The sequence below is a fragment of the Stegostoma tigrinum genome, chromosome 11 (genome assembly GCF_030684315.1).
Source record: "Stegostoma tigrinum isolate sSteTig4 chromosome 11, sSteTig4.hap1, whole genome shotgun sequence".
Classification (NCBI taxonomy): Eukaryota; Metazoa; Chordata; class Chondrichthyes; order Orectolobiformes; family Stegostomatidae; genus Stegostoma; species Stegostoma tigrinum.
The window spans coordinates 77,132,629-77,204,717 of NC_081364.1; the positions used below are offsets into that span (position 1 = coordinate 77,132,629).

Sequence of the window (72,089 nt, forward strand, 5' to 3'; positions counted from 1 at the left end):
ATTGCCTTTGCTGGTGCTCAACTCGTGTATCACATTTTCACCTTGGTCCCTGTAAACATCTCAACTCAACAAGAAGCCAGGTGCCCACTGTGGGCCAGTGGCGTAATGGATAACGCATCTGACTTCGGATCAGGTTGTAGGTTTGACTCCTGCCTGGCTCGAGCACAGTTGGTCTATTTTCAATACGAGTAAGGTGACACCTTCACCTGAATTTGGAACGTACAGCAGGTGGTTTTGCAGTCAGATTCCCAGAAGCTAAAGTATGAAATTGGAAGTTGCGCATGAGCAGTGTTGGCAACCTTTTTCAGCTCTCTATTAGTTTCAATTCCGAGCTCACAACAACAGGTTTCATTGCCTGTAGAACTTGCTTGTGTTCCATGTAAATCTGCCTGTTGTCGGCGAAACATGTGTGGGGACAGAGAGTGAACGTGAAGCACCTGGAGTCAGTGTCATCCTGAGGGGTGTGTCTGTGTATCTCCCTCTGTGTCTAAACACGAGGATGAGTTCCATAAGTCAGCTGTAACACAGTTTTACTGTCACAAAGCCTCAGTCCCGTTTGTAGATCACAGCATTAATCTCATTGATATTTGTCCCTGATACGTCAGAGGTACATGGGCCAAGTGCTGGAAACTGAGATTACAATAGATAGATGCCTGATGACACGCACCGATACAATGGCCAGATAATCTCTTTCCACGTGATAAAAACTCGAAGACAGGGAGAAACTGACCTGTCACCAAAAGGATCAAAAATGGAAAGGGGAAAACTGTCGTTGAGAAATGATGCAAGCACCTTCAATGTATTCTCTGGTTGTCTAGTGGTTCGGATTTGGTGCTTTTGGAACCACAGCCCTGGTTTGAAATGTTGAGTAGAAGATCCTCCCTCCTAGCTTTTATTGATGACAGCTTTGCTGATTAATTGTACATTTATTCATTAACTGACACCACTGCCTCGGCAGCATTAATTCAATCAACCACATTGCTGTGGGCCTGGAGTCACATGTAAGCCAGGCCAGGTAAGGGTGGCAGTTTCCTTCCCAAAAGGACATTAGTGAACCAGATGAGTTCTTCCGACAATTGATTTTATGGATTGTATCGCCTCCCCAGTGAGGAGAAGGAAAGGGGCTGTGAGGTAACTAACTGTGTCCCAAACGATATTCAAGCTAACATGAAACAAAGATCTGCAGATGCTGGGAATTGACAGAAACAGGAATTGACAGAGAAACCCAGCAGGCCTGGCAGCATCTGTGGAGAGACACAGGGTTAACGTTTCAGATCCATTGAATGTACGTCAGAACCAAGTCAGTTATGCCCTTCTATATTATAATGCAGGGAAGTTACCACTTTTATTTGTCGAATCAGTATATTTATCAGAATATCGCATTAGTTTCCCGTCGTCAACTTTACAACTTTAACCGGTTGTAATGCTGCTTCCTTCACCCTCAGGTGGTAAAAGGCTTTGCTTAAATGGTTCTTTTTGCCTCTTCCTTTCAGTTAGTTAGCAGCGGTGTCGAATGGAGAATTGGCCCTTTCAGGCTCTACCTCAATATGTGTCTCTATTTGTCTCTCTGTGTTTCTGGGTATTCACCTCACCCCCTTTTATTTTCTCCTACTCTCTGTCCGTCCGTATCCCTCATTTCCCATTGCTGCTCTTTGAAAAGTCTGAAAATCGGGGAGTGTTTGAGAGTGGAGCTGCTGAGAGGCTTCCTCACCACAAGCACCACTCCCACCCTGAGTATAAAGCCTGGAACTGGGCTCACATTCTCCAAATCGTGTTTCTGTCACTTAGGGACTGAGGCAAGGAGACATTTATTCCCTCAAAACATGATGAGTGTTTCGACTTTGAAATAGAATTCCTAATCCACCATAAAGAAACAAAATGCCACAATTATACAATGACAGTGATGTTTTTACTGTTGGTGTAAAATGAATGAATGGTGACAGCAGAGAATGAGGGTAATCATTTCGTGGTGTCCGTCTCACTACCACAATATTCCGCAGTAAGTCTGTAGATTATTCTGCCTTACCTTGTTATTCCTACCAAACCTCAGGATGAATTATTTGTTAGCAGGAAACCATTCCCTGGTGGGGAGAAAATAGGCGACAGGAATATCAGCACCGAATGTCAACTGTCTGCATTCAAGCAGAGGAACCATGCTCAGTTCTCTCCACCAACATGGGAACTAACGGCCCAGTGGTATTATCGCTGGACTGTTTATTCAGAAAGCCAGGTAGTGTCTGGAGACCTAGGTACAAATATCACCCTCAGAAGAGGATGGCATTTGAATTCAACAAATGTCTGGAATTAAGAATGTAATGATGACCATAAATCTATCATCAGGGGAACCAAAACCCATTTGGTTCCCTTATGTCCTTGTCGCATCTTTTAACCTTCCCTGATCGTGCCTACATCTGACTCCAGACCCACAGAAGTCATGGTGGGTAATTAGCAATGGCTGATTGGCTAATTGCCTGAGCCAGTGCCACCCTTATTCCATGAACGAATAAAGGGGCAAAAATAACTTTACGGTTTAGATGAACAGTATGGCATTTCAGAGAAGTTGAAATGAGGAATCTTCAGTGTAAAGCTCAGGCACCGCTGGGATTTTAACTCAAGTTCGCCTGTTTACTACACACTGTTTTTTACCCATCCATTCAGGCATTTCCTTAACCACGCAATCACAGTAACTTGGGGAACTTTCCTGTATCAGTGTTACTCAGTGAGAATTTCAATCTAGCTCACTTTTCAAACATGGAACATTCACAGCTGAATATTCTCCTGTGCAAATACATGGAAAGAGGCAATCTCCTCCTGCTTTGGTTTAAAACTGACATTTTCACCTGTTTAAGCTGACTGGATAAAGAGCATGGGCTCATCCTCCCGGTGCCCATTAACAACGGTAACACATGCTGAGGGAACCTAACAAGAGGAATAAGTTCATTTTGGTTAATTGACCAGTTGGCAAGCCTGACCCATTGGAAGCAACATTGAGCCTTGCACCAATAGCTCCACACTCACTTCCTGCCTCATGCCCCCGCACCCCCAGCCATCACTGCCTTTCACTTTTGCTTTACTCCCACACTTTGCTTCTGAACGTGTTCCTGACTGAATACAGGTGCTCAGTTAGAAGCTGCAATTGGAACACGGGTGCCTGGGATAGGACTTCATTCAATGGGATTGGATTTATTGCCCATCCCTAATTACCCCACAGATGGAGGTGACGAGTTACTTTCTTGAACACTCAAACTCCTTGGCATGTAGGTATAGCTTTGATTCCATGAGGAAGGGAGTTCCAGGGTTTAGAAGCAGCGACAGTAAGGGAACAGCGGCATATTTCAAACTCAGGACGGTGCGAAACTTGGAGGGGAGTTTGTGGTGGCCGTATTCCCGTGCATCTGCTGCCATTATCCTTCAACGTGAGGGCAAACTCTCATTGGACTGACTCTGGTAGATTCAGGGTGTGTGTTCTCTGCATAGCCAGGAATTCATTTTTATTCCTAGAGTTAACAGGAAGAGATATAAATCTTCATTTCCTGACTGGGAATTGCACCCACGCCTGAGTGATGCAAACCCTGAAAGCCAACCAGTTTACTGACACTAATCCGTGCGACCTGACTTGTACACACTCCGGCGCCTGTTCTTACACCAGTAGCACCTTCACCAGCGAAGAGTCTGTCTCCAAGTATCGAAATGATTCATATTATCGCCCTGGGTTTCAAAGTGGAGAACGCAGGGCTATGATAATCTGATGTTGTTCAGGAGATGTATTGCAGAAAAGTTGCTGTTGACAGGAGATAGCATGAACTGCAGATCCTTTATTCGTACACAGGATGAGGGCAATGTTTGGCGAGACCAGCAATTTTCACCCATTGCAAATTGCCAGAGAGGGCAGTAAAGAGTCAACCACATTGCTGTGGGTCCGGAGTCACATATAAGCCATGGATGGCTGTTTCCTTCTCTCAAAAATATTAGTGAACCAGGTAGGTTTTTCCCCACAGTCGACTTGAATCCTGAAATGACTAATGGCCTGTCTGTCTCAGCCTTGAATATACCTGGCATTGACAGCCTCTGTTTTCATGAAATCCACAGATTTGCTTCTCCCTGAACATGAGAACATCCACTTTATCTCTGATTTAAATGGGCAACTCGTTTCCCTGAGATAACACACCCGGTATAAATCAGAGCACAACAAGCCTCCAAAGTTTGGTGCGAGCTCACCGACGTCTCCAGTGTCAGCTGTAAGTGCTGAAAACATTTTGTTTTGAGGCCTCTAGTTAAACCAACTGTCCTGATTTGCACGTTAGATTTGCCAAAGAGGAATCTTATCCAAATATAGGGCATTGGCTATGATTTAGGTGGTGAAAGGCGCGAGAAAAATTCAAGGACATAATTCTTTCTCGACCCGCTGCTCTGATAATTAAACTTTCTGCTCATGGAAGTTAATCATTTCCATCCACACTATCTTACAATGTGTTTAGTTTAATTCAATCCCCCAACAGCCCGTTCTGTTCTGATCAAGTGCAGGGTGATGTTAAATATTCGGGTAGTAGCACAGACATCTCAAATCGAGTACTCGCCTTTCCCGTCAGAACATTCCATAAGGCATGTTAAAGGTTGCAGTGTTGCCTGCAGTTGTGGTTGATTTGTAAAAGCAATAGATTTGAAATTCACTGGGGTTTCCCCATGTAGTTTTGAATCCTGCCAAGTGCATTTCTGCAACTCATTTTAAATGACTTCTTGATGCCAACAATCTCACGTTTTCTCAGATCTGCCAGTGTGTTGACATTCAGGAAAGACGTATTCTGAACAAGAATCTAACTGTACTCAAAACCTTAGCTCTGTTTCTCTTCCCACCGATACAGCTGGGCTTGTTGAGTTTCTGCAGTATTCTGTGCGATTATTCTGAATAACTGCTATTTTCATGAAATATCTTCAATCCCAGTCATCTGGCAACTAAATCTTGTCATTGACACAGTTTCTCCCGATGATCAACCGGCCCATCCCCACACCCACCCAAACACCTCATTACATACAGCCCCAGGAAATCTCCTGTTTTGCTCCAAAGGGAACATTCTCGGTCTTGGGATTCTGTCCCCCAAACAGGACTTCCTCATCTCTGAACATGCTGCAAGAGATTTTGGGAAAATATTGTCAGCTGGCGGGGATAAGCTATTCAGGAAGCAAAACTTGGTTTCAGCGGCAGCAACGTGAGCCAGAGCACCGACGGGAAGGTAAGGCCATTTTTTTGGTGGCCGTGCTATAAAAACGCACCTCATGCAGCAGCCACCCTCTTGTTTTCAGCAGCAGCAGCACGAACCAGAGCGCCAACAGGAAGGTAAGTGAGATAATATATTTGGGTGGTTGCTTTACCCAAAACACTTCTTCAGTAGTGTCTCCCACCCATCCTCCGCCTCACATCAAAAAAAGGACCTGAGCACTGATTTGGTAGGATTGCTTCTTTTTTTAACTTTTTCAATCATCTGTGTGTGAATTTGGAACCGAGGAACGGGTGCCAGGGCAGTTGCATGCTCCTCCAGTAAGATGGGAGAGGTAAGAGTCACAACTAGTGACCCCACTGACTTCATCTGCAGGCAGTGCATCCAACTCCCGTCCTCAGGAACTGCATTAGGGAACTGGAGCTGGAGCTGGATGAACTTCGAAGCGTTTGGGAGGGTGAAGGGGTAATTGAGAGTTACAGGGAGGTAGTTACACCGCAGGTACAGGACAAAGGTAGATGGGTTACAGTCAGGGGACAGAAAGGGAACAGGCAGACAGTGCAGGGATCCCCCGTGGCCATCCCCCTCAATAACAAGTATACTGTTTTGGATACTGTTGGGGGGGATGACTGACCAGGAGTAAGCCATAGGGTACAGGTCTCTGGTGCAGAGTCTGCCCCTGGTGCTCAGAATGGAAGAAGGGAGAAGAGGAGAGCAATAGTCATTGGGGACTCCGTAGTTAGGGGAGAAGACAGGAGATGCTGTGGGGACGAGAGGGACTCGCGTTTGGTGTGTTCCCTCCCAGGTGCCAGGGTCCATGATGACTCAGATTCTATTTTCGGGATCCTTAAGGGGTGGTGGGGGGGAGAATCCCCAAGTCGTGGTCCACAGAGGTACCTATGTCATGGGTTGGAAAGGGGATGGGGATGTGAGGCAGAAATTCAGCGAATTAGAGTGGAAACTTAGAGCTAAAACAAACAGAGCACTTATCTCTGATTTGATATCCATGCCACGTGGTAGCGAGGTGAGGAATAGGGAGCAAGAGCAGTTGAACCCGTGGCTGCAGGAATGGTGCAGGAGGGAGGGATTAAGATGCCTGGATAATTGGGGCTCATTCTGGAGTAGGCAGGACCGCTACAAACAGGATGGTCTACACCTGAACCAGAGGGGTACCAATGCCCTGGGGAGGAACTTTACTATTGCTCTTCGGGAGGGTTTAAACTAATCCAACAGCGGGGTGGGAACCTGAATTTTAGACCCAGTGTACAGGAGGTTGGGAGCAGCGAAGTCATAAATAAGGTTTCAAGGTCACTGGAGTGTGCTGGCAGGCAGGAAGCTGGCTTGAAGTGTGTCTACTTCGACGCCAGGAGCACCCGGAATAAGGTGGGTGAATTTGCAACATGGGTTGGTACCTGGGACTTTGATATTGTGGCCAATTCAGAGACTTGGATCGAGCAAGGACGGGAATGGTTGTTGCAAGTCTGTGGTTTAGATGTTTCAGTAAGATCAGGGAAGGTGGGAAATGAGGGGGAGGTGTGGCATAGTTAGTCAAGGGCAGTATTACGGTGGCAGGAAGGATGTTTGGTGAGGACTCATCTACTGAGGTAGTATGGGCTGAGGTTTGAAACAGGGAAGGAGCAGTCACCCTGTTGGGAGTTTTCTATAGGCTTCAGAAGTTGCAGAGGTGTAGAGGAAAGGATTGCCAAGGTAATTCTGGACAGGAGCAATGGTAACGGGTTAGTTGATAGGGGGAATTTAACTTTCCAAATATTTACTGGAAACACAACAGGTAAAATACTTTAGATGGGTCAGTTTTTGTCCAACCTGTGCAGGATGGATACACCAACAAGAGGTGAGGCCACTTCGGATTTGGTTCTGGTTAATGATCCAGGCCAGGTGGTAGATTTGGAGGTAGATGAGCACTTTGGTGATAGTGACCAGTTTGGTCACGTTTATTTCAGCAATGGAAAGGAATAGGTATATACCGCAGGGCAAGAGTTATCGCTGGGGAAAGGGAATTATGAGGTGATGGGGCAAGATTTCGGATGCATAGGATGGAGAAGGCAACTGAAGAGCTTGGGCACAATTGAAATGTGGAGCTTTTTCAAAGAACAGCTACTGCGTGTCTTTGATCAACATGTACCTTTCAGGCAGAGAAGTTGAATCTCTTGTCAAGTGGAAGAGGGAGGTTTACGTAAAGGTGAGGCATGAAGGCTCAGTTAGGGCACTTGAGAATTACAAGTTAGCCAGGAAGGGCCTGAAGAGAGAGCTAAGAAGAGCCAGGAGGGGACATGTGAAGTCTTTGGCAGGTAGGATCAAGGAAAACCCTAAAGCTTTCTATAGGTGTTTCAGGAATAAAAGAATGACTGGAGTAAGATTAGGGCCAGTCAAGGACAGCAGTGGGATGTTGTGCGTGGAGTGCGAAGAGAAAGGAGAGGGGCTAAGTAAATATTTTTCATCAGTATTCACACAGGAAAAGGACAATGTTGTCGGGAGAATACTGAGATACAGGCTAATAGACGAGACAGCATTGAGGTTCACAAGGAGATGTTAGCAACCCTGGAAGGTGTGAAAATAGATAAGTCCCCTGGGACAGATGGGATGTATCCTAGGATTCTCTGGGAAGCTAGGGAGGAGATTGCAGAACCTTTGGCTTTGATTTTCATGTCGTAATTATCTTCAGAAATAGTGCCAGAAGACTGGAGGATAGCAAATGTTGTTCAAGAAGGGAAGTAGAGACAACCCTGGTAATTATAGACCAGTGAGCCTTACTTTGGTTGTGGGTAAAGTGTTGGAAAGGATTGTCAGAGATAGGGTTTATAATCATCCAGAAAGGAATAATTTGATTAGGGGTAGTCAAAATCATTGTGTGAAGGGTAGGTCGTGCCTCAAAACCTTATTGAGTTCCTTGAGAAGGTGACCAAACAGGTGGATGAGGATAAAGCAGTTGATACGGCGTATATGGGTTTCAGTGAAGCGTTTGATCAGGTTACCCATGGTAGGCTGTTGCAGAAAATACTGAGGCACGGGATTGAGGGCGATTTATTGGTTTAGATCAGAAATTGGATAGCTTTAAGAAGACAGAGGGTGGTGGTTGATGGGAAATGTACATCCTGGAGCTCAGCTACTAGTGGAGTGCTGCGAGCATCTGTTTTAGGGCCAATGTTGTTTGTCATTTTTATAAATGAGCTGGATGAGGGCATAGACAGATGGGGTAAATTTGCGGTTAACACTAAAGTCAGTGGAGTTGTGGATAGTGCAGAAGGATGTTGCAGGTTACAGAGGGACGTAGACAAGCTGCAAAGATGGGCTAAGAGGTGGCAAATCTAGTTTAATGCAGAGAAGTGTGACATGATTCACTTTGGAAGGAGTAACAGGAATACAGAGTACTGGCTAATGGTAAGATTCTTGGTAGTGTGAATGAGCAGAGAGATCTCGGTGTCCATGTACATAGATCGCAGGAAGTTGCCACCCAGCTTGATAGGGTTGTGAAGTACTGGGTGTTAGGTTTTATTGGTAGTAGTTTGAGTTTTGGAGCCATGAGGTCATGCTGCAGCTGTACAAAACTCTGGTGTGGCCGCTCTTGGAGTATTGCACACAATTCTGGTTGCCACATTATAGGAAGGATGTGGAAGCATTGGAAAGTGTGCAGAGGAGATTTACCGGGGTGTTGACTGGTATGGAGGGAAGGCCTTATGACAAAAGGCTGAGGGACTTGAGGCTGTTTGCATGAGAGAAAAGAAGGTTAAGAGGTGACCTAATAGAGACATACAAGATAATCAGGGGATTAGATAGGGTGGACAGTGAGAGCCTTTTTCCTCGCATGCTGATGGTTAGCATGAGGGGGCATAGTTTTAAACTGAGGGGTGATAGATATACGACAGATGTCAGAGGTAGGTTCTTTACTCAGAGAGTAATAAGGGTGTGGAATGTCCGGCCTGCAACAGCAGTAGAGTCGCCAAGTTTAAGGACATTTAAATGGTAATTGGATAAACATATGGATGATAATGCAATAGTACAGGTTAGATGGGCTTCAGTTTGGTTTTACAGGTCGGCACAACATCGAGGGCCAAAGGACCTGTGCTGCACTATAGTGTTGTATGATCTATGTTCTAGAGCACCAGGATAAATGGGATCTTCTCTGCATGGTGCTCTGAAGCGAGCAAGATGCTGCAATTTTCAGTTCTTGGGAACCAGAAACAGAATGTAATATTGCAAAATTCCCAAATGACATTTAAACAGTTGGTAATGCAGGCTGTGATGGGGAGCTACAGAGTGTCCAGATGAATATTAAGTAAAAAGAAGCAAAAGAACTGTGGATGCTGTAAATCAGGAGACAAAACAAAGTTGCTGGAAAATCTCAGCGGTCCTGGCAGCACCGATGGAGGAGAAAACAGAGTTAACGTTTCGGTTCCGGTGATTCTTCCTCAGAATGGTTCCGAGGAAGGGTCAGCAGACACAAAATGTTAACTGCGTTTTCCCCTCCATTGATGCTGCCAGACCTGCTGAGCTTTTCCAGCAGCTTTGTTTTTGTTACAGATGGATATTGAGAGTTTAGGACAATGGGCCAAAATTTGGCAGATGGAGTTTAATGTGGATAAGTGCAAGGAGTTCTATTTTGGACAGAAAATTAAAGGATAAATTCCTCTTTATTTGGAAGCAGATTCAAAGTGTGTGAATGATGAAGAATTTAGGTGTCTCTGTGTATGAAAGTCAAAGGAGGTGTGCAGGTGCAGGATACAGTAAGAAAGGCAAATGAATCCCTTGCATTTATTGCAAAAGAACTGCATTATAAAACAAAAAAAAAGGTTGTTACAATCAGGCTTTGTCGAGGCCACGCCTGGAGTATTGTGTCCTGTTTTGGTCTCCTTACTTATGAAGGATGTGGTTGGCACTGGGGTCTGTTCAGAAGAGGTTTAGCACTTTGATTCCAGGGATGAAAGGATTGTCATATGATGAGAGGTTGAATAGCTTGGGCTTCTACATCGCTGGAGTACAAAAGAATAAGGGAGGATCTGATTAAGGTGTATGAAATGCTGAAGGATGTTGATAATGTGGAGATTGGCAACATGTCCTCTTATGGGACCAACTCGCCTTGAACAATTTGTCAGAGATACAGAATGAGAAGAGGCAGGTTCAAAATTGACATAAGATGAAACTACTTCTCTCAGAGTGTTGTGAATGTGGAACTTACTGCCCCAGAGTGTAGTGGAGGCAAAGTCAATCAACAGTTTCAACAAATAAAGAAATGGGTTTCTAATGAAAAGTGGGACAAAGGGCTGTGGGGAACAGGCAGGAAAGTTAAATTGAGGCAGGATAAGATTAGCTATGATCATATTAAGAATCACAGTGGATTCCAAGGGTTGAATTGCTACTTCTGCTCTTAACTCCTGTGTTCCAATGTTGTTCCATCTGAAGTTCTTTGGCATTCAGATTTCAGTGAAGGTTGGGGTGGCGGGAGTCGAGGGGTTCAGTTAATGCAGGCTTGTTGGTGTGTGTGGAGCAAGACAGTAATGTGAATACAAAAACGGAATCAGGTCTTGCTGATTGCCAGAGCAGGTCTGTGAACCAGGCGGCCTATTCTCGTTCCTAATTCCTGATGTCTAATTGCCTTGAGTAAACAAAATCGAAATGTCACAGTGAGACAGAAAAGTCCTTAATTAATATGCCAATTTCATAATAAAAAGGCAAATAACCATTTACATCAGAAGTAAAGAGAGGGGACCATTGTTTTGAGTTTTAAAAATTATTTTCTGCACTGTAGAGGGGGAATTGGGTGATGGGACTGCACAACACGTCAACATTGTCACAAATTGGCAGTGTGGATATGGAGTAATAGTATTATTATATTGTCAATTCCAAAGGAGCTTTGTTTTATTTTTGTTCATTCAAAGGATGACAGTGTTACTTGTTAGGCCGTGATTTATTGCACATTCCTAATTGCCCAGAGGGCAGTTGAGAGTTGGTCTGGAGTCACACATAGGCAGAACAAGTAAGAATGGCAGTTTCTTACCCAAAAGGGGGTTAGTAAAAAAAAAGGGCTTTCCCAGCAATCGGTAATGGGTTTGTGGTCATCATTAGACTCTTAATTCCAGATATTTGTTGTATTCAAATTCAACTACCTGCCATAGTGGGATACTTACACAGGTCTCTAGAACATTACCTGGATCCCTGCACTAACAATCCAGTGATAATACCAAGAGGCCATTGTCACCCCCGAAAGCAGGCAATTTATATATTCTGATTGTATTATGGAAGAAGGTAAACATTGAAAATCTTAGAAGGGGGAAATACGAAGAACACATGAGTTGAGAAAGAGATGTTGCTGTGTCAAGTGAACATTAAAAAATTGGTGTATGAAGCACAGTAGGAAAAATGTGTCTGTGTTCGAACATGTTGAAGGTTTGAATGGAAAATCTGTCTATTATTTCAAATGAGAGATTGCAAACATGGGGTAGAGAGGAACCAGAAACCTGTGTGAGAAAATAAAACTTTGCATGTACATCGGGTTTTTAGGGAGGCAATGCAAATGCTGAAACATTCCAAAACAGAATGCTTTCAGAAAGAGGGCAGTTTTTGGACAGTTTTCCGGAGTAATGGTGAAACTGCATTGAAAGAGCTGTGGGTATGATGAAATCGGAAGCCACGTAGAGATGATTGATTGAATTGATTCCTGTGAGAAGTATTTGTCTTCGGAGGAAATCATGACCAGACTGGCTCTGGATTTATTGGACTTTCGACAAATGACACAAGGTCTTGTTTAATCCCAAAATATTCCGAGCAGTCTTTTCAAGTTGAATGCTGAAACAATATTTCAATTTGTGCAAGACATTACTACCAGTGGATGGACTGTAAAACTGGAGAATATCTCAGACATTGGTGATTTATTTTCTTGACTGTTTCAAAGGATTGTGTGTTTACAGAAGTCTTTCCAGAGGGAGATGGAAAACTTTGAATATTCTTAAGGGAGAGGCAGACAGATTCTTGACTAAGAATGGCACACTAATGTTATAAGGGGTGGAGAGGAACATTTATTTGAGGCCATAACCAGATCATTCAAGAGCACATCACACGGAGGATTTGGTTTGACTTTTTTAATCACTTACTCCTGTTCGAAGTTTCTACATTTCTCTTGTCTTTAGATACCGGAAAATAGTGAGAAAATTCACATGGCCAAGAAGGCTCTCTCTTTCAGAATGATGGGTACAACTTCCAAATACAATTTTTAAATGGCACTATGAAAATACTCAGGAAAGTTTCATGGTTTTGCAGAAAGGTCAAAGATATAGAACAAAGTTAAAATCTCATTAAAACTACTTTATTAATCAGATTGGGCTGAATATATGTCTTTAATAGTACACATTACTTTTATTTCTTCTGGTGAGATGAGTTTCATTGGCAAAACCAGCATTTATTGCTTCTGTCTAATTTCCATTCAGAATATGATGATGAAACCCAGGGACACTAACAGATACGTTTTGTGGAGTGGTTCAGGATTTTGAGCAAGTGATAGCGAAAGGAAAATGATATATATCCAAGTCAGGATGCTGTGTGGTCTTGGAGATTGTAATGCTCAACACTTGATGCTCACATTCTGTGAAAATTGTGCGACTGCATTTTCTGTTTTCAAAAATTAAGGTCAGAGAGTCATTCAGCATGAAAACGGGACCTTCAGCTCAACATGTGTATTCCAGTCAAAAAACAAAACTACATTAATCACACTTACCTTGAAGTCCACAGCCACTAGGCCCTGGCATTTTGAGTGCTCTTCCAGTTGCTTCTTAAATGCTGCGTTATCTTTATTATCTGTGACCTGTGCTGTGATTTGGCTTTTTCTTTCAATTTATGCATGAACAGGTTCGCAAATATATCCCATAATATCAAAGACAGTGATTAGTTTAATAGATCAATAGAAAATCAGACGTACATTTTAATTCATATGGGATTTTAACGTTGCTAGACCGGCATTAATTGACCTTGAAAACTTCCAGCTAGAAGTTCACCAAATTGGAAATGTAGGGGAAACTACTTCAGAGTACAATGGGATCTTGATCAGATGGGCCAATGGGCCAAGGAGTGGCAGACAGAGTTTAATTTGAATAAATGTGGGGTGCTGCATTTTGGAAATCAAATTAGGGCAGGGATTATACTCTAAATGTTAAGGCCCTGGGGATTATTGCTGAACAATTGGTCCTAGCATGAAGTTGCATCGTTCCTTGAAAGTGGAGTCAGAGATAGACAGGACAGTAAAGAAAGCATTTGGTAAACTTGTTTTTATTGGTCAGTGCATTGTATGTAGTAGTTGGGAGGTCATGTTGCGGCTGTACACTGGTTAAGCCACTTTAGGAATATTGTAGGCAATTCTCATCTCCCTGCTATTGAGAGGGTTCAGTAAAGATTTATAAGAATGCTGCCAGGGTTGGAAGGTTTGAGCTTTAGGGAGAAACTGATTAGGCTTTTGCCTGGAGATTTGAAGGCTGAGGGATGACCTTACTGAGGTTTATAAAGCCAGGAGGGAAATAGATGGGGTAACTAGAAAAGGTGTTTTCATCAGTGTGGGGGAGCCCAAAATTAGATGGTGTGGGTTTAAGGTGAGCTAGAAAAGATTTAGAAGGGATGTCAGGGGTAACCTTTTCACCCAGATGGTGGTGTGTGTGTGTGGAATGAGCTGCATGGGTAAGTGATAGAGTTTGGTACAATTACAATATATGAAAGGATGGGTCTGTGATTAGGAAGAGTTTAGAGGGATATGGGTCAGATACTGGCAAATGGTGCTAGATTTATTTGAGATATGTAGTTGGCATGGACGAGGTGAACTGAAGGGTCTGTTTCCATTCTTCACAACTTTATGACTCAATGATTTGGTGAATTTCTGATGAATAGTTACATACAGGATATTTGTCACTGGAAGTTGATTATCCCATTGAATATCAAGGTGGGCCTTTTGGATTGCCTCCTGTTGGAGATAATTCCTGCCCCCGCAATATTGAAGGACTGTTATTGTTTGCCATTCATCAGTTAAACCTGAGTGGTGCCCACATATTTTGAAATAAAAACATAGATGACTGCAGTAACTGAGGACTGTGAAACTCTGCTGAGGAATCAGTTTCAGTACAGTTGGGTCACTGATGTTTTAATTCCCTGTCAATATGGCCTGTTTTTGAGCATTGCAATCTTGGGTCAAACAGAAACATTCTTTTCGGAAATGCACATTCAAGTGGCACGAACATGGAACCAGATCATGGAAACAGCAGTGGAGGGGAGTGGGGATAAAGAACTGGCAGGAAACAAATGCATTCTCAAAATGTCTACATGGGAAGGAGTTGATTCTTCTTTTGAGGAATGACACCGTAACAGCGAAAATACTTTATTCTAATGAAGGAAAAACTGTATCCAGGTTATTGGTTTCATTAAAATAATGGCGACAAACTGCTGGAATAATCTGGCACTGACCATTGAAAAATCCTGGATGTTTTCAGAGATAGCTGGACTTTCCTCGGCTGAGAAAGTGCTGATACTTTGAGAGACGTGGTTTTGAAAAAGAACTTTCTGAGCACAGTTGATCAAACAGATAAACAAGAGCCATTGGCTACTACTTCGGAATATATCAGACCTTTCATGGTTGCTACCACATGGAATCATACAACTGAGAAATGGCCCATTGAGGCTGCACCACCAGGTGCTGATCCAAGTGCTTTCTAAAGTTTGGGATGTTGCCTGCCTCAGCCACCCTCCTAAGCAGTGCATTCCAGACACCAAATAGTCTCATCATAAATAGGACAAACGTCTCCTGACAGAATCCGAAGCCCATACCGAAAATTTCTTTGGGATATTATGTGTTCTGTACTTTCACTCTTTATTGTTTCAGCCAATGTTCCAACATCATTTGAAGTGAGATCAGAGTAATTTCCCATGCCACCCGTGTTACTTCTGTCATTGCGGCATCAAGGACTCTGAACAAAAATGTGCCCGATGCGAATTGGGGAGAATCCTGCACGAGTAATGTCCTCGATTGAACAAAGGGAAAATCAATCTCTGAAAGTTGTCATTCAAGACACTTGTCATCCTGGATAGGCATTAAATTGCTGCTCCTTGACTATGAGGTATTGAAAAAAAAGATCACTGAACCCCTTATAAACAACTTTGTGTCTACTTCTGCAGCACTTGGATTAGAAGTGTTTCACGAAGGCAGCTCTATGTTACTTTCTCCAGAGATATTGGTGATGTCAAACAAACTTAGCCTTTGCTCGTGCCCGATAAAACCCGTGGAGAAGTGTGTCCTATTAGAAAGATCAAGATATTTTATATTTTCACAGTTTAGTCTAAAGTCTCAGAAAGGTAACACTTTGCAAGATGAGTGTAACCCCAACAACATCATCAGTGCATCATGACATTGAGGTAAGGGTCTCCATCGTTTTCAATGAGAGGACTGGTCGTGCAATATCAGGTGCCACTGAGTTCAAACTTTTCATGGCTATTTATCTCAATGCAACACGCCATCGATTTTACGGGTGTTTATGAAAAAAATGCCTCAATTAATGGCCATTCACAAATACTTGAGGGTCAACTCAAACGGCAGTTTCACTGTTCTGGTTCAGATCAGACAGTCCAATTGTGGCAGTGCAAAAGAAAGAAAAGAAATGCTGGAATAAAAAAAAAATCAAGTCTAGCAGCATCTGCAATGTGATTTTTTCAGAACAGGTTCATAACAGACTAGAAATGTTAACTCAAAACCTGTCTCCAGATGTTGCCTCATCTATTGCGTTTCTCCACCAATTTCTGTTCCCATTTCAGATTTCCAGAATCTCCAGTATTTTGCATTTCTTGATGCGCCCAGATGCTTGACATGGTTATATTTGGACATATCATCCATTCCTGTTTCCGTTAGAGCTATTGTGCTGATTACACTTGTATTACATAAGGGTCTGTCTCTTATTTAAGTTCCAAAACAAAATTGCGAATACCCTCCTAAATGCATGAATTTCAGGAAATCGATTTTGATTAAAAATAAATTTTAGAGGCAGCTGCACTCCATGAGACAACAGAAATGGGTTACTCATGGTGGCACAACTTGTGCCTTTCCTGAAAGTGTTTCCCCTCAGGCTCTGAAAACTTTTCATACATATCTCAGAATAATTACAGCAATAATTACAGTGGTCACTCAGCCCATCATCTCTGCACCAGCTGGGGGTGAATGATATCCCGACTATTATGATCCTGTAATCTCCCGATACACCTCACATTTTGAAATCTTTGTCTGCTTCTAATTCTGAATATACTGTGCATATATGAACAATTGTATCATTCTGCACACCGCACGATTAAACAGTGTTTACCTGATATTTCATCTCCTGCATCACATTTAAAATTATCATGGTGTGTTCACATCATTCATTGGCATTCCATCTCCCAAATATAACCTGTTTTCTTACTCTGCATGACATTTCATTCTGTCTGTTAGCATAAGTGTGAGTCATATACTGGCGACATTGGGATCTCACTGTCCTCTTCAGTCTCTACAGCCACTGCCCCCATTCCTCTCTGTCTCCGAACCAATGTCACATTCATTCTGTCCCTGGCTGTCAGTTTAGATTGTGCTCTGAGCTGCTGCCCTCCCACTCTCCCTCACAGACTGAAAGAATCCCTTTTCACCTTCAGTTGCCCTTGGCGCATTTTGGTGTAGAGGCCAGCATAGGGAAACATTGCGTCACATTGCACACCGCAGAGTCTGCCAGCCCCACCGCCCCCACAGACACACTCACTCACAAACACACACACACATGGAAATACACGCACAGCCAAAAACACACAGGCACTAAAAGAGAAACACAGATATACAAACTAATGCACTGACATTTATACGGATAAGGGGTGTCTGCTACCATTTATTTTGTTCTGTGATGATTTTCTCAATATTTCACTCAATCTGTCCGGTGTGTGTCAATATGTCTGTTGCTCTGAAGGGACTGTGTTACAAATTCAATGCCTGAAGACACCAAACCTAGAAGGATTGTAAAGTGTGTGAAGGACAGTGCGGAAAACCAACAGGACAGAGACAAGTTGCTATCGTGTTCAAGTGTGTGGCAGATGAGGACCAATATAGAACAGAGTGATGTGATGCAGTTGGTGGAAAGACAATATAAAATAGGCTGTACTGTTACAAAGTGGGTTCAGGAGCAGAGGGTCCTCGATGTATATGAGCGCAGGTTATTGAAAAGTTGAAAACAAGTCACCTTGAAGAGGGCAGCAGAGTGATGACGCTGATTGGCCGATGTGGGAAGATCTGCATCAGCGCATTCACTTCCTCCAGAAGATGGTTTGTGGAGGGGCTGTCGTAAAGTGATAGCAAAGGCAAAGAGGGGGATGGGGTTTGCAGCCTGGGAAGGTGAGTGAGGGAAGACCTACCTTGGATGTTTGCAGCAATGAGTAAGGTTAAGTGTTAAATAAACTTTCTGGTTTGGGAATAGAAGTATCATTCAGTGGGGTTAAGTACTGCACTTTTGAGATGTGGGAGATTGGTGATGCTTACATCTGCAGGAAGTGCACCCAATTGCAGCTCCACGCGGACTGTATTGAAAAGTTGGAGCATTAATTGGATGCACTTCGGAGCACAAGGATGGCAGAAAGTGCCATAGACCATAGTTTGAGAGATGTGTTGACCCAAGGTGCAGGCAGAGAGATGGGTGTCTGCCAGAAGGAGGTGGCAGCCAGTACAGGAATCCCTTTTGTAACAAGCACACTGTTTTGGATACTGTTGGGGGGAATGACCTATCAGAGGGTAACAGCAGCAGCAGGCACACATGGCTGGCTCTGTTCTCAAGAAGGGAAGGACAAAAAGCACGAGAGCAGTAGTTATAGGGGAATTTATACTAAGGGGTACAGATAGGCGCTTCTGTGGATGTAAAAGAGACTCCAGGATGGTATGTTGCCCACCTGGTGCCAGGGTCCAGGATGTCTTTGAAAGGTCAGAAAGTATTCTGAAGGGAGAGGGTGATCAGGCAGAGAGTGTGGTACATATTGGTACTAACAGCACAGGTAGGCTGAGTGACGAGGTCCTGCAGCAGCAGTTCAGGGAGTGAGGTAGAAAGTTTAAAAAGCAGGACCTCCAAGGTTGTAATCTCGGGAATACTCCCTGTGCCACGTGCCAGTGAGGCTGGAAATAGGAAGATAGTACAGCTCAACATGTGGCTAATCAGACGGTGTGGGAGGGAGTGTTTCAGATATCTGGACCATTCGCATCTCTTCCAGGGCAGCTGGACCTGTACATGAAGGACGGGTTACATCTAAACTGGAAGGGCACACATATTCTGGCTGGGAGGTTTGCTGGTGTCACTCGGGAGGATTTAAATTAGCTTAGCAGGGGTGTGGGAATCAATGCAAAGTGAATGGACTGAAAGGGAACTGGAGAATAGGGCCAGTAAGGCTCAGAGAAAGAACAGACTGGGTGTAGTTGCTGTTCCAAGCAGATCTAGTAGACTTAAGTTCACCCATTTCAATGCAAGAAGTGTAACAGGTAGGGCAAAAAAACTTGGAGCTTGGATTAGTACATAGAACTATGATGTTGTTGCTATTACAGAGATGTGGTTAATGGAGGGACAGGATTGATAGCTTAACGTTCCAGGAAACAAATGTTTCAGGCAGGATTGCGGGAGTAGAGAAGGTGTGGGGACGTCGAACTAATTGCAAAAGGGAATATCACAGCTGTACTGCGGGAGAGCACCTCAGATGGCTCATAGTGTGATGGAATATGGGTAAAGCTCAGGAACAGGAAGGGTGCAATCACAATGTTTGGGGTTTACTATCACCCTCCCAACAGCCAGCAGGAGATAGAAGAACAGACATGTAGCCAGAATTTGGCAAGCTCTGAAAGTAACAGGGTTGTTGTTGTGGATGACTTTAACTTCCCGTATATTGACTGGGATTCACTTAGGGCTTGGGGCTCAGATGGGGTGGAGTTTGTAAGGAGCATCCAGGATGGCTTCTTCAAAAACAATGTAGATAGTCCAACTAGGAAAGGGGCCGTACTGGACCTAGTATTGGGGAATGAACTTGGCCAAGTGGTCGATGTCTCGCGAGGGGAATAGCTCAGAAACAGAAATAAAAATTCAGTCAGCTAAAGGGTACTGATGGATACTGATAGTTGTATTTATCAAGTGAAAGTGTTAAATTGGGGAAAGGCTAATTATAACAATATTACGCAGGAACTGAAGAATGTAGATTGGGACAGATGTTTGAGGGAAAATTAACATTTGGTATTGAGCGGCTTTCAATTGTAAGCTGCTGGGAATTCCAGGCAAGCACATTACTGAAAGGATGAAGGAAAAGTACGGCAAGTTTAGGGAACCTTGGATAACGAGAGATATTGTCAGCCTAATCAAAAAGAAAAAGGAAGCATTTATTAATGCCAGGAGGTTGGAAAGTTATGAAGCGAGTGTGGAATACAAGGAAAGATTAATGAAATTTAAGCGATGAGTCAGGAAGGCTAAAAAGGGATCATGAAAAGTCATTGACCAACAAGATTAAGGAAAATCCCATATATGCATATAAAGAGCAAGAGGGTAGCAAGGGAGGGGGTTGGCCCAAACAAGGACAGGGAAGGGAGTTTATGTGTGGAGCCAGAGGAATATGGCGAGGTATTAACTGAGTACTTTGCATCAGTATGCTCCAAAGAGAAGGACTTGGCAGATGATGAGTCTGGGGAAGGGTGTACAGATCGTTTGGCTCATTTTGAGATCAAAAAGGAGGAGGGATTGGGGACCTTGAGAAACATTAATGTAGACAAGTCCCCAAGGCCTGATGGGATAGACCCCAGAATACTGAGAGAGGCAAGGGAGGAAATTTCTCTGGCCTTGAGACAAATCTTCATATCCTCCCTGGCTACAGGGGAGGTCCCAGAGGAATGGACAATAGCCAATGTTGCTCCTTTGTCTAAGCAGGGTGGCAAGGATAATCCAGCTATTTACAGGCTGATGAACCTTATGTCAGTGGGAGCGAAATTCTTGGAGAGGATTCTTTGAGACAGGATTTACTTCCACCTGGAAATCAATGGGTGTATTTGCGAGAGGCAACATGGTTTTGTGAAGGGGAGGTTGTGTCTCACTAACTTCGTTGAGTTTTTTGAGGAAGCGACTAAGATAATCGATGAGAGTAGAGCAGTGGATGTTGTTTACATGGACTTCAGTAAAGCCATTAACACGGTCCCTGATGGCAGACTGATAGAGATGGTAAAGTTGCACCGGGTTAGATGTGAGCTTGAAAAATGGATAGAAAAAGAAAACAAACTGGATCAGTCATAGAAGACAGAGGGTAGCAGTGGAAGGCTGTGTTTCTGAGTGGAGGGCAGTGACTCGTGGTGTTTCTCAAGAATTAGTGTTGGGACCATTGCTATTTGTAATGTATGTAAATGATTTGGAGGAGAATATGACTGGTCTGATTAGTAAGTTTGCCGATGACACAAGGGTTGGTGGAATTGCGGACAGCGATGAGGGCCGTCAAAGGATACAGCTGAATATAGATTAGATGGTGACTTGGACAGAGAGATGGCAGATGGAGTTCATTCCAGAAACATGTGAGGTAATGCATTTTGGAAGTTCTAATCCGGATGGAAAATACACAGTAAATGGCAGAACCCTAAAGATTTCTGATAGGCAGTGGGATCTGTGTGTCCAGGTACACAGGTCACTGCAAGTGGCTACACAGATGGAAAAGGTCGTCAGCAAGGTAGATGGCATGCTTGCCTATCTCAGCCTAGGCATTGAGGGTAAAAATTGGCAGGGAATGTCGCAGCTTCATAGAACCTTAGTTAGGCCGCATTTGGAATATTGTGTTCAGTTCTGGTTGCCACACTACCAGAAGGGTGTGGTGGCTTTGGAAAGAGTAGAGAAAAAGATTTACCAGGATGCTCCCTGGTATACAGGGCATTATCTACGAGGAGAGGTTGGAGAAACTTGGGTTTATCTCACAGGCAGATCACAGAAAGCAAAGGATGGACAGATCAAATAGACTTAGACAGAGGCAGACAGGTTGCAATGCACCGGTGTGTATTTGGCAAGACCAACATTTGCAAGAACAGCATCATTTGAGATGAAAAAATACATTCATCAGTCCAACGATGGTCAGGATAAAGCTGCTCCTGAGCCTACACGTGCGTGCGTGTGTTCAGGCTTCATTAACTACTGCCTGATGGAAGAGGTTGTTGAAGATCATCACCGGAGTGCGATTGGTCTTTGATGATATTGGCAGCCTTTCCACGGCAGCGAGCTTTCCATTGCATTTTTTTTCCATTGCCCCTGCCCAGCCAGGCTGCAGCAAACTGAGTACGGCAGCACTGAAATGTGAAAGCTCAACCATGTACCCATTGGCATTTTAAAGATGGCACCTGTGCCAGGGATAATTGAATATCCAGCAGCACCCGGCAATAGGAAGTAGTTTCAGCCATGGTGGGTGGGAGAATCGGGCTGGCATTGACTGAAATGGATGTCATGGTGTGAGGTAGGTATATCATGAAGGGAGGTCAATAAGATAGCACGTGAAAACCCGCCTGGCCTCGCAGAGAGACACCCTCCGTCAAACACAATGAAAATGACACCACCATATTAATGTAAGATTTAGCCAAAAGGAGTCAAATGCTCTGATTCCACTCCCAGTTACAATGCTACAGAAGAAAACCTCATTCAATAATTTCTATCATCCGAACACACACTAACTCTTAGATAACACGGTGTGAGGCGAGATGAACACAGCAGGCTCCTCTGATGCTGCTTGGCCTGCTGCGTTCATCCGGCTCGACACCTTATCTCAGATCTCCACCATCGGCAGCTCCTGCTATCTCTGTAACACATTAAATCTTGTTCATCAATCATCCTTGGATTCGAGAGGCTGAATGGCCACCTCAGGTTCACCTGTAAAAGGCTCAAGATGCTCAATGGCCTATTACACTGTGGCAGGTTTGGGAGGTCTAACGAACTCTTCCTGTTCATGTGTAACAGGCTCAAGAGGCTGAGTGGCTTCTTGTTGCTCTGTAAGAGTCTCGAAAGGCTGAATGGCCTCCTCTTATTTCTGTGTCACATGTCAATTTTGTTTTCAGACACCCTCACAGACTTGCTGCAATAACAAGACAGTGACCTGTTTAGAAAAAAACACAAATCCCTTTGTTACCAAGCAAGTACAAGCTGTGGAGAATCACTGTAGTTACCCAGCACAGAGTGCAGAGTCTCGCAAGCAATTCTCCCCAAGCAGCGGACAGTCCCCACTTTTTATACTTTACAAAAGACATGATACAGAAAACGATTTCACAATTTACAATGACACGATACATAAAACAATTACTACAAACAGACAAAAACAGGATACCAAGCAATTATTACATCAACAACATAAAAGACCAGGATACAGTAGCGATTGCTAGTGAAGTAGCTGCTAATGGCAGGAGGCGATTTCGAGTTGCTGTCCGGGACAGATTCTGATTTCAAGTTGCCAGTGTGTCTGGCTAGAACCAAATCAGTGCCCTGGCCCCTTTGCCAGCGACAGGAGTTACATGCTTCAGAGGTTTCATACCTTTACAAATTTTCCCCACCTAACCCTATTTGAAACAGTTTGGTTCTAATTTTAATTCAGTCAGGAAGCTTAAGACAGTGTCTGCATACCGATGTGTGAGAAGAAAAGGAGTTACAAAAGCTTTACACTGAACTCCTAGCTGGGCAGGAAGCTTCGGGGCAGTGCATGCATACCTATGTGTCGGTAGATAAGAGTTTACTTCTATATAGATTAAAGTCTCTTATCTGCATTTGATTCCTATACAAAGACATTAATTTATAGAAGTATAGAAATCAATGAGATGTTATCACATTAACAGCTCATTCCCTCCTTTTATCATTTCATGATAACTTATAACAGGGCCGAGAGGAGAGCTGCTAACCTGTCAAACACAAATCTGCAGCAAGGGCTCAGGCATGCCATAAATGTACAGCAGGCAGCTATGTCAACCACTAGAACAACTGACCCATGCAGCAAATATGAACCCCAAGAACCACGCATAAGCCATCCCAACAAACCCTGTCCAGGCCGGGGTCCCTCACTGTACTGTTCCAACTGCCCCTGTATGGCTTGGATAGCCTGGGTAATGTTATAGGACTCGTTGGTGACGTGGGTAATGCACTTGTCCCCAATAATAGTGCATACACCTCCTTGCTGAGCCAGCTGATAGTCCACTGCATATTGGGTTTGCTGATCATAGAGCCGAAGTTCGGCTAATTCTTGGTTAACTGCCTCCAATGCCGTCATTGTGCTGTTTCCCAGGGCGGTGAGTCAACATACAAGGTAATTTCGAATTTTCCTTTGTGGCCACCACCCCAGGAGAGCATCCCAAGCCGACAGTTCCCAGGAAACCATATCCTAAGGAAGAGCCCAACACAACTGGATTCTGCCATGCAGCGCAAAACTCCCAGCTCAGGAATCGTGTGACAATTCACCATTGAATTTGTACTTGTTGGGGACAAGGGACAGTGAGGGGCTCAATGGTCCCAACAGCAAACAGCACTGGCAGAGTTGGAGTGGTAGCAGTGAAGGTCTCGTTAAGGCGGCAAACAGACTCACGTATTTCTTGATAGCTATGCCAGGAGGACTGATCCTTACGTGGATGGAAATTTGCAGAGTTAAATGGAAATGACCCATAGTCTGTTTCTACATGAGTGCCATTGCAATCCCCACAACTCTACTGTATGCCCGGGGTCACAGATATGGGCTTAGATTCTAAGCAGGGGCAATTCAACAATTCTCCTATAGTGGTGCAATTTCTCTTTATGCACCGATGGGGCCAGGAAGTATTTTGGGGGTGATTAGTAACGAGAGCAGGCACGCAACAAGTTCCAGTTCCATGAAAGCAAAACAGATAGCTGTTGGGATTTGTACAGCTTGCCCCTTCCTTCCCATGCCCAGGTCAAGTGTCCACACAACCAGAGAGACCACTAACTAGCAGTTTCACACATGTACCCTGCACACCTGTGTCCAAGATCCCCTCTCCCTTCAGCAAGGCTGACCGGAATACTCGATTTCATAAAGCTGACGAGGGTTCCAGGCAGATGTTGCCACAAATAATGCTTCTACAGATCGTGCCAACGGGTAACATGCTGTCCGATTCCCGTGCAGCCGTATGTCTGTTTTATAAAACAAAATTGTCCTGCTGGCCATGCATGGTCAGACTAATACTCAGTCCAATGGTTAACTGCACGCCGATGAGGAAATCCATCGTTTAGAGTCACTTAAGTGGATCCAGCGATTCTGTCCTTTAACTTTAAGAGCTGTCGGAGTCTGAAGAAACACTTGGTACGGTCCTTTCCACCTTGGGGCGACCCCAGTCCCAGACAAGTACAAAATCTCCAATCTGCGGCCATGATGATCGATCCTGAATCTCGAGGTCTTGTTCCGGTGTCTGCGGAGGTGGTCCGAAGGCGCACTTCACCGGCAAATGGAGAAACTTTCAAGATGATGTTAGTTGTCAGAAGTGTCTTCGCATTTCTTCTCCCATCACATTTAGGTCTGTTTTGCTGGGTGGGCTGGTATTGGCATCCCATGTTGTTCTGCCGGGTCAGTCATGGACTATTTCCGCTGCTGAGAGCCCAGTAGTAGAGTGGGGTGTTATTCGCATGTGATACAAGGCTCGTGGCAAAACCTTTAACCAATTAAGGCCGGTTTCTGATGTCAACTTGGTTAGTTTGGTTTTAAGTGTTGCATTAGCTCTCTCTACTATCCCTGCTGCCCGAGGGTGGTAGGCACAGTGGAATCGTTGTTGGATGTGTAATGTACCACACAGTTCCTTATTAATTTTCCCCACAATGTGAGAGCCGTCGTCCGAACTAATTTGTCGCGGTACTCTAAACCTTGGTACTATTTCAGTTAATAACAGTTTTACTAGTGTTGAGGCTTTGTTGTTTGTCTTTGGGAAAGCCTCTATCCACCTACTGAATACATCTACGATGACAAGACCATATTCGTAACAGTTTACGCGTGGCAGTTCAATAAAATCTAGCTGAATGCATTCAAACGGCCCACCTGGCAAGGGTGCTTTTCCTGGTGAGCGTCTCACCCCCTGACCCACATTGTTTTGCTGGCATGTGGGACAAGATGCTATACGAGGCTGGGCTGCCTCAGTCATTCAGGGTTGCCACCAGGTACGTAGCATAATACCACTCATTCCCTCCTTGTCAATGTGGGTGTCAGAAGCACACAGTCAACAAGTATAGGTAATAAAGTATCAGGTACGCACACTTGGCCGATTGGTGTAACCCAAAGGCCTGAGGACGCAGAATGAAAACATCCATGCGTCTTCCAAATATTCTTTTCAGAAGCAGGGGCGTCCCCCTGTAAGTGCCGAACAGTGATCATATCTGGCATGCCCGTCTTGTCTGAAGGCGTGCGATTTACCGCCTGCTTGTTCATAGAGGGTATAATAAAAGTTTGGTCTGCAGCAGCCTGTTTAGCAGCCAGAGCAGCCCAAGCGCTGCCCTGAGTAACTATTGAATCAACAGAGACATGGGCAGCGCATTTGAGAATAGCCAATTGTTTAGATTTAAGTGTGAAATTGTTTAGGGAGGAGGAATGCCTGGAGGTTTTCAACAGACAGGGAATCCTGGGTGGGTGTACCTGAGGACGTTAAAAATCCACACCGGATGCGGAGAAGGGAGTGGGGCATCAGTAAGGGCCGGGCAGGGAGAGGTTAGAAATTGGTTCCTCAGCAGGCAGTCATGTGGGGGTTCGCTCAGAAATGTGGCTCGGTTAATACTGGAGCAGGAAGAGATAAGGAACAAATCGCAGGGAGAACCTGGGAACAAGGGGGTAATTCCTGAGATACAGTGTCCAGATGAGTGGAGTAGGAGGCAACTGGTCGTTATAATTCAAGTTTAAAGGGCCTATTGTAAACCTGTCAGTTTCGGTATGATGTCTGTGCGTGTGTAAGTGATGTAGTACCACACGGGGTAGGGCAGTTTCAATACCCACTCCGCATGACGATTGCTATCAGTCAGGAGGAAGGGCAACAGGGTGGGCACGTAGGAGGAATCTCTGCCCCGTGTCATGTCTCATTTGCACAGTGTCACCATATCCCATTTACCAAACTGAACCAGGGAGGCAGTATGGGCACTAACATTGCAATGGTGTCCTGAACTTAGAGAGTGGCAGGAGGGGAAGGAAACTAAAGTTCGTTCAAAAATTTTCAAGCTAGAGTTGGATTTATACCTGCTAAAAAAACCCCAAAAATTTACCATACACAAAAATCAGAAATTCTTGGGAAAAAAAAATTAATGTTGCAGGTGGGCCCCAGGACCCAGCGGAGCCACAGCTGTGGGAGAAACTGCAAGTTTCAAGAGGTATCCATTACCTGGAGAAGTGGGCGTGAATTTCAAAACAGTGGCATGTGCCATTGATGGAAAGGCACTCTCCCGCCTTAAAGCTGGGGAATGGGGTGGAATTTCACAGTGCTGGATATCTCGAATGGTTTCTGGTCTATCCCGGTTCGGCAGGACCAGTGCAAATTTGCATTTACTTTTACAGGACAACAGTACATGTGGAGCTGTCTGCCACAGGGTTTCCATTATAGCCCCAGCATTCTCCACCAGTGTATGGCAGACTGTTTAAAAGATTTCAGTGAGCCACACAGGCTTGTACAGTTTGTGGATGACATCCTGTTGTTCACAGACAATAGGGAGGAACATGGCCCCCTACTGAGGGAGTTGCTACATTTCCTGCGCAACAGCGAGTTGAAGGTAAACCCTAAGGCGGCACAGATAGGGTTGAGGGAGGTCAAGTTCCTGGGACTGACCCCTCGGGCTGGAGAGCGCAGCATAGATGCAGCACAGGCTCGATCAGGGGCCCTTGACATAATTAAACATCTTTTGTGGCTTCCAAGGGGCATCGATTTGCATTGCATTTTGACCCCCTTGTTCTGGGCTCGGGTGAGAGACTGAGATTAGGGAATTGCCGGTTTTTTTTTCCTGACAGGGGTCCTTCTTTAGGGGATGGCTATTCGAGGATCTCTTCCAAACTCTGTCCTCACATTCACTATCCTCTGCATGTGAGTTGGGACACTCATATTCTTCGCTACTTGTGGAGTCACCAGGAAACAGTAAACAGTAGTTAGAGGGTCAAGTAGGCTGCACCCAGGACTTATGTCTTCCTGGGCTTCTCATGGGTTTTTAAAGGATCCTGTCGTCCCTCCTTTTGTTCACTGACCGTCTGGCCTGCGCCCTGTTTCCTGTTTCCCTGTTTTGTTTTAGATCTGGTATGACAGGAGGTAGGGTCTGTACAAGCCGTGGGCTTGCCAGGGGATTCATGTGGGCTGCCTGCTGAAGCGCTTGGAGATTCTATGGGAGGTTTAGTTTGGGCAGCGTACGGTGGCGGTTGCTGGGACTGATGGCAGTGTTGGGCTGCCTGCAGATGTAGACTGGCCAAGGACGGGTAGGGTTCTGGAGGGGGAAGCAGTCCCGCTGAGGCACAGGGATGCCTTCCCCAGTCCTCCTCGGTCTTGCTCATCCATGTCATTAATTTGGAACATCGGCACGCCAGATATGTCAGGAGGTACCTCCGATTTTTTTTGTTTTCTGTCAATGCGGCCTGCCGCTCTAGCCCCCATTCCTTGTCTCGTTGTTCTCTCTCCTGTCTTTCTTGGTTAACTCTTTCCCTTTCATCGTCTCATGATCCTCACACTGCAGTTTTAAAACTTCCCAAGTTTTTGGTTTCCCCTCGTTATCACAGGCACTGATCCCTCTCCTACGTGCATTATCCACCCAACTGGCCAGTTTTGATTTTTCAGTCAGCTCCTCAGCTCTCTTTCTCCAGGAAGACATTAACCCTTTCCAGTGCCTCTTCTGCTTTAGTGCATAGATCTATATCCCGCGTTCTCCCCAGTGGCCAATTCTCATTTCCCAATCTTTTGTTTAAGCATGCTGACAGGCGTCTGTACTGTACTTCATTTTAGGGATTATCCCAGCATAATCGATGTAAAGGAGTGCCAACACCTCATTTATCCAGGGTTTGTCCCATTTTTTCCTTTGCTTTTTTTTTATTAGCGCTTTCACTTTTTACTATCCCTGTATACTACCGCAGTGCAGTTAGTCTCAACACCCACTTCAGGGTCCTGACCTTCGCGTGGGGGATTTCCCCTCTTAACAACCGGTCGAACACAGGGTGGTGGAAACAGACAGACACTGTAACTACACTGTACCTAGGTCTTACAAGAAACGCCCTACCTTTTCCCTATTGCCCGACACAGGATTTCACCCCTCGGTCACCGGGTGAAATCTATCCTCCTGGATTTATAAAATTACCAGTTATCTGACCTGGGGACTCCAACCCCAGCCACCAGGGGACTCGAACCTCCAGGCATTAGGATTTAGCAGTGTTCAAGGCCGTGAGTTGTCTCGGGTTCCGTCAGTACAGAGACACGCAGGGGCGAGGGGTCACACGGATGGCAGGTTAGTGAGAGAGACCAAGGTGAATCGTACCTTGCGGGCCCGTCTGTCTCACTCCACTGACACTCGAACGATCACTTATTCAGCCCTCCAGGTGAGACTGCTGTACATGTTGGAACCCTGCTCTTGCGCCAAATGTCAAGTTCGTTTTTGGAGACCCTCACGGACTTGCTGCAATAACAACAAGACACTGACCTGTTTAAAAAACACAAATCCCTTTATTACCAAGCAAGCACAAGCTGTGGAGAATCACTGTACTCAGAGTGCGGAGTCTCGCAAGTAATTTTCCCCGACCAGCGGACAGTCCCCGCTTTTTATACTTACAAAAGACATGATACATAAAACGATTTCACAACTTACAATGACATGATACAGAAAACGATTACGACAACAGACAAAATCAGGATACCAAACAATTATTACATCAACAACATAAAAGACCAGGATACAGTATAGATTGCTAGTGAAGTGGCTGCTAATGGCAGGAGGCAATTTCGAGTTGTTGACTGGGACAGATTGAGATTTCAAGTGGCCAGTTTGTCTGGCTAGAACCAAATCAGTGCCCTGGCCCCTTTGCCAGTGACAGAAGTTACATGCTTCAGAGGTTTCACACCTTTACAAAATTTCCCCACCGAACCCTATTTGAAACAGTTTGATTCTAGTTTTAATTTAGTCAGGAAGCTTAAGACCGTGTCTGCATACCGATGTGTGAGAAGATAAGGAGTTACAAAAGCATTACACTGAATTCCTAGCTGGGCAGGAAGCTTCAGGGCAGTGTCTGCATACCGATGTGTCAGTAGATAAGAGTTTACTTCTATAAATTAAAGCCTCTGCGTAGGAATCAAATGAAGACAAAAGACTTTAATTTATAGAAGTATGTAAATGAATGAGATTATTTCACATTAACATCTCTCAGACAGTTTAACTGCAGGTCCATAACAGCGAAACATCAACAGTTACTTCGGGCTCTGAAACTATCTGTACAGCTTCTGATAGTCATGGAAGTATTACTCACCCAGCTGTGAGCTGACGGTGGGGTAGAGAAGCTCTGAAGATAGTATGGAAGTGGCAGTCCTGTTGAAATTCGAGGACTCAGAACTTTGACAGAAACTGAACAGCATCCTGTTTTGTAGTAAGCAACTGACATTGAAATTTATTTTATATCAATGTTACATGCAACCATTCTGACGTGAAAATGCCTTAATATGCCGTTTCCGAGTAGCTGGAAATGGAAGAGTGTCTCCGAGCTAGGCTTATAGACCTCTTCCGCATGTATGCGGCACAAGTTTGAATAAATTCACCTTATAAAATACAATACACCCTATATCCTGGCTCACGTCAGCTTCCTGTTTTAATCAGCAGCTCCTGACAAACCCTTTTCCCTCTTTCCTGCCCAATCCATCTTCCTCAGACAACCCACTGATTCCAGGTTTCAATCTTGTAAACCTCCTCTGAGCCACTTTGAATAAAAGAACAGAAGACCAAAACCTGCATATGGTATTCGAGATTTGGTCTGACCCCTTCCTTGTACAAATGAAGCAGAACATCATTTCACTGATTATTATTTGTTGTCAAAGTAAGGGAGATGGCCTCGTAGCTTTCTGGATTTCAGAGAGATCTTGATCAATTGGGGCAATGGGCTGAGGAATGGCAGATTGAATTTTATTTGGATAAATGTTTGTTTTACCACAACGCAATACTTCAAAAGGCAGGACTTACACAATTAATGGTTGGGCTCTGGGTAGTGTTGCAGATCAGAAAAAACCGAGGGTTTCAGGCACATAATTCTTTGAAATTTGCATCACAGGTAGACACGGTAGTTAGGAAGGCATTTAGCACACTTATCTTCATTGCTCAGGCCTGAGTACAGGAGCTGGGAAGTGATGATGGAGAGTCCTCTTCCGGAGGACTGTGTGCTGCTCTGGTTGTCCTGTTCTGGGAAGAATATTGTTAAACTGGAGTGGGATTGGAAAAACACTTACCAGGATATTGCCGGGAATGGAGGCGTTGAGTTATAAAAATACGCTGGATTGGTGGGAACTTCTTTCACGGGAAGGTAAGAGGTTGAGGGATGACCTTATGTAGGTTAATAAAATAATGAGAGACACAGATAAGGAATAGCAAAGGTTTTATCCCTGAGGTGGGGGATTTCAAAACCAGGGGCATATTTTTAAAATGAGAGGAGAAAGATTTTAAAAAAGACATGACGGGCATCTTTTTGTTTTATATCGAGTGCCCAGTGTGTGGAATGAACTGCCAGAGGAAGTAAAGGATGTGGGTGGTTACGATGTTTGAAAAACATTCAGATAAGGACATGAATTTGAATGGTTTGGAGCGAATATGGGCCAATTGCAGGAATTTTTTTAAATAAGGAAAACATTGCTGCTATCACTAGAAGAGATGTTTCTGAAAAATCATCCCATGAAAACATATGCTGAAATTAGAAATAAGAAACAAGAAAGGAACAATCATCAGATGGGATTGTACCACAGGCTTCCTAATAGTCAGAGGGAAACTGAGGAACAAATATGCAGAGGGATCTCAGATATGTGTAAGAATAACAAGGTTATAATCGGTGATTTTCAGTTTCCAAACATTTACTGGGACTGCCATAGTGTTAAAGGTTTAGATGGGGAGTATTTTCTGAAATGTGTTCAAGAAATTTTTCTTTATCAATAAATCGATGTTCCTATGGAAAAAAAAATAAGGCGTAGCAAGTGACTGAAGTGACAGTACAGGGAAACTCTGAGTCTTGTGACAGAATTACGATCAGTTTTAACACAATTATGGAACAGAATATGCCTTCCAGAAAAAGAAAAAGCTTTAACTGGAGTAAGGCAAATTTTAATGCTGTAAGAAAAGGACTTTCAACACTTCTGAGGAAGGATTAACAGACCCACAACATTAACTCTGATTTGTCCTTCACAGATGCTGCCAGACCTGCTAAGCTTTTCCAGCAGCTTCTGTTTTTATAACTTTCAAACATTGACATGAGTAGACGGCAGGTATAAGGATGTCTGATAAGTGTGGGGGGGCTTTCAAAAATGTGACAATTCAGAGCCATTATGTCCCCGTAAGAGTGAAAGGTAAGGCTGGTACGATTAGAGAACAATGGGTGAAAAAAGATACTCAGGTTTTAGTCAAGAATAAAAAAAATATAAATTAGTAGATATAAATAAAAGCTCGGCTCAAATAAATCTCTTGAAAGTGTAAACAGTGTTAGGGGCATTCTTAAACAGGAGATCAGGATGGCAAAAAGGCAACATGAAACTGCCTTGGTTGATAAGCTTAAGAATAATTCCAAGAGTTTCTGCAAGTGCATTAAGAGCAAGAGAGCACCGAGAGAGCAAGCAGGGCTCCATAAAGATGAAAGAGATCAACTCTGTGTTGAGCATCTGGAGAGGAGAGAGATTTGAAAGGAATATATTGCATCAAGTTTTACTGTTGAGAAAGAAATGGAGGGGGGACAAGTCAGGGGTAGAAATATTTTGGTTTGAAAACAGCTCACGGAGATGGGGGAGATTTTTAATGAGTATTTCTCCTCAGTGTTTACTAAGCAGAGAATCATGGATGCTAAGGAAACAAGGGAAGCAAGTGGGGATGTTTCGGACCATCAAGGTGGCGTTTGCAGCCTTAAAGCACATTAAGGTTGTTAATTCCACTGGACCTGATGAAGTCCATCTTTGGACACTGTGGGAGGCAGGGGAAGAAACTGCAGAGGCCCTTGCAGAGATTTTTCCCTTCATCTTTTCTCACTACTGAAATTCCAGAAGACTGGAGGGTGGCTAATGTTGTCCCATTGGTTAAGAAAGGTAGCAAAGACCAGCCAGGGAACTACAGGCCAGTGAACTAGTGGTAGACAAGGTATTGAAGATGATATTTAGGGAGTCGATCAACCAAAGCTGGGATATTCAAGATACGATGAGGGATTGTCAGCATGATTTTGTGCACAGGAATCAAGTCTGACAATCTATTCAAGTTTTTTGAGGAGGGAAGCAAGAGAATTGATGAGATTAGGGCAGCGAATGCTGTCTATATGGACTTTAGTAAGGCCTTTAACAAGGTCCCATACAGCAGCCTGGTCATGAAGGTTCGGTTGTGTGGGATCCAGGACAGCTAGCTCATGGGATTCGAAATTGGGTCGACGGTAGGAAGCATAGCGTGATGGCTGAATGTTGGTTCTCAGACTGGAGGCCTGTGGCTAATGGTGTGCCACGGGCGTCGATACTGGGATCTTTGTTATTTGTCCCTTACATAAATAATCTGGATGTGAATGTATATGGCACGATTAGTAATTTTGTATCATCTGCAAACTTAAGAGGTATCGCTGAGGTATCAAAAATTACAGGGGGATTGTGATCAGGCTGAGGATTGCCAAATTAAATTCAATACAGCTAAGCGTGAGGTGTTGGCCTTTGGAAAGTTCAGCCAAGGTAGGAGTTATACAGTGAATGGTAAGGTTCTGAGGAATATTGTGGAGCAGAGAGACCAAGAAGCACAAGCGCATAGTTGGTGGAAAGCAGCATCACAGGTAGGCAGGGTGGTGAAGAAAGCATTTAGCATGCTGGCCTTCTTCGGTTGATGCATTGCATTTAAGTTTTGGGACGTTATGTTAAAGATGTACAAGTCATTGGTGAGGCCACACTCACAGTGTGGTGTACGGTTTTGGTCACCCTGTTACAGGAAAGGCACAGTTAAACTGGAAAACGTGCAAAGAAGAGTTACAAGGATGTTGGTAGGAATAGTAGGCCTGAGTTCTGAGGAGAGGTTGTCCAGAATTGGGCTTTATTCCTTGGGATGTAGGAGAATGAGCGGTGACCTTACTGAGGTGGATAAAATCATGAGGGGCTTAGACAGGAAGAATGCACGGCGTCTTTTTCCCAGGGATGGGGAATGGAAAAGAGTGTACAGATTTAAAGTGAGAGGGGGCAGATTTAAGAAGGATGTGAGGATGTCCAAGATTACAAAGAGATCTTGATTTATTGGGTTAAGAGGCTGAGGAATGGCAGGTGGTGTTTAATTTGGATAAAGGCGAGGTATTTCATTTTGGTAAAACAAACAAGATCAGTATTTGTACAATTAAATGTAGGGCCTTGGGGTTAGTGTTGTCGAAAAGAGAGACCTCAAGGTTCAGGCCCTTAATTCTGTGAGGTTGGCATCACATGTAGAAAGGGTGGTTAGGTCGGAGTTTAGCCTGCTTGCCTTCACTGCTCAGGCCGTTAGAGTATAGGAGGTGGGACGTTATGTTGAAATTGTGCAGAACATCAGTGAGGCCTCTTCTGGAGTAATGTGTCCACTTCAGATCTCCTGTTCTTCGAAGGATATCATCAACCTGGGGAGGATTCAGCAAAGATTTAGCAGGAAGTTGCCAGGAATGGAGGTTGAGAATCAGAAGGAGAGGGTTGATCGGTTGAGGCATTTTTCCACTGCAGTCTAAGAATGGAGGGGTGATTTATATGTTTATAAAATCATGAAGAGTACAGATAAGGTGAATGGAATATCCCTTTTCATTTGGGAGGGGAATTTCAAGACTCGGGGGCTGCAGAAAGCAAGCTGAAATGTTCCCTGTTCATGCCTGAATCTGGACAGTGCTTATTGCCAGACTATTTGACGAAGGGCCAAAGAGATGGAGGTTAGGTGATGCTTCTCGTGGCTGGATTAACTTTCTACTCCTGGTGGCTTCATGCTACACTTACAGTCTATAGGTTACCAGTACTGGAGGGTATGAGTTATGAGGAGAGACTGGGACTTCACTGGAAAATAGGAGGTTGAGCATTGACTTGAGGAGGTTTATAAAATCGTGAGGGGTATAATGTGAACAGCAAGGGTCTTCTCCCTTGGATCGGGGAGTCTAAACAACAGCGTAATTTTTAACGGAAGAGGAGAAAGATTTGAAGGGCAGCAATGAGGAGCTGTTTCAAACAGAGGGTTGTTTCTATGTGGAATGAACTGCCAAAGGAAGTGAAAGATGCAGGTACACTTCCAATATTTAAAAGACATTTGGACAGGTACATGAACAGGAAAGGTTGAGGGGGATATGGACTCAACTCAAGCAAGTGGGACTCGTTCAGTTTGGGAAGCCTGGTCGGCATGGACAAGTTGTAACGAAGGAGGCTAGAGAACTCAAATAATTTTTGATATTTTGAAAATAGTTCACATTACAGGAGACAAAGTGCTAAATGTCTTCAAAAATACAAAGGTGGATAAATCATCAGGACCTGATCGAGTGTATTCCAGGACATTGTGGGAAGTAAGGGAGGAAATTGCAGGAATTTGTATCAGCTGTAAATATTTGGTGGGTGCCAGATGACTGGAGAGTGGCTGATATTATTCCTTTGTTTTAGAAGGGATGTGGGAGAAGCCTGAGAACTATAAACCTTAAACTTAACACTGGAAAACAGTGACAGAATTAAAGTCAGTATGGATTTACGAAAGGGAAATCATGCTGGACAAATCTGCTGGAATGTTTCAAGAGTGCAACATTTAGAGTTGAAAAGGCAGTGGACGTAGCTTACGTGGGCTTTGTGAAAGTGTTCAAAATGTCCCACAGAAGAGATAAGCACGTAAATTTAAAGCATGGGAGATTGAGTATTCACAGGGATACAGAACTGTTTGGCACACAGAAGCAGTCAGAATAAACAGTCATTTCTTGTGTGCCCGTCAGTAACAGTGTGGTACGGTGATCAGTGGTGGATCCCAGGTATTCATACAATCAATTAGTTATTTAAATGAGAAATGTGTCTCAGTTTGAGATTATCCAGTTAGATTACAAAACTAGGAAAACACACGTCACTAACAGTAAGCATGCAGATGCAGCAGGGGGTGAAGAAGGCAAATGGTATTTTGACCTGCAGAGTTAGAGCATTTGAGTACAGGAGCAGGGATGTCTTACTGAAATTCTACAGGATCTTAGTGAGACCACACCTGGGATGGTATGTGTAAATTTGGAATTTTTATCTGAGGAAGGAACTTCTGGCTATGGAGGCTATTCGCAACAGTTGATCAGACTGATTCCTGGGATGGCAAGACTCACATATAAGAATAGGATGGATTGGTTAGGATGAAATAATTCACTGCAGTTTAGAAGAACGAGGAAAGATTTCACAGAAACCAATAAAATTCTAGGTAAATACAGGAAGGATGTTGTCAATGACCAAGGAGTCGGAGCTTAGGGGCATGGGCTAGGCTGTTAAGGATTAAAATGAGGAAATTAAAAAAAATACAGAGACTGTCACCCTGTGAAATTTGCTGCCACAGAAAGCAGTCAAGGGCGAACACTGGACGTTAACAAGAATAAGATGATATGTATAGTTGTCGGGGCTTAAGGGATCAAAGGGTCTGGCTCTAAAGTGGGAAGAGGCTGAGTAGAATGATCAGCCATGACCAAAGTGACCAGCAGAGAAGGATCAAAAGCTACAATGGCCTGTGCCTGTTCCCATTTTCTATGTTTCTAATATGGTGAAGGTGGAACATAAGAACAAAATGACGACAACTGACAAAAAACAGCACAACCTTATCACCACTGGATGAAAATCCTGTAACTCCTTACCAAATTGCAACATGGGAGCTACTTCACTTCGCAGATTGCAGCAGTTCAAGAAGGTGCAGAGTGATTTTGGAAGCTTCTGCAGTGGCTGCTCTGTCTCTCATTTTCAATCCAGTTTTCAAGTTGTTGAATGTTCTGAGAAAAGTAACATAGTATGTCAGAAATATCTTTGGAAGTTTGCTGATACTGGGGGAAGCAAGGGGTGGGATAGGGGCTGGAGGTACAGAAGTGGGTAGTGTTGGGGAAGAGGGACAATGAGAGAAACAACTGGCTGGATTTTGTGGTGGGGTGATGGGCGAAGAATAACCCCAACATCCAAACAACACAGCCCCACCCTGTTCAGCTCTCTCCCTCCACTCTGTGGTCTTTCTCTGAGCCTCTATCGCACCAGCAGCCAGCTCAGCATCAAAGATGTGCATTTGGCCCAGTTTTAAAGTCCTTCTGTTTGACCACATTGTCTCCCAGACTTGCTGGCACCAGTTCTCAGATGCTGAACTTATTAATGGCCAAAAGTGTCTACACAGTTTTCAAATAAGAAACAACCTGCAATTAACTTCCAGGCCTGGCCTCAGAAACCAATAATTGATTTTGTATTTTTTTGGAGCACAACTGCTGCTCACAGCCCAGACGTCGCCGTTCAACTCTCAGATTCAAGCCAAACATTATTTAAAAACTCAGTGAGGGTGCTAACACAGGACACAGTGGAAAGACCTCTAACCAGTGAGTGTACATTGGAGTTCTGCTTTACTGAGAACACCTCTCATTGCTGTAATCACATTCTGAAGTGGCTTGACAGGGTAAAAGCTGACAGGACCTTCCCTCTCACAGGACAGTCTAGGCCTGTTTCAGGGAGGAAGCCTGAGGCTCTCTGCAAACTAAACGCGGCACCGGAAGACCCCTGTTTGAGACTTGAGACCTAAACTGAGCAACCATGCAGCCCTCTTGCTAGAATACAACACCGAAGCTGCCCTCCCCTTTAACCTGTACTCACCGCTTGTGGCTCTCATGGAGGACCATTTGATTCCGGAGATCCTTTCCCAGTGCGTATGCTCACAGTCACAATGAGCTGTGCGCATGCTCCATAGCTGAATACGCCGGTTTGATATCGAACGACCAATAGCAAGCAAGAGGCGGGACAGAAAAGGCAGCGGAAATGCTTCTCCTCCAACCGATCAGAGGACAAGGGCATGGCCCAGTTCTAAGTCAGGATCACCGGACCCGAAACGTCAACTGTGTTTACTCCGTCACAGAAGCTGCCGGATGCGCGGGGCTTTGTTTTTGTTCACGTCATTCGCGCAGCGGGTGGGCGGGGTTATTCTTCCACCAATCAGGGGGAGACAATGGGAACTGCGGAAGCTGGAGAGTGTGAGATAACAAGCTGTGCAGCTGGATGGACACAGCAGGACAAGCAGCATCTCAGGGGCACAAAAGCTGGTGTTTCGGGCCTAGACCCTTCTTCAGAAAAGGGGGATGGGGAGAGGGTTCTGGAATAAATAGGGAGAGAGGGGGAGGCGGACTGAAGATGGAGAGAGGAGAAGATAGTTGGCTGTTGGTTTGTTCCCCGAGTTTGGCAAATGAATTGCAAACGTTTCGTCTCCAGTCGAGAAGACATCATCGGTGCGAAGCTGCTGCGGAGGAGGAGAAGATAGGTGGAGAGGAGGCAGGCAGGTCAAAGAGGCGGGGATGGAGCCAGTAAAGGTGAGTGTAGGTGGGGAGGCAGGTAGGGGATAGGTCAGTCCGGGAAGGACGGACTGGTCAAGGGGTCGGGATGAGGTTTGTTGGTATGAGATGGAGGTGTGGCTTGAGGTGGGAGGAGGGGACAGGTGAGAGGAAGAACAGGTTAGGGAGGCGGGGACGAGCTGGGCTGGTTTTGGGGTGCAGTGGGGGAGGGGAGATTTTGAAGCTTGTGAAATCCACATTGATACCATTGGGCTGCAGGGTTCCCAAGCGGAATATGAGTTGCTGTTCCTGCAACCTTCAGGTGGTATCGTTGTGGCAGTGCAGGAGGCCCAGGATGGACATGTCATTTGCAGAATGGGAGGGGGAGTTGTTTAGTGCGAACCGAGCATGGGTGATCTGCAAAGTTGTCCCCAAGCCTCCGCTTGGTTTCTCCGATGTAGCGGAGCCACAATGGGAACAACGGATGCAGTCTACCACATTAGCAGATGTGCGGCCTGGGATCGAGGTGAGGGGGGAGGGTTAGGGGCAGCTGGAGCACTTTCTGTGGTTGCAGGGATAAGTGCCGGGTGTGGTGGGGCTGGAGGAGAGTGTGGAACGGACAAGAGAGTCATGGAGAGAGTAGTCCACTGGAAAGCAGATAAGGGTGGGGACGGGGTGTGAGGGATGAGTTGCACAAAATGTGGGAGACACGGTCGAGGGAGTTCTCGACCACTGAGTTGGGGGACGTTGTGGTCCTTGAAAAATGAGGACATCTGAGATGTACAGAGGGTGAAATTCCTCATCCTTGGAGCAGATGTGGCGGAATTGGGAATAGGGGATGGCATTTTTGCAGTAAGGTGGGTGGGAGGAGGTGTATTCCAAATAGCTATGGGAGTCAGTGGGCTTGAAATGGATATTGGTTTCTGGGTGGGTGCCGGAGATGGAGACAGAGAGGCCCAGGAAGGAGGGAGAGGCATTAGAGATGGTCCAGGTGAACTTAAAGGTGGGATGGAAAGTGTCAGTGAAGTGGATGAACTGTTTGAGCTCCTCGTGGATGCGTGAGACGACGTTGATACAGTCATCATTGTAATGGAGGAATAGGTGGAGTTTAGGGCCTGTGTAAGTATGGAAGAGGGATTGTTCAAAATAACCTACAAAGAGGCAGGCACAGCTTGGGTCCATGCAGGTACCCATGGCCAACCACTTTGTCTGAAGGTAGTGGGAGGAATTGAAAGAGAATTTGTTGAGGGTGAGGACGAGTTTGGCAAGGCGGATGAGGGTGCCAGCGGAGGGGGACTGGTTGGGCCTGCGGGATAGGAAGAAGCGAATGTCCTTTAGGCCATCTGTATGGGGAATGCGGGTGTATAGGGACTGGACATCCGTGGTAAAGATGAGGTGTTGGGGACTGGGGAATTATAAGTTTTATAGGAGATGGAGAGCGTGGGTGGTGTCACAGACGTAGGTAGGGAGTTCCTGGGCTAAGGGTGAAAAATGAATTCCAGTTAGGTGGAGATAAGTTCAGTGGGGCAGGAGCAGGCAGAGATAATGGGTCACCTGGGCAGGCAGGTTTGTGGATTTTGGGAAGGAGATAGAAGCAGCTGTTGCAGGGTTGGGGAATGATGAGGTTGGAGGCTGTGGGTGGGAGGTCACCTGAGGTGATGAGGTTGTGGATGGTTTGGGTGATGATGGTTTGGTGGTTGGGCATGGGGTCATGATCAAGGGGGCAGCAGGAGGTGGTGTTGGAGAGTTGGCGTGTAACCTCAGCGATGTAGAGGTCAGTGCACCATACTACAACCGCTCCTCCCTTGTCCATGGGTTTTATGGTGAGGTTGGGATTGGAGTGGAGGGCTGTACGTTCTGCAGGGAAGAGGTTGGAGTGAGTGTGAGGGGTGGAGAGGTTGAGGCGTTTGATGTCACGAATGCAGTTGGCGATGAAGAGGTCGAGGGAGGCTAGAAGACCTTGGGATGGTGCCCAGGAGGAGGGGGTGCATTGGAGGTGAATGAAGGAGTCAGCAGAGGGAGGGTTAGGCTCACGGTTAGAGAAGTAAGCATGGAGGCAGAGGCAGCGGAAAAACTACTCAACGTCCAAGCGTGACCAGTATTGATTGATGTGTGGGTGGAGGGGGACAAGGGTGAGCCCCTTACTGAGGACTGACCGTTTGTCCTCAGTAAGGGGGAGGTCTGTGGGGATGGTGTAGACTCGACAGGGCTCAGTGTTTCTGTCTCCTCTGGAGCTGCTGGCTGTGGAGGCTGTGGGTGGAGTGACATCGGAGATGGTTGTGGGTGGAGTTGCGTCGGCAGTGAGCAGAGTTGCATCAGTGGTGGGCAGAGCACCGTTTGCGTTGGTGGTGGGAGGAGTGGGGTAGGAGGAGGCAGCAGCGGTGATGGTAGGTGTGTCCTCAGTGTCTATGGTGTTGAACTCGGAAATGGCGGCTGTGGCATTTGCTGTCCCAGAAACAGTGTATCCTGCGGCGGAGGATGTAATGTCATCCCTGGTTGCTCCGAGAGTGGCCACATGGCCAATGCTGGCGGGCACATTGTGGGGGAGCTCCTGGGTAGGGTTGGGGATTTGGGAGGTGTAGGTTGCCCGTTTTGGATGGTAGGTACCAGGAAGTTTACTGTACTTACGGTTTTTTGTGTCCATTTAAGCTGAGTAGAATTGTGAGTTCAGGTTGTGCATCCTACGAAGAATAAAAAAACAGGAGAGGTCCTTTGCATGTCTGAGAGAGGGAGGCTCTGAGCTGGGGTAGGCTGGATTGCAGTGCCTGGAGATGCCGTCGCATTGCTGCGAGTGTGTGTTTCAGGAGTAGCAGGGAGAAACACTTCTGAAGGGCCTTAATGTTCTGAATGTAGACATTGTCACGTTTGGGACCAAATTGGGAAGGCTTGAATGTGGACTGTAGTCCATTGGGGATGATCTGGTTCCATAGGCAGGTACTAAGGAAGGTGATGTGGCTGTAGTACCTGGTTTGCTGCAGGACATGGTCGAGCAGTCTCAAGGCCGAAGAGGGCAGTTTTAGAACACTTTTCCAGGGTAATGGTGAGACTGCATTAGACTGTGTGCATGATGAAATCCGAAGCCATCCAGAGATGATTGACTGAAGTGATTCCTTTCAGAAGTATTTATCTTCAGAGGAAATCATGGCCAGACTGGCCCTGGATTTATTGAACTTTAGGAGAATGAAACATGATCTTGTTTAAACGCAAAATATTCCGAGCAGTCTTTTCAAGTTGAATGCTGAAACGTTATTTCCATTTGTGCAAAAGATTACCACCAGTGGATGGACTGTAAAACTGGAGAATATTTCATTTAGACAATGGTGACTTATTTCTTTTACCCTTTCAAAGGATTGTGTGTTTATGGAAGTTTTTCCAGAGAGAGATGGAGGATAAATCATTGAATATTCTGAAGGGAGAGGCAGACAGATTCTTGACTAAGAATAACAGACCAATGTTATAAGGGGAGGAGAGGAACGTTTATTTGAGGTCACATCATTCAAGAGCTCACCGCATGGCTGACTTGGTTTGATTTTTCTAATCACTTACTCCTGATCCAAGTTTTCACTTGGCCACGAAGGGTCTCCCTTTCAGAATGATGGGTATAACTTCCAAATACGATTTTGAAACGACACTCTGAAAATACTCAAGAAAGCCTCATGGATTTTCAGAAAGATCAGAGACATAGAACAAAGTTAAAATCTCAATAAAACCACTTTTGTAAACAGATTGGGCTGAATATATGTCTTTAATAGTACAGATTACTTTTATTTGTTCTGGTGAGATGACTTTTGTTGGCAAGACCAGCATTTATTGCCTCTGAATAATTTCCGTTCAGAATATGATGGTGAAGCCCCGGGACACTAACATATGTTTCATGCAGATATTCAGGATTTTGAAGAAGTGTCAATGAATGGACAATGATATAGATTCAAGCCAGGATGCTGTGTGGTCTTGGAGATTGCAATCCTCATCACTTGATGCTCACAACATATGGAAATTGTGATCAGAGATAATGGGAACTGCAGATGCTGGAGAATCCACGATAAGAAAGTGTGAAGCTGGATGAACACAGCAGGCCAAACAGCATCTCAGGAGCACAAAAGCTGACATATTATGGAAATTGTGAGACTGCTTTTTCTGTTTTCAAAAATGAAGGTCAGAGATCCATTCAGCATAAAAACAGGACCTTCAACTCAACATGTCTATTCCAATCAAAAAAACAAAACTACATTAATCACACTTATCTTGAAGTCGACACCCACTAGGCATGGCATTTTGAGTGCTCCTCCAGCTGCTTCAAAAAATGCTGCGTTATCTTTAATTATCTGTGACCTGGGCTGTGATTTATCTTTTTCCTTCACATCATACATGAACTGCATTTTGCAAATATATCCCACAACATGTTAGCAATTAGCTCTATAGATCAATATTTTTTTCTGGAAAATCAAACTTTCTTTTTAATTCATTTGGGATTTTAGTGGAGCTAGACCGGCATCAATTGACCTTGAAAACTTCCAGCTGGAAGTTCACCAAATTGGAAATGTAGTGGACACTGAAAAAGGTTACTTCAGAGTACAATGGGATCTTGATCAGATGGGACAATGGACCAAGGAATGGTAGGTAGATTTAATTTGAATAAATCTGACATGTTGCGTTTTGGAAATCAACTTAGGTCAGAACTTGTACTCTAAATGGTAAGGCCCTGGGGAGTTTTGCTGAGCAATGAGTCCTGGTGTGCAGGCGCTTGGTTCCTTGAAAGTGGATTCAGAGATAGATAGGATAGTAAAGAAAGCATTTAACATATAACAGAATATTACAGTGCAGTGCAGGCCCTTCGGCCCTCGCTGTTGTGCCGAAATGTGAACAACCTGAAGTCCATCTAAACTACACTATTCCGTTATCATCCATATGTTTATCCAATGACCATTTAAATGCCCTTAAAGTTGGGAGTCTACTCCTGTTGCATTTGGTACAACTTGCCTTTATTGGTCAGTGCATTGCGTGTAGTTGTTGGGAGGTCGTGTTGCGGCTGTACACTGGTTAGGCCACTTTTGGAATATTGCATGCAATTCTCGCCTCCCTGCTATCGGAAGGATGTTGTAAAAATTGAAAAGGTTCAGAAAAGATTCATAAGAATTTGCCCGGTTTGGAAGGTTTGAGCTGCAGGGAGAAACCGAATAGCTTTTGCCTGGAGATTCGGAAGCTGAGGACTGACCTTACTGAGATTTATAAAGTCAGGAGGGGAATAGATAGGGTATCTAGACAAGGTGTTTTCAGCGGGGTGGGGGAGTCCAAAATTGGAGGGTGCGAGTTTAAGGTGAGCTGGAAAAGATTCAGAAGGAACCTCAGGGGTAACTTTTTCACACAGAGAGGGAGGTGAGCGTGTGGAATGAGCTGCAAGGGGAAGTAATGGAGTTTGGTACAATTACAACATTTGAAAAGATGGGTATGTGACTTGGAAAAGTTTAGAAGGATACAGGTCAAAAGCTAGCAAATGGGACAAGATTTACTGGGTATATGTAATTGGTATGGATGAAGTGAACTGAAGCCTCTGTTTCCATTCTTCACAACTTTCTGACTCTATGATTTGCTGAATTTCTGATGAATAGTTACACACAGGATATTTATCACTGGAAGTTGATTATCTCATTGAATATCAAGGTGGTGCTTTTGGATTGCCTCCTGTTGGAGATAATTTCTGCCCGGCAACACTGGAGAACTGTTCTTGTTAGCCATTCATCAGTTAAACCTGAATGGTGCCACATATTTTGGAATAACGACAGAGACTACTGCAGGAACTGAGGACTGTGAAACGGTGCTGAGGAATATGATCTGTTAGTTTGTGAGCATTCACGATCTTGGCTCAAACAGAAACATTCTCTTTGGAAATGCATATTTGTGTGGCATGAACATGGAACCAGATCATGGAAACAGCAGTGGAGTGGAGTGGGGATGAAGAACCGGCAGAAAAACAAGTACATTCTCAAAGTGTGTGCATGGGAAGAAGGAGTTTATTCTTCTTTTGAGGAATGACGCCATAACAGATAAAATATTTTATTCTAATGAAGGGAAAGCTGTATCCATTTTATTGGTTTCATTAAAATAATGGTGATAAATAGCTGGAATAACCTTGCACTGACCATTTGAAAAATCCTGTATGTCTTCAGAGATAGCTGGGCTGTCCTCAGCTGAGTAAGTGCTGATACTGTCTGAGTGATGCTGTTTTGAAACACTTTCTGAACAGAGTTGATGGAACAGACAAACAAGTGCCATTGGCCAGTACTTCAGAATACATCAGACCTTTCATGGCTGCTCCCACACAGAACCATACAATTGAGAAAAGGCCCATTGAGACGACACCACCAGGTGCTGATCCAAATGCTTTTAAAGTTTGGGATGTTACCTGCTTCAACCACCCTCCTAAGCAGTGCAATCCAGACACCAATTAGCCTCATCACAAATAGGACAAACATCTGCTGACAGAATCGGAAGTCCGTACCGAAAAAAAAGCTTTGGAATATTGTGAGAACAATGAGCACAGTGTTCTGTACTTTCACTCATTCGTGTTTTAACTCATGTTCCAACATCATTTGAAGTGAGATCAGAGTAACTTCCCATGCCACCCATGTTACTTTACTCATTATGGCATTGTGGACCCTGAACAAAAATGTGATCAATGCAAATTGGAGACAATCCTGCACTGGTAATGTCCTCGACTGGACAATGGGGAAATCAGTCTCTGAAAGTAGTCATTCAAGTCACTTGTCGTCCTGCATAGGCACTAAATTGCTGTTCCTTGACTATAATGTATTGAAAAAAAAACCCTGGAATCCCTAACAAACAGCTCTGTGTGCATGTCTGCAGCATTTGGATTGAAGGTGTTTCAGGAAGGCAGCTCACTGTTACTTTCTCCAGAGCTATTGGTGGTGACAAATAAACTCAGCCTTTGCTAGTGCCTGCTAAAACCCATGGTTGAGTGTGTCCTATTAAAAATATCAGGAAATTTTATGTTTTCAAAGTTGAGCCCAAAGTCTCAGAAAGGTAAGACTTTGCTGGATGAGTGTAACTCCAGCGAAATCAGGAGCACGGTATGACATTGAGTTAAGGATCCACATCTTTTTCAATAAGATGACTGATCGTGCGATATCAGTGCCACTGAGTTCAAACTTTTCATGGCAGTTTATCTCAATGTAACATGCCATCGAAACTTGGGATCTTTATTAAAGAAACTTTGCAATGTCTCCTTTAATGATCTTTCACAAATACTTGAAGGTCAACTCAAATGGCAGCTTCACTGTTGTGATTCAGATCAGACAATATTGTGACAGTTCAAAAGAAAGAAAAGAAATGCTGGAATAAAAATTATCATGTCTAGCAGCATCTGCAATATGACTTTTTCAGAATAGATTCATTACAGACCAGATCTGTTAACTCAATATCTGTCTCCAGATGTTGCCTCATATATTGTGTTTCTCCACTAACTTCTATTTCAGGTTTCCTTAATCTCCAGAATTTTGCTTTTCTTGATAGGTCCAGATGTTGAACTTGGTTATATTTGGACAATATCGTCCATCCCTGATTCTGTGAGAGCCATTGGGCTGACAACAGGTGTATTACACCAGTGTCTGTTTCTTTATTAAAAATAACCTGTGAATATCGTCCTCAATGCAGGAATTTCAGGAAATTGATTTTGATTGAAAATAAATTTCCAAGGCAGCTGCACTTCATGAGACAACAGAAATAGATTACTCATGATGGCACAATCTGTGCCCTTCACTGAAAGTGTTTCCCCTCAGGCTCTGAAGCATTTTCATACAAATCTCAGAATAATTACAGCAAGATGGAGGTCACTCAGCCCATCATCTCTGCACCAGCTGGCGGTGAACTATATCCCTACTATCATTATCCTGTCAAATCCCTATACACCTAACATTTTGAAATCCCAAAATGTCAGCTTTTCTGCTCCTAAGATGCTGCTTGGCCTGTTGTGTTCATCCAGCTCTAAACCTTGTTATTTTGAAATCTTTGTCTGCTTTTATTTCTGAATATCCTGTGCGTATATGAACAATTTTATCATTCTGCACACCCCATGATTAAACAGTGTTTACATAAAATATAGTTTCCTATTATATTTAAAATTATCATGTTGTGTTCATATTGTTGTTTGGCATTCCATCTCCCAAATATAATCTCTTTCCTTGCTCTGCATTACATTTTTTTCCATCTGTCAGAATAAGTGCTAGCTAAATACTGGTGACATTGGGATATTACTGTGCTCCGGTCCAGTCACTACAGCCACTGCCCCCATTCCTCTCTATCTCCGAACCAATGTCACATTCATTCTGTCCCTGGCTCTTTAGTCCATGGGCTTTAATGAACAGCATCATTGTACACAACACATTTGATTTTAGTTTTGGTCAATTGAATCAAGAAATGTAAATGTTACTACTTTAAAGCACATAAACTGCTATGAAGAACTTTGTATCTTCAACATACAATGTTGTTTTATTGCAACAGTGAGAAATCTACACTTTCTCGACAAGGCCAACCCAATTTTGCTCAGCATTTTTTTGTACAATCAGCACAGTAATGACATTTTGCTTGTCTTTTTTTTGGTGGGGTCGTGTATTGATGCAGGTGGTTACAGCATTGCACGTGGACAACAAGGCAGAGCCACTTAACCTGCAAAATGAAAACATCCATCATTCTCCCTCACCACATACATCTTTAGAGCAATTGGTGTTGGAATATACAACAAATAGACAACGATGTTAAGATCCAATCCAGCCCAGTTTCAATTGTGAACCAAAGGTTCAATGAAGGTGTATTGAAAGGGGTTAACTGGAACTATTTGTTCGGTGACTATGATTGATGTCAGTCTCTATGGATTCTAACTGCGTCACAGAAAGCTTTCCCTCTCCTATAAATAAGGATCTCTGGTCTATGTCTTATCCCATAGTATAAGCGGGAGCATCAGTGACAGCACTAACAGGGATTGGCAGCTGCAGAGAGAGGGGGTGGAGAGATCAGAATCTGAGGACAATAGACTGGAATGTTTCAACAATGGATCAGAATCTGAGAACAATAGACTGGAATGTTACAACAATGGATCAGAATCTCAGAACAATAGTCTGGAATGTAACAACAATGGATCAGAATCTGAGAACAATAGACTGGAATGTTACAACAATGGATCAGAATCTGAGACCAATAGACTGGAATGTTACAACAATGGATCAGAATCTCAGAACAATAGTCTGGAATGTAACAACAATGGATCAGAATCTCAGAACAATAGTCTGGAATGTAACAACAATGGATCAGAATCTGAGAACAATAGACTGGAATGTCATAACAATGGATCAGAATCTGAGACCAATAGACTGGAATGTTACAACAATGGGCAGGGGTTTATCCTGGGGTCTTATTTATCTTACTGCATCTTGGTCAACGTTACCACTTCGAATAGAAGGTGTACTGATGATTATTCAGGCTGGTTACTATCCCATTCTCGCTGTTGTTGGTGTTCCTGGTAAGCCTTTCTATCTCTGTCCAGACATTACTGCCGCAAGGCATGTCCAACTTTGTTGCCATGTCTGTTACCTGTATTTGGAAAAGATGGAAACAACTATCTTCAGTTTCAATTAAAACCTCGCTTCATTGTCCATGAATTTCAGACTCATCCTTCGCAAGCATCTGAGAACAAGGCTTGTTCACAACATTGAGGGCCTTTTTTGATTTATGTCTTACTATTGTTTCCATCATCAAATTTGTCCAACACCAGCGCCATAATATCTGCAATCTCCCGCTCTGCCTCTGTGCTGTGGCTGGATCAACCATTATCTATGCCTTGGTAAAATTCAGGCTTTCTGGTTCCAGCTGTCTTCTGACCAGTCTTCCAAGTTACAAATAATTTGATCACACCCTTGTTCTTGCTTTCAAAGTAACTAACGATAGGGACTCCATATTAGAGTAGTTAAGTCACTCAGCAGGTAATGCAGAGACACTGGTTATTACATTGTTTATTACGGATATTGTTTCAAATCTTACCACAATTGGTGGTAGGACTTTCATTCTAATGATAAGAATTGTAACCATGGCCAATTTAACTAATAGCAACCATAAAACCAGCAGCAATTTCTCAAAAAACCTATCTCATTTCACTGATCTCCTCTGAAAAAGAAATCTAACGTTATTACCCGGGGTGAATTAAGTGTGAATTCAGACCCACAAAATGTTTCTGGCTTCAAACTGTCGTGTAGAATGGTCACAGCGAAAGGTAATTAATGATGGGCATTAAATGCTTCTTTTGCCAATGATTTTGTCATCCCGTGAAATTTATTTGAAAAAAAAACAGTAAAACCAAAGAAAGAAATATGTCAGAGGTCTGAAACAAAAATAAAACTGAGGAAGTGAACAGTGCTGAGGAAAGTGAACAGTTTGGCAGTCTCTGATGAAATAAAAATGGAGTTAACATTTCAAGTCGACTGAATAAACATCAGAACTGAAATCTGCTGGCAGAGATTGTGATTTCTGCTGGTGACAGGGATATTTGTTTTGAAGGGGGAAGGAATGAGTTGAATAAATTGAGAAAGAGACAGCGAGAGAAAAATACAAGCAAAAAAGGGGATTGTTGATGATCAGGTCGGATGGAAATAAAATGTGGAATTAATTACTTTTTTTACCTTTTCCCATATTCCTGAATATCATGCCCATGTCGATGTACTTCTAAGTCCCTGCTTAAAGTAAGCTGTGTCACCTCAGTCTGTCTTTCCTGAATGTGGTCATCTTCTTTATGCATTAATGGTTTGTGGGTGTGACTGGCTGGGCTAGCATTTACTTCCCTTTCCGCGTTGCCCTTGAGAAGGTGTTTGTGAGTTTTTTCTTGCATCTCTACCGTACACATGCTGTATATTGCTGTAAATAGGTCTGTCCTGTGTCATTTCTGTGAGACTTTGTGGTGATTGATATAACTGAGAGGCTGGTTTGGTCATTCCAAATAGCAGTTGAGAGTTCACCACATTGCTGTTGGTCTGGAGTCACATGTAGGCCAGGCCAGGTAAGGATGGCAGATTTCCTTCCCTGAAAGCCATTAGTGAGCCAGGTGTTTTTTTTTCCCAATGATCAATGATGGCTTAATAGTTCCATCATTCCAGGTATTTCAATGAATTCAAATTCCACAATCTGCCGTGGCGGGATTTGAATTGGGGTGTGGGTCATTACCTGGATCCTTGGATTAATAGTCTAGAAATAATTCCACAAGGCCATCTCATCCCCAACATCCCCTGTCAACTCCAGGAGCAATAGTGGTGTTGCTGTTACTGTGACTGTGGTACAGAAAATTGTGCAATTACATTGTCAACTGTTTCTATTCAGTGTGGGCACATTAAAATTTCAGTTCATTGTGACCGTGCAGAGATATAACGGTTTATCAGCCAGGAAAATAAACTAAGGAGAGGAAGGCATTTTCAACACTGAGAGAGTGCGCCATGTATGCACCAGGGAGAGGCCAGTACTGACAATGGCCATCAAGTGAACTGGTTTCATTCCAGAACTTCCTCAGAGATAGTAGGAACTGCCGATGCTGCAATCTGAGATAACAAGGTGTCGAGCTGGATGATCACAACAGGCCAGGCAGTATCAAAGGTTCAGGAAAGTTGATGTTTTGGGATTTGAAAAGGATAGGTGTATATTCTGGCTGGGAGATTTGCTGGTGTCACTCAGGAGGATTGAAATTAGCTTGGCGGGGGTGTGGGAATCAATGCAAAGTGAATAGACTGAAAGGGAACTAGAGAATAGGGCCAGTAAGACTCAGAGAAAGAACAGACTGGGTGTAGTTGCTGATCAAAGCGGATCTAGTAGACTGAAGTTCACCTGTTTCAATGCAAGAAGTGTAACAGGTAGGGCAGGAGAACTTAGAGCTGGGATTAGTACTGAGAACTATGATGTTGTTGCTATTACAGAGACTTGGTTAAGGGAGGGGCAGGATTGATCGCTGAACGTTCCAGGATACAGGTGTTTCAGGCAGGATTGAGGCAGGTAGATAATGGTTGGGGGAGTTGCACTACTTGCTAAGGTGAACATTACAGCTGTACCATGGGAGGACACCTCGGATGGCTCACACAGCGAGGCAATATGGGTAGAACTCAGGAACAGGAAGGGTGCAATCACAATGTTTGGGGTTTACTATAGGCCTTCATACAGTCAGCAGGAGATAGAAGAACAGGTTTGTAGCCAGACTTTGGCAAGATGTAAAAGTACAAGGTTGCTATTGTGGGTAATTTTAACTTCCCATACATTGACTGGGACTCACTTAGTGCTTGGGGCTCGGATGGGGCAGAGTTTGTTAAGAGAATCCAGGAGGGCTTTTTGAAACACAATGTAGACAGTCCAATTTGGAAAGGGGCCATACTGGACCTAGTATTGGGAATGAACCTGCCCAGGTGGTCGATGTCTCAATAAGGGAATAGCTCAAAGACTGTGATCACAATTCAGTAAGTTTAAGGGTCCTGATGGATAATGATAGTTGTAGTTATCGAGTGAAGGTGCTAAAGTGGGGAAAGGCTAATTATAACAATATTAGGCCGAAACTGAAGAATGTAGATTGGGACAGATGTTTGAGGGCAATTTCACATCTGGTATGTGGGAGGCTTTCAAGTGTAAGTTGCTGGGAACTCAGGACAAGTACATTACTGTAAAGATGAGGGAAAGTATGTCAAGTGTAGGGAATCTTGAATAATGGGAGATATTGTGAGCCTAATTAGAAAGAAAGAGAAAGTATTTATTAAGGCTAGGAGGCTGGGAATATACGACGCGAGGGTGGAATATGAGGAAAGATTAAAGAAATTTAAGCGAGGAGACAGGGCGGCTATAAAGTGGTCATGAAAAGTCATTGACCAACAAGATTAAGGAAAATCCCACATATACATACAAAGAGCAAGAGGGTAGCCAGGCAGAGGGATGGCCCACTCAAGGACAGGGAAGGGAAATTATATGCAGAGCCAGAGGAATATGGCGAGGTATTAAATGAGAACTTTGTGTCAGTATTTACCATAGAGAAGGATGTGGTGGATGATGAGTCTGGGGAAGGGTGTGTAGATAGTTTGGGTCATATTGAGATCAAAAGTGTGGCATTCCTCAGGAATCAGTATTAGGACCTTTGCTATCTATAATATATATATATATAAATGATTTGGAGGAGAATATACCTGGTCTGATTAGTAAGTTTGCTGATGACACAAAGATTGCTGAAATTGCGGACAGCGATGAGGACTGTCAAAGGACAAAGCTGAATGTCGATAGCTTGGTGACTTGGGCAGAGAGATGGCAGATGGAGTTCAATCTGGAAACATGTGAGGTAATGCATTTTGGAAGGTCTAATCCAGCTGGAAAATATCCAGTAAATGGCAGAACCCTGAAGAGCACTCATGGGCAGTGGGATCTGGGTGTCCAGGTACACAGGTCACTGAAAGTGGCTACTGAAAAGATCGTCAACAAGGCATACGACATGCCAACCATCATTGGCCTCGGCATTGAGTATAAAAATTGGCAGGTAATGTTGCAGCCTGTCCTGTCTCAGAGACCATTGAAGAGTTCAACACTGGTCTGGAGTCACTTTTAGGACATACCAGGAAAGCACAGTAGATTTGCATTCTGAAAGTACATTGTTGAAGCACATTGGTATTTACAATCAATATTGGTTTCAAGGCCCACTTTTACTGACATCAGATTAGAAATTTTGGTATTTTGTTAATTGTCTTAACATTCCTTGGCTGCCAAAGCATTAGCCTGGTCTGGATTAGTAATCTAATGATATATCCACAACAGCACCATCTCCACATGGGGACCCATCAAAAACCACACTGAGCAGGTTACTTCTGTGCTGCTTGACAGCTCTGTCAAAAACAACTTCCAACAATTCGACGATCTTGATGAGACTGAGGGTGTGGCAGTTGGTCAGATTGTAACTATTCTCCTCTTAGGGGACTGGGCACAGCTGAGTGATTGTCCACATTGCCAGGTAGGTGTCAGAGTTGGGGCTGGAATGAAACAGCTTCCCCAGGGGCACGGCTTGTTGTGCAGCACAAGCCTTCAGTCCCATTGCAGGAACGGCGACAGGGCCAGTTATCTTCTTCGTGTCTTTAGTTTATCATCTTTTTCTTGGTATCATGTGGAGTGCATTGAATTTGTTGAAGACTGGCATCTGTGATTTTGTAGGGGATCATGACGAGGGTGAGCTAAGTCATCCACTCGATACTTCTGGCTGAGGATGGTGCAGATACTACATCCTTGACTTTTGTACTGATGTGGAGGGCTGTTCCATTGTTTCGGATGGGGATATTTGTGGAGCCCTCTCCTCCAGGGGGTTGTTTAACTGTCAATCACCATTTATGACTGGTTGTGGCAGGACTTCTGGTTTGTTGCTGTTGCAATCACTTTGCCCTGTCTGTAATGTGTTAGTTCTGCTGTTTGGAATGCAAGCAGCCAAATCTGGCATTTATAATGGGCTGGCATCAGTTTAGGTTCAGATGGTTCTGTACCCGGCGTGTTTGCCTGCATTTGTCACTGAACCATTGATCAGCTTCATGGTAACCATAGACTGAGGGATTCTCTGGGACAAAAAGTTACAGATTGTGGTTGAACACAATTCTGCTGCTGCTGTTGCTGTGGTTTACATCACCACATGAATGCCCAGGTTTGAGCTGCAATATGTGCAATGTAATTGTACTGCCTGTCCCCCAGTTCAGTCCGAGTCCCCATCGCTCCTTTACTCAGTGACCTACTCTGGGTTCTGATGTGGTAACACCTCTATTTTAATGTTCTTATTCTTCTCAGAGTCTCTCCGTGATGTCACGCCTCCAATTTGTCACATTCCTCAAAGCACATTTAACATATTCATCTGAATCTTTTCGCTTGCCCCAGTGAAATCTTCTGTTTTTAAAGTGAATGTGCTTCTCCCTGTTTATCTGCCTGACCATGATTAAGTGCTCTGTAGTGCCAGTGATGCCAGCCTTAACCAATGAATTAGTGCACCTTGCTGTGCCATTCACTTCCCAGTGTATGATGCTCCATGTTGGACAGGGCGTTTGTGCAGCTTTGACACACACTGTTGGAATTTATTTGACAATAGAAATTGCCGAAGAAACTAAGCAGGTCTGGCAGCATCTGTGGATTGAAAGCAAAGTTAATCTCTCAGATCCGGTGACACTTCTTCAAAGCTCTCAGTTTCATTAGCAATTTTTTTTTGTTTCAGATTTCCAGTGTCCACAGTTCTATGTTTTGTTGAAAATTTATTTTGTGCTGATTCATTTCTGGAGAAACTCAGCAAGTCTGGATGCATCTGTGGAGACGGGGAAACAGAATTAAGATTTCAAGTCCAGCGTGAGCCTTTTTCAGAACTGAAAAGGATTGAAAAAGTACCTTGACAGATGTGCAGGAGGAGTGACAGAAAACAGAGGGTGTGGTGTACAGTGCAAAAGACAAATGGACATTTAGTTGTGGTGAAAGAGAAACAGATGCAAAATGGGAGTAAATGCAGGTGTGAATGGCGGAAGATGGTTGCTTTCCATTGAGTGCAAGTTAAACAAACATGACAAGGTCACACGGACGCCGGGAGGGAGAACGTACAAAAAATGGACAACATTCCCAATGGTGTCAGGCTGTGAAGTTTTGGAATTGAATATTAAAGCCTACAAGCTCGAAAGCTCAAAGCGTAAAATGAGGTGTAACTCGAGCTTGGGATGCCCTTCGTTGAAGCTTTGCAGGAACCCAGGATCGAAACGTTAGCATGAGAACAAGGTATAGTATTGAAATTGGAAGCAACAAGGAGGTTAGGTTTATTCCTACAGACAGAGTGGAAGTGTTTGGCAAAGCAGTCTCTCTTTGGTCTTGCCAGTGCAAGGCAGCATTGTGAGCAGCAATGACAGTAGACTGGATTGAAAGAGTTCAAGTGAAATGCTGCTTCTCCTGGAAGGTGTGTTTTGGGTTGATGAGAAAGGAGGAATAAGTGCGATCTTTTCAAATACCCGGCTTTATTTCATCTTCAATATTGATGACATTGTTGTACATCGGGACCTCTGCAGCAACAGCTTTCATTGTGCTTTTCAGACTTTTTTAAACTCAATTTACTCACAGGCAGTTCCTGACATCCTTAGCGACAGGGTCTGGGCAACAATTTGTTTGTCATGTGCGCTCCTGTATGCTTTAAACTGATTTCCTTCATTTCAACTGCACTTTCAAGTCTTCTGTTTGTAATACGATTTATAAATTTAACCGTTGTCATGCTGTAGCTTAATCAAATATTGTTTCAATATACTCCACCACTTCCCTGCTTTTATACTCTGGATCTCTACTCATAAAACTAAGGATCCACTCAGCCTTATTCAAAATATTTTTCATTGCCCCATCACCTATAATTTCCTGATTTCTGTGTCTCTCTCTCTTTCAACAGCGGGGTGATATTTGCCAGTCTTCTGGGACCCTCTCTGACTCCAGCGATTCGTGAAAGATCACCAGCAAAGCCAAACAAACTTGTCTGCTATCTCCTTAGAACTATGGCGCACAGTCCATCTGATCTGGTTAATTTATCTACCTTCAGAACTTTCAGCTTCCCCAGCACCTTCTCCTTACTGATGGTCACCTCATTTACCTCTGCCTCTGATTCGCTTTATGTTCTGGCTGGCTGCTGGTGTCTTCCACCTGAAGACTGATGCAGTTTCCCTCTTCAGATACACCACCATTTCTATGTTTCCCATAACTACTCCAGTCTCATTTCCAGCAGTCCCGTGTTTGGTCATGCTTCCCTCTCTTCCTTGTTATATATCTAAAGACCTCTTGCAATCTTCTTTTATATTATTAACAAGCTTGCCATCATATTTCATCTTCTCCTCCCTATTGTTTTTATCATTTACCCTAAGATGGAGTTTCAAGTCTTACTAATCCTTTGGATTTCCAATAGTCTTCACCACTTGAACGCTTTCTCTTTTGCTCTTATGCTGTCCCTGACTTCCTGTATTACCGACAGCTGCCTTGTCCTCCCTGACTACGCTTCTTCTCCCTTGGGAGGAATTTAAAATGTGCCTCCGAATTATCCCAAGAAACTCCTGCCATTGCTGCTCCACTGTTTTCCCTGCTCGGCTTCCCTTCCTATCAACTCTGGCAACTTCCTTCCTCCTTTGTAGTGATGTTCCTCAATTATAATCACAAATGAGCAACAGATCTAACTGAAAGAGGGAGGTTTGAGAGATGTGATACCGGGCACTATTGGAGGATTTATTAACAAGATATAAATAGAGAGGGAGACTGAAACAGAGAGGGAATATGGATTAAGAGGTGTAAAAATAGAGAAAAATAGATTGTTGACAGAAGTAAATGTACTTCGCTACTCTGGCAATTTTTGTGTGCTGTGTTCCTCAGTATAACGAATGTGCAACAGAGTGACATGTTCGCATTCTCTGTCTGATGCCAGAACTTTTCTCTACACTAATATGACAGACGCCAGCCATTGATAGAACCCAGCAGGTCAGTATATTTATTTCCGTGTCGTGTGTTAATTAATTGAAATAAGGTGGGACACACGCAGCAGGAATTTATAACAGACAAACTGATAAGAATGAGAGAGGAGAGCATGGAAACCCAGAGAGGGGAAATTCTTGAGAGAACGGGAACAGAACACATCAGCTGACAATCAAACAATGTTGAAATGTTTTATAAATTTAATACATCGTCTGCATCATATTTTGTGAACTATGTCTCAATTGTTCACTCTGTATGTCTTGTGCATACCTGAACAGTCTTTTCTATCTGCACACACTGACAGAGTACATATCAAATCATTTCTCCTCTATTCCAAACTATTGTGTTTTGTTTACATTGTCACTCGCCATTCCTTTGGACAAGGATATTCTTTTTCCTTCTCTGCACTTTATTTTATTCAGACTATAAGAAGATATTGGTGTCTGGGGGATATCGCTTTACTCCTGCCCAGTCTGCATTTCCTATTCTCCTATTCCTTTCTGGTTGCTAACCAATCACATAGATGCTGTCTCTGACTCTTTAATCCCAATAAATACAGCAATTGGAAATGTAATGCTAACTTTTAAGCTAAGGCCAAAGGAAACGGGAAAGAAAATGTGTATAAACCGTGAAAAAATGATTGCAACTTTAGAGGCAAATTATTGAATGTATTGTGTTAAAGATAAAATGTTGCCTTACCAGGGAAATGAGAGGAAAGTTCAGCATTTCCTGTCTTTCTTCAGGGCAATTGTGTCCAAAGACAGGGCTTACATTGGCACTTATAGTGGAGGAGGCTTCAGCGCAGTGACAACCTCTTGAATGGCTCTTAGGAATGTGGTTACACCGAACACCTCATGTGGATAACACAGTAGAGTCATCGAGCCTGTGAAAAGAAATCTTCACCTTTCCCCTTTATGTCTAATAGTGTGAGAGTAATTGGAGATGAGCACAAAGACCAATAGCAGGCAATGTCAACCTCCCACCCAGAACAGGTATTTATGTTACATTTAAAGTGTTGTAGTGAAAGGGGTTAACTGGAACTGCTTGTTCCGTGAATCAAATTAATGTCCATCCCCATGGATACTGACTGTGTCAATGGAGGGTTTCCCGCTTCTATTAATAAGTGGTTTCTTTCAATGTGTTATCAAATAGTATCAGTGGCTGTGTCATCCTCAATACGATTGGGATCAGCAGTTCCAGAGAGGAGCGAGATCAGAATCTGTGACCAGCAGATTGGGATGTTCCAATATTGGATCAGAATGTGAGAACAATGGAGTGGAAAGTTACGACAACGCACCAGAATCTGAGAGGAATAGATTGGAATATTCCAATAATGGACAGGAGTTCATCTGATGGCCTTGACTGGCTTACTTTCAATTGGATACCATTAACATTGCGAATAGAAGCTGTCCTGATAATTATTCAAGCAGGTTACTGTCTCATTCTCACTTTTGTTGGTGTTCCTGGGAAGTTTCTCTGTGTCTTTCCATTTATTAATTCTGTAAGACTTTGTGAACAGCACCTCGATTTCTATTTTCTGTATTTGACAAAGATGGAAACTATTGTATTCACTTTCAGTCACAAACTCAATTCTTATGCCATGGCTTCTTTTACAAACATCTGAGGATGAAGAAAAGTATTCATAGCCACCATTGGCCCATTTTGCCCAGAGCTGATCTGTATCATAATATTCACTTTATCACCAATAATATCCCCAGTCTTCACTTCTGCCTCAGTGCTGTTTATGAATAAATCATAATCTGCTCCTTTCCAGTTGCAGTTCTCTTCTGGCCACACTTGCAGTTACTAAAATTTTGACTGGAGACTGATTCTTGTCTCTACCTGGACCTATGCCAGTTGCAAAGTGTGAAGACAGATTGATTCGAAAATGAGGTGGTCACGGCTTTGTGTCTCTGGTTTCAGCATAACCCATCGATGGTCATCAAATGGCCATTTCATTGAACTATTTAGATTCTGGATCTCTCCGAGCAGGAGTGGGTGCCATGTCCTAAGTGCAGTGCTCCGATGTATTCACTTGGTGACAGAGGCCGTCTCTCTTCACCCCAACCCCACTGACCCACTGTTGAGTGAAATACATTAATTCTGTCTCCACAGAAGATGATACAGAAAACCTTCCAGAAATTCTACAGGACAGTGACTGTGAAAATGAGAAACTGTGCGAGATTAGAATTAATAAAGAGGAATTGCTCAAAACTAATTGATCTGAAGTTTGGTACTTTGCTCTGGTATGCCCCAGAGAATACATGGAGGTGGGAATAGAGCTAGTGAAAGAATTACAGGGTCAGACAGCTCTTCAGTCCAACCAGTCCATATCAAACATAATCCCAAACTATCCTAGTCCGACCTGCCTGGGCTTGACCAGGCTTGGAGGGCTGAATTTTCTTTGTTCTTTGATCTTTGTAAGTTCACTTCGAAGTTGTTCCCCTCTCGGCTTTGAACTTAGCACTTGACTTTTGGCCAACCCTCCCCCTGAGAAGTGGACCTTGGTTATTCAGAATATTCATGGAATTGAAATTTTATAAACCTCTGTCATGTCAGCCCTCAGGCTCTGACACTCCAGGGGAAAACCTTTCAAACTATTCGGCCTTTCCCTACAGTTCAAACCCTCCAGTCGAGGAACATCCTTGTAAATCTTTTTTCTGCACCCTCTCAAAAATAACAACTTTCTTCCTTTAGCAGAGCCAATCGATATGTGCGCAGTATTCTTAAAGTGACCTCATCAATGTCTTGTACAGGAGCAACATGCCATCCCAACCCCGATACCCAATGCTCTGACTGATTAGGGCAATCATGACAAATGTGTCCTTCCCTACCCTGTCTCACATGCTACTCCACTTTGAAGGAACTATGTGAGTGCACCCAAGGTCTCTTTATTCAGCAACAGTCCCCAGGGCCCCAACATTAACTGTATAAGACCGTAAGTCTATAAGACATAGGAGTGGAAGTAAGGCCATTCGGCCCATCAAGTCCACTCTGCCTTTTAAATCATGGCTGATGGGCATTTCAACTCCACTTCCCTGCACGCCCCCTGTAGCCCTTGATTCCGTGTGAGATCAAGAATTTGTCGATCTCTGCCTTGAAGGCATCCAACGTCCTGGCCTCCACTGCACTCAGTGGCAATGAATTCCACAAGCCCACCACTCTCTGGCTGAAGAAATTTCGTCTCATTTCAGTTTAAAATTTGTCGCCTCTAATTTTAAGGCAGTGGCCACGGGTCAAAGAACAAAGAAAAAAGAAAATTACAGCACAGGAACAGGCCCTCCGGCCCTCCAAGCCTACGCCAATCAAGATCATCTGTTAGCGAGTTTTGAGAAGATTTGTAGCTCAAGTTGAGTTTCTGGATGTGAGTTTGCTCGCTGACCTGGAAGGTTAGTTTTCAGACGTTTCGTCACCATTCTAGGTAACATCATCAGTGAGCCTCCGATGAAGCACTGGTGTTATGTCCCGCTTTCTATTTATCTCTTTAGGTTTCCTTGTGTTGGTGATGTCATTTCCTGTTCTTTTTCTCAGAGGATGGTAGATGGGCTCCAAATCAATGTGTTTGTTGATGGAGTTCCAGTTGGAATGCCATGCTTCGAGGAATTCTCGTGCATGTCTCTGTTTGGCTTGTCCTAGGATGGATGTGTTGTCCCAATCAAAGTGGTGTCCTTCCTCATCGGTATGTAAGAATACTAGTGATAGTGGGTCATGTTGTTTTGTGGCTAGTTGATGTTCATGTATACTGGTGGCTAGCTTTCTGCCTGTTTGTCCATTTGATTGTCCATTTGTCCTGTTTGATTTGGACAACACATCCATCCTAGGACAAACCAAACAGAGACACGCACGAGAATTTCGAGAAGCATGGCATTCCAACCGGAACTCCATCAACAAACACATTGATTTGGAGCCAATGTACCATCCTCTGAGGAAAAGAACAGGAAATGACATCACCAACACAGGAAATGACATCACCAACCCAAAGAAACCGAAACAGATCAAAAGAAAGCGGAACATAACACCAGCGCTTCATCGGAGGCTCACTGATGATGTTACCTAGAATAGTGATGAAACGTCTGAAAACTAACCTTCCAGGTCAGCGAGCACACTCACATCCAGAAGATCCTCTGTCTAACATGTCATCTATTTTCTGACGGTCTGGGTCCATTTTCTCCCGGCCCATCCATATACCTGTCCAAATATATCTTAAAGGACGCTAACGTGTCTGCGTCTACCACCTCCGCTGGCAACGCGTTCCAAGCACCCACCACCCTCTGTGCAAAGAACTTTCCACGCATATCTCCCTTAAACTTTCCTCCTCTCACTTTGAACTAATGACCCCTGGTAATTGAATCCCTCACTCTGGGAAAAAAGCTTTTTGCTATCCATCCTGCCTATACCCCTCATGACTTTGTAGACCTCAATCAGGTCCCGCCTCAATCTCTGTCTTTCTGATGAAAATAATCCTAATCTACTCAACCTCTCTTCATAGCTAGCACCCTTCATACCAGGCAACTTCCTGGTGAACCTCCTCTGCACCCTCTCCAAAGCATTCACATTCGTTTGGTAATATGTCGAACAGAGCTGTACACAGTACTCCAAATGTGGCCAAACCAAAGTCCTATACAACCTCAACATGACCTGCCAACTCTTGTACTCATTACCTCGTCCAATGAAGGAAAGCATGCCATATGCCTTCTTGACCACCCTACTGACCTGTGTTGTCACCTTCAGGGAACAATGGACCTGAACACCCGGATCTCTCTGTTCATCAATTTTCCCTCGGACTTTTCCATTTACTGTATAGTTCACCCTTGAATTTGATCTTTCAAAATGCATCACCTTGCATTTACCCGGATTGAACTCCATCTGCCATTTATCTGCCCAACTCTCCAGTCTATCTATATTCTGCTGTAATCTCTGACAGACCCCTTCACTGTCTGCTACTCCACCAATCTTAGTGTCATCTGCAAACTTGCTGATCAGACCACCTACACTTTCCTCCAAGTCATTTAAATATATCACAAACAGCAGTGGTCCCAGCACAGATCCCTGTGGAACACCACTGGTCACAGGTCATCAATTTGAGAAACTCCCTTCCACTACAACTCTCTGTCTCCTGTTGCCTAGCCAGTTTTTTATCCATCTAGCTAGCACACCCTGGACCCCATGTGACTTCACGTTCTCCATCAGCCTGCCATGGGGAACCTTATCAAACGCCTTACTGAAGTCCATGTATATGACATCTACAGCCTTTCCCTCAGCAATCAACTTTGTCACGTCCTCAAAGAATACTATTAAGTTGGTAAGACATGTCCTTCCCTGCACAAAACCATGTTGCCTGTCACTGATATGCCCATTTTCTTCCAAATGGGAATAGATCCTATCCCTCAGTATCTTCTCCAGTAGCTTCCCTGCCACTGATGTCAGGCTCACCAGTCAATAATTTCCTGGATTATCCTTGCTGCCCTTCTTAAACAAGTGGACAACATTACCACGTCTCCAGCCCTCGGGACCTCACCTGTGTCTAAAGATGCTGCAAAGATATTTGTTGAGGCCCGGGCTATTTCCTCTCTCGCTTTCCTCAGTAACCTGGGATAGATACCATCCAGACCAGGGGACTTGTCCAGCTTAATGACTTTTAGGATACCCAACACTTCCTCCTTCCTGATGTAAACTTGACCTCGAGTAAGCAAACATCTATCCCTAACCTCAACATCTGTCATGTCCCTCTCCTTGGTGAATACCGAGGCAAAATACTCGTTAAGAGTGTCACCCATTTTCTCTGAATCAGCACATAACTTTCCTTCTTTGTCCTTAAGTGGGCTAATCCTCTCTCTAGTTACCCTCTTGCTCTTTTCATATGAATAAAAGGTTTTGGGATTTTCCTTAACCATGTTTTCCAGCAATATCTCATGACCTCTCTTCGCCCACTTAATCCTTCATTTCAGATTCACTCTGCATTTCCGATATTCTTGCAAAGCGTCGCCAGTCTTCAGTTGCCTAGACCTCATGTATGTTTCCTTTTTTACTCTTGGCTAGTAAAACAATTTCAATTGTCATCCATGGTTCCTTCATCTTGCCATTTCTATTCCTCATTTTCACAGGAACATGTCTCTCCTGCACGTTAATCAACCTCTCCTTAAAAGCCTCCCACACACCAAATGTGGATTTACCTTCAAACAGTTTTTTCCCAATCTCCATTCCTCAGATCCTGCCGAATCATGGGAAAAGTCAGCCTTCCCCCAGTTTAGTACTCTTCCTTTAGGACCACTCCCATCCTTGTCCATGCGTATTGTAAAACTTACGGAATTGTGTTCGCTATTTCCAAAGTAGTCCCCTACTGTAATATCAACCGCCTGGCCGGGTTCATTCCCCAGCACCAGGTCCAGTATGGCACCTTCCCGAGTTGGACTACATACATACTGCTCTAGAAAACCCGCCTGGACACTCCTTACAAATTCTGCTCCATCTTGACCCCTAACACTGAGGGAATCCCAGTCAATGTTGGGAAAATTAAAATCTCCCATCACCTCCAGCCTGTTTCTCCTACACCTTTCCATTATCTGTTTACATATTTGTACCTCTATCTCACGCTCGCTGTTGGGAGACCTGTAGTACAGCCCCAACATTGTTACTGCATTCTTCCTATTTCTGAGTTCTACCCATATTGCTTCATTGCTTGAGTCCTCCATGGAACCCTCCTTCAGTACGGCTGTGTTATCGTCTTTGACAAGTACTGCAACTCCTCCACCCCTTTTACCTCCCTCTCTAACCCCACTGAAGAATCGATATCCTGGGACAACTAGTTGCCAATCATACTCTTCCCTCAACCAAGCCTCAGTGATAACAATAACATCATGCGCCCAGGTACTGATCCAAGCCCTAAGCTCATCTGCCTTATCAACTACACCTTTCGCATTAAAACAAATGCACCTCAGACCACCTGTCCCCTTTGTGTTCATCATCTGCTCCCTGACTACTATTCCCTTTAGTCACACTGACTCCATTAACTAGTTCCCTACAGGCTTTCGTTCCTACCTCTTTTCTGTCCAATATTTGGTTCCCATCCCCCTGCCACATTACTTTAAACCCTCCCCCAAAGCATTAGCAAAAGCATCCCCAAAGACATTGGTTCCAGTATGGCTCAGCTGTAGACCATCCAATTTGTAATAGTTCAACGTTTTCCAGAACCGGTTCCAAAGTCCTAAAAATCTGAACCCCTCCCTCCGACAGCATCTCTCAAGCCACACATCCATCCTAGCTATTCTTTCATTCCTGCACTGACTAGCACGTGGCACTGGTAGCAATCCTGAGATTACTACCTTTGAGGTCCTACTTTTTAACTTGGCTCTTAACTCCCTAAATTCTGCTTGTAGGACCTCATCCCGTTTTCTGCCTATATCGTTGGTGCCTATATGCAACCCTCCCCCTTCAGAATGTTCTGCAGCCGACCGGAGAAGTCCCTGACCCGTGCACCTGGGAGGCAACATACCATTCGGGAGTCCCGTTTTCCACCGGAGAACCGCCTATCTATTTCCATTACAATTGAATCCCCAATGACTGTCGCCCTTCCACTCTTTTTCCTGCCCAAGTACATGAAGACGGCCCCCGCTCGAGGTAAGCTTTTTAAAGTGGGAATAAAAAACATTACTTTCCCGACAGCCTCCTGGCGCTCTCTCTGTCTGGCCCTCGCTCTCCTCCCGCCTAACAGAAACAACTTAGTCTCCCCTCGTCTCCCGCCTAACAGAAACAACTTCCTAGCGTGCACCCCTTCTAAGCCATCCATTATTTTGTAAGTTTCTATTGGGTTTCCCCTCAACCTTCTAAACTCTAATGAGTACAATCCCAGGATCCTTAGCCGTTACATTCCCGACAGCCTCCTGGCGCTCTCTCTGTCTGGCCCTCGCTCTCCTCCCGCCTAACAGAAACAACTTAGTCTCCCCGAGTCTCCCGCCTAACAGAAACAACTTCCTAGCATCCACCCATTCTACGCCATCCATTATTTTGTAAGTTTCTATTGGGTCTCCCCTCAACCTTCCAAACTCTGATGAGTACAATCCCAGGATCCTTAGCCGTTCATCATACGTTAAACGTACCATTCCAGGGATCATCTGTGTGAATCTCTGCTGGAGATGCTCCAGGGCTAGTATGTCATTCCTGAGTTGTCGGGCCCAAAGTCCTGCCCTGCTTTACTCTACCAAACGCAAAACCTCTCATTTATCTAAATTAAACTCCATCAGCCACACCTTGGCCCATTGGCCCATCTGATCAATGTTCCATTGCACACTGAGATAAACTTCACCACTGTCCACGGCACCACTTTTTAATGTTATCTGTAAACTTACTAACCATGTCTCTGATATTCACATCCAAATCCTTTATATTAATGATGGAAAGCAGTGAACTCAGCACTGATACTTGCGGTACACCGCTGGTCAATGGTCTCCAGTCTGTAAAACAATCCTCCACCTTCAAGCCAATTTTGAATTCAATTGACTAGCTCCCCCTGGATCCCATGTGATTACCCATTGCTAATCTGTCTACCGTTTGGAACGTTATGGAACACCTTCCTGATGCCGATTTGGAAAATGTCTGCCACACTGCCTTCATCAACCTTCTTTATCACCTCTTCAAAATAATCAAGTTAGGGAGATGTGATTTACACTGCACAAAGCAATGTTTACTATCCCTATTCACTTCTACCCTTTCCAAATGCATGTAATTTCTATCCCTCAGAATCTCCTCCAACAACTTACCCAGCTCTCATGTCAGGCTCAATGGTCTCTGGCGCACTGGCTTGCCGGGTCAGTGTTTCCTTTTCCAGTCCCACCTCTCCCCTGATCACTACAAATTTTAAATGTAGCCAGGTTGGAGATTTGGCTGATAATATAGGTCTCAGACTGGGTCAGGGTCAGTGTAAGGAAAGAGTCAGACAGTTTTCTTTAATCTGCTAAAATGACACATTTATGACCAAACCAATTTTACTCAAACTATGATGCAAAGAAGAAAGACACACATACACACACACACACACACACACACACACACACAGATACACACACACACACACACACATGCACACACACACACACACACACACACACACGTATATTTGATGACAAACTGAAATATTAATTTGAAAGAACTTTGTCCACGTAACAGTTGAACTCATGATAAAAGGAAAAATGTGAGAGATTGTCCCAAATTATTCTGCTTCCAAAATTATTCTGCTCGCACAAGTTGTTGGCAATGGGATTATTTCCTCGAACTGTTAGATTTGGCTGAATTCCCTTTCCTACAGGCATTGGGAGATTCCACTTCATCCTCATCATGAATCCTCCATGAGTAGTAATGATGATTGGTGCATTTTCAGCTCTCATACATTGATGCGATGAGGAACAAGGAAATAGAGAGGAAGCGATAGGCTGTTACTTTTCAGGTAGGTTGCGTTTCTTTTCTCCTCTCTGAGTTGAATCGGGCAATAATGCTATACAACCCCCAACATGAACATGTGAGGTCCTCTTGAACATTGTCCGAGCTATTAGTTTCCATCGCATTCCCTGCTCCATGTTGGTGCATCATTGCTGCTGTCATACACAGCGTCATTTCCTGAGCAACAAAAGGGCCGACTTGATTTAAAGACATGTTTATATGTGCCTGCATAATTTAAAAATAACAAGCCTAGATGCCTTCACAACATCTATATTAATATGAATGTGTCTTATTCCGAAAGAAATACAGAAATTAGTGGAAAAGGTCAGCAGCCTGGCAGCATAGAACATAGAACATAGAACAGTACAGCACAGAACAGGCCCTTCAGCCCACAATGTTGTGCCGACAAATCTATGAAGAGAAATTAGAATTAATGTTTCAGGTCAAGTGAACCTTCCTTAGAATCTGTTTTATTTTTTAAATTATTTCCCCAGTTGTATTCTCCCAATCAAGACAAATTATCCGTCAGGTATTCACCATTTCCACTCTCCTCAAGTTCTTATATAGTCAAGAATATTTCTGGTTCTCAGAATTAAACTGTTAATCCTCCATAATATAATGCCTTCATCACAGGACAGTGTATAGAGAACCATCTTTGAAGAGTTTCAAAGGCCATTGTGATTTTTTTTAGTTTCAGGCATCATGGCTGCAGACAGAGAATGAGATGGATTCTCAGCAATGCTCTGTACAGAAGCAGAGAAACATGCCTAACATCATACCCAGCACCCTTTTCAAGAAACAGCACTATTCCATTTACTTTGCAAATCACTTGCGACATCTTCAAACTAACTTTATATGATTTCTGTGCCAGGACACACAAATCACTCAGTAGCACCAATCTCTGTTGTTACTTCTCCAGTCGTATAATTTACTGCAGTTTTATCCTTTCCCCAAAACACAAATGTCCCACAACCCATACTCTACTGTTTTATTTGCATTGCTGGAAGTTTGCTCCCAAACACCCCCTGTCTACACACCAGTGTAGATCACCTCCCTCCACTTGTCATCTTATTGGGTGACTATAATGCTGTACTAGCACATTGAGCTCCAATCCTATCAGCCCTTCATCAACATCATTAATCTGGATTGTAAACTGTTGATGAACTCACAACATTTCTTGAGGAATTCCATTAATCGCTGCTTTCCAACGTGAAACTACATAATTATCTATAATCTGCATTTCCTGTTAGTGAACCAGGACTCGCTGTGTAGCAGCTGGGAAAGGTTGCAGGGCCTCTCCTGTGGTGTGTAGCTGGTTGTCGAGAAGTATCTGAGCTCAGCATTACACCATTAGGGCCATTTGTTGTCAGATCATCAGGTCGAGGTTGTACTGTCAATGATTTTGATCCTTGAGTGTTTAAAAAACAAGCACAGGATATCGACTGACATTTGAGTAGAATGCTGTAAGGTCAGAAATGCTGTCTTTTAGATGCAGCAATAAATCTAGTCTGCCCTCTCAATCAGGTGTTCAATTTTCTCCAGAAATATATCGAGGAGAAGGGGAGGTTTCCTATCAGTCTGGTTAACATCTGTCCCTTTAAGAACATCACAAATATAGTTAAGCTTCTGGTTAATTTCATTTTTGGCTGTGGGTGCTGTGTGGAAATATTGCCACAATTGGTACACAATAAAATAAAAAGTCTTTGATGAGTGACCTTACAGACATTTGCAAAGTCATAAGGGACACAGGAGTGTAAACAGCCAAGGTCATTTCCCCGGGGTGGGGGAGTCCAAAACGAGAGGGCACCGCTTTAAGGGGAGAGGGGAAAGGTTTAAAAGGGACTTAAGGGGCAACATTTTCATGCAGAGGGTGGTGTGTTTATGGAATGAGCTGCCAGAGGAAGTGGTGGAGGCTGGTACAATTACAACATTTAAATGGCATCAGGATGGGGATATGTTTCTGAATGGTTTAGAGAGGAATGGACCAAATGCTGGCAAATGGACCCTGATTTATTTCGGATATCTGGATGGCAAGGATAAGTTGGAGCGAAAGCTCTGTTTTCATGCTGTATATCTCTGTGTCTCTATGATAACAACCATGATTGTTTGAATGGGGACATCCTTTTCCTCTGCAACAGCTTTGAAGGGTGGAGTGAGACAACAACAAATAGGATATGAGCTGCAGTTGGCCAGTTGGACCCTCGAGCCTGCTGCTTAATTTAGAAAGATCATGGCTGATCTGTTTGTGGCTGAACACACTTTTCCTGTTTATTCCCAATAATGGACTCTCTTGTCCGTTAAAGGTCAGTTGAGCTCCGCCTTGAATATCTTCACTAACCCAGTGTTCACTATTCCCTGGGGATGAGAACAGCACAGACATCAAAATGTTAAAGAGAAAGATATCTTCGTACCTCAGTCTTAATTGGGAGACTCCTTAAAGTGCGTCAGCCACACAGCAAATTACCTCCTCTAAATATTCCCAATACCTTCAGACCAGACAGTATAAGAAATTGGAGCAGAATTTGCCATCTGGCCCATTGAGTCTGCTCTGCTGTTCGATTATGCTTGACATATTTCTCAAAACAATTCCCTTGCCTTCTCACCATAACCCTTCAACTGCTTATTCATCAGAATGTATCTATCTCCACGGTGCATGTGTGCAAGTGCGTGCGCGTGTGCATGTGCGTGTGCATGTGTGTGTGTGTGTGTGTGTGTGTGTGTGTGTGTGTGTGTGTGTGTGTGTTCCTGCTTTATGGCAGGAAACAGGGTGGTCATGGAGGATTGTCCTTCAGACGGGAAGCCTGTGGTTTGTGGTGATCCACAGGGGTCAGTGCTAGATTTACTTTTGGTTGTCATTTAAATGAATGATTCAGATGAAAATTATAGAAGGCAAGGTTAGCAAGTTTACGGATGACACTGAGATTATTTGAACCATGGACAGACAAGGTTATCCAAGATTACAAAGAGATCCCGAGCAAATGAATGAATCATAAAGATGTACAGTATGGGAACAAATCCCTTGGTCCACATGTCCATGCTGCCCAGGTAGCCGAAATTAATCTCATCCCATTTGCCAGCCTTTGGCCTACATTCCTCAGGACCCTTCCAATACATATACCCATCCATTTGAAATGGTGTTTTCACAAGCCTCCAGCACTTATCTGGAAGTTCATTCATATGGTTTTTTAAATCTTTCCCGTTGTTCCATAAACCTGTGCCTTCTAATCTTTGACTCCCCATACTCTAGAAAAAGACCCTGACTATTCACCCTATCCATGCCCTTCATGTTTTTATAAACATATATCATATGCACATTTTACTCCAATCAACACGAATGGCTGTGCTTTCTGTTATCCCGGGCCTGAATTCTGAAATTCAACACTGGTCCTTCTCAATCAAGCCACAATTCTGGAAAAAATTTCACCAACTTGTTTAGACATTTTATGAAACTCTGCTGGGGGATTTGAATTGAGGCCTCTGGTCCAAAGGTGAAGGCCACCACACTGCAATGGTCCCTGAATCTACAATATGACTGTCCCGTAGATTTGCTCATCAACCTGTTCTGACAGGCTGTGACACACCTCTGTGACTGGCAGGAGTTGTATCCAGAAATTCTGGTCCAGAGCTAGTGACATTATCACAGATTCAGAGATTGGAATTGAATCAGACCTCTGGCACAGGCATTGGTGCTACCCATTACACAAGACCAAAGTCATGCCCAGATTTTGAGTCACATTTTACGTGCCAACTTTCAGCTGAATTTGAATTTATCAAATTCTGGTTAAATTTACTGAATTACACAGGGAAGATTTTTCAGTGTTGAACGAATGCAAGGTACTTGCCTCAACTAGAGGATGTTGAGGGAATGTGCTGCGTCATTTAGATAAACTATTAGCATCTTTAATTGCTTGGCTATGATTTCCAGCTTAAATGGTTATTATCTGAAATCCTCCCTCAACTGACCCCTTCTCCCACCGCCAACACACCCCCTCCTTCTGGACACCATTCCCAGGCCTCCTACCCTCCCTCGAATTCTTCATCTCCAACTGCCATTGAGACATCAATTGCCTCAACCTCTCCACCCCTCTCACCCATTCCAACCTCAGCCCCGCAGAACATACAGCCCTCTGCTCCCTTGTCTCCAACCCTCACCTCACTATAAAACCCACGGACAAGGGAAGCACATTTGTAGAATGGCACACAGACCTCGACATTGCTGAGACCAGATGCCAGCTCTCTGACACCTCCATCTACTGACTCCTTTATCATGACCCCACACCTGACCACCAATACATCATCTCCCAGACCATCCTCAACCTCATCACCTCAGGTGACCTCCCACTCACAGCCTCCAACCTCATTGTTCCCTAATCCTGCACCGCCCGCTTCTATCTCCTTCCCAAAATCCACAAACCTGTCGGCCCTGGTCAACCCATTGTCTCTGCCTCCTCCTGCCCCACCGAAATTATCTCCAACTATCAGGACTCCATTTTCCCCCCCTTGGTCCAGCTAATCCCCACCAATGTCCATGATACCACCCACGCCTTCCAACTCCTCCAGAACTTCCAATTTCCTGGTCCCCAACACCTCATCGTCACCATGGACCTCCAATCCCTGTATACTTGTAATCCCCAAACAGATGACCGAACGGACCTCTGCTTCTTCCTGTCCCCCAGGCCCGACCAGTCCCCCTTCACTGACACCCTTGTCCGCTTAGCTGAACTCGTCTTCACCATTAATAACTTCTCCTTCAAGTCCTTCCTCTTCCTACAGACAAAAGGGTTGGCCGTAGGACCGGCATGGGCCCAAGTTATGCCTGCCTCTTTGTATGTTACATAGAACAATCCCTTTTCCGAAGCTACGCTGGCCTTAAACCCCACCTCTTCCTCCGTTATATTGATAACTGTATCGGTCCCACCTCATGCTCCCACCAGGAGCTCAAACAGTTCATCCACTTCACCAACATCTTCCATCCCAACCTTGAGTTTCCCTGGACCATGTGTGATACATCTCTCTCCTTCCTGGGCCTCTGTGTTTCCATCTCTGGAAACCACCTGGAAACCAATATCCATTTCAAGCCTACCAACTCCCACAGCTACCTAGAATACACTTCTTCCCACCCACCTTCCTGCAAAAATGTTATTCTCTATTCCCAATTCCTTCGCCTCCTCTGCATCTGTTCCTGCGATGAGGATTTCCACTTGCAGTCATCCCAGATGTCTTCGTTTTTCAAGGGTTGCAACTCCCCCTCCACAGTGGTTGAAAATACCCTCGAATGCATCTCTCATGTTTTCTGCAACTCATCCCTCACACCCCCTCCCCTCAATAAAACCAAAACAGAATCTTCTCATCCTGAGGTACCCCATGCGCCCCGACCACCCCCACCAACCTCCGGATCCAACACATCATCCTACAGCACCTGCTCCATCTGCAATCTGACCCCACCACCAAAGACATTTTCCCCTCGCCACTCTTCCCTGCTTTCTGGAGGGACCACTTTCTCCATGAATCTCTTGTCCGCTCCACACTCCCCTCCAGCTCCACGTCACCTGGCTCTTTTCCCTGCAACTGTGAGAAGTGCGGAACCTGCCCCTACCCCACCACCCCGTACCCTCCAACCCAGGCCGCAGGAAAACCTTCCACATCAAACAGATGTTCACCTGCACATCTGCTGATGTATATTGTATCCCCTGTTCCTGATGTGGCCTCCTCTTCATTGGGGAAAACAAGCAGAGCCTTTGAGACCGCTTTGTGGAACATCTACGCTCCACACCCTGGATGTCATGTCCATCCTGGGCCTCATCCAATGTCACAATGATACCACCCAAAGGCTGCAGGAACAGGACCTCATATTTTGCTTGGGAACCCTGCAGCCTCATGGTATCAATGTGGACTTCACAAGCTTCAAAATCTCCCGACCCCCAAATGCATCCCAAAACCAGCCCAGCTCATCCCTGACTCCGTGACCTGTCCATCCTTTCTCCCACTGATCCACTCCTCCCACCTCAACCCCCGCCCCTACCTCCTACCAACCAGTCTCATCCCTGTCTCCTTGACCTGTCCGGCTTCCCTTGACTGACCAACCTCCACCCTAACTCCCCGCCTACGCTCACCTTTATTGGCCCCATCCCAGCTTCCTTGACCTGTCTGTCTCCTCTCCACCTATCTGTTCGTTTATCCATCTTCCATCCGCCTCCCCCTCTCCCTCTCTATTTATTCCAGAATCCCCTTCTCCTCCCCCATTTCTGAAGAAGTGTCCAGACCCGAAATGTCAGCTTTCCTGCTCCTCTGATGCTGCTTGGCCTGCTGTGTTCCTCCAGCTCGATACTTTGTTATTTCAGATTCTCCAGCAGCAGCAGTTCCAACTATATCTGCAGACTGCAATGTTAGGGAAAGAAATTCTGCAGACATGTTATGCACTATGAAGAATCTCGATTAGAAATTACTGAACACCAGACACGACAAAACAGCATAATTTCCAACCCCAAAAGTTCATATTGCAGATCACTATTTCCCACCTCTAAGGTGTGAATGCTCTCATCTTAAAAGCATTAAACGTTACACAGCAACAAATTATATTCTAAGATCAAAAACAAAGTTGCTGGAAAAGCTCAGCAGATCTGGCAGCATCTTTGAAGGAAAAAAAAACAGTCAATGTTTGGGGTTCAGTGACCCTTCCTCAGAATTGGTGGTGGCTGAGAAAATGTCAGTTCATATGCTGAAAATAGGGAGGTGGGTGGGGTAGAGAGTAACCGAGACGCTCGGGCCCAATGAGAGAGAAAGAAGTTGGACAGACAAAGGAGTTGACAAGGATCAGGCTGGGAGGGTGAGTAGTTGCTCATAGGGACTGTTAGTGACTAACAACAGGGAGTGTGTAATGGCAGGGTATGTGGTAACAAGGCCTGGTGTGTGCAGTGGGTTGTGGGACATGGGAGAGTTTAGCCCCTAAAATTATTGAACTCAATACTGAGTCCGGAGGGCTGCAGGGTCCCCAAGTGGAAAATGAGGTGTTGTTCCTCCAGCTTGCTTTGGGCACCACTGTAACACTGCAGCGAGACAGAGATGTTGGCCAGGGAGCAGGGTGGCGCATTAAAGTGGCAGGCAACAGGCAGCTCAGAGACTTTTTTTTACAGGTCGCGCATAGATGTTCTACCTCGCATTCACCAAGTCTTCACTTCATTTCCCAATGTAGAGGAGACCACATTGTGAGCAGTGAATGCAGTAGACTAGATTCTGGGAAGTGCGGGTGATGTGTTGCTT

General features: G+C 44.2%; 1 long non-coding RNA gene across 1 annotated transcript; it reads right to left on the reverse strand.

Annotated features, from left to right (window-relative positions):
- Window positions 1-28,876: 28,876 nt before the first annotated feature.
- LOC132210143 (uncharacterized) lies at window positions 28,877-37,478 on the reverse strand. Its single transcript, XR_009446364.1, has 3 exons — window positions 37,216-37,478; window positions 36,228-36,359; window positions 28,877-34,010 (listed from the first exon to the last, which is right to left on the reverse strand). It is a non-coding gene; the product is annotated as an uncharacterized LOC132210143 (long non-coding RNA).
- Between the last annotated feature and the right edge of the window lie 34,611 nt (window positions 37,479-72,089).